This window comes from Danio rerio, chromosome 19, assembly GCF_052040795.2.
Source record: "Danio rerio strain M-AB ecotype USA chromosome 19, GRCz13ab, whole genome shotgun sequence".
Taxonomy (NCBI): Eukaryota; Metazoa; Chordata; class Actinopteri; order Cypriniformes; family Danionidae; genus Danio; species Danio rerio.
This window is the reverse complement of record NC_141039.2, coordinates 16,094,154-16,166,242: the sequence shown is the minus strand read 5'-3', so window position 1 is coordinate 16,166,242 and position 72,089 is coordinate 16,094,154. Positions and strand designations below refer to the sequence as shown.

Below are 72,089 nucleotides of genomic sequence, written 5' to 3'. Positions count from 1 at the left end.
TGGCTTCAAAAGCAGCATTCTCTGTAGAATTTATTTCTGTAACATAAAAGCTGATAGATTGAAAATATTTCAGGTCACAGTTTGGCTGATGACTGGGGCCTGTTTCAGAAAGGAGGTTAAGTGAAAACTCAGAGTATTTTAACCCTGAAATGTGAGAAACTCTGGGTTTTTCGTTTCAAAATGGCAGGTTTGTTAAACTCAAGAAATCAGGGTAAGTCAAGCCTGTTTCTGAAAGAAAGGTAACTTCAACTCAGAGTCAGTTACCATAGTAACTTACTCTGTGAATCTAACCTGGTCGGGAGCAGGTTTTATTCTTTAACGAGTTTATGTCGGTCTCCTCCCCTTTTTTCAAAGTTTTCACATAACTTTTTTCAAAGTTTTCACATAACTTTTCACAAAGTTATGTGAATCATGACGTTTCCATCAATCGTTTTTATGGGCATCTCCAAAATGAGCTCTAAAATAGGTGTGTGGAAACATAAGGCTAAGGCGAGAAATACGCTTCATCTTTAAAAAAGGGGAGGAGACCAACAGAAACTCAGAGTTTAGAGAATAAAACCTGCTCCGGACCAGGTTAGGTTCACAGAGTAAGTTACCACAGTAACTGACTCTGAGTTAAAGTTACCTCTCTTTCAGAAACAGGCTTGACTTACCCTTATTTCTTGAGTTTAACAAACCTGCCATTTTGAAACGGAAAACCCAGAGTTTCTCTCAATTTAGGGTTAAAATACTCTGAGTTTTCACTTAACCTCCTTTCTGAAATAGGCCCCAGGGGCCTTACGAAGACTTGCGTGGAAATCATACTAAAATATTGCGTACGCACAAAGCTGTAAATGTGCAGAATTCCACACATATTCTTTTGTACATCTGAATGAACGTGAAACTGAGCGCAACATGCACGAGCACAAAACCCCTCCCTGCCTCCTCCCCCGTATGAATATGCTAATGACTCTACTTTGGCAAAACCCAATGAAAAAGCAATGGCAAAAGCAAGCAAAAAGATAAACTTTGAACAGAATGTGAATTGGAGGTGCTCCTTTCGGAGGTAGACTAGAGAAAAACTGTGTTATTTGCAAGTTTGTCCTCCGGAATTAACAACAAAAGAAAAAAATAGAGTGGGAGAGTTTAGCTGATGCAGTTAATACAGTTAAGTCTGAACATCGCACTGAGTGAATTAAAAAAGAAATAGTGTGATTTATAGGTGTAAAATGTTGCAGCACCCTTAACAGTCTCAGTGGCGCAACTCATAAAATGCATGTCATCACGTTTTGACACGTTCGAGCATGAACTCGGATTGAATCCAGCATCTGATGAACTCATTCTTCTTTTTTCCCCCACTACATATCAGATTTTGCCAACTATTTATCACGAGAAAGACAAGTAGGAATCATTAAGTTTGTGCATCATATTTTATTTGCACATTTATTAAATGGAAATGTTTCTGATTCAAGCATGCAAACTCATCTTCAGATAGTGTCTTTATAGCAATTTGCTTGCATTAGATAGCTCAGATTACATTGGGAAAACAGGTGACCGCTGCAAACTGCGCTTTAATGTTTGGCTGATCAACTGCATGGTATGGAAACCTTATATACCTGCTAGATGAACCCGTCTCATACAGCTGCCATTGCAAGGCTCAAAGACACTTAGTAGAGGAATTTAACACAACTGCCTCTAGGAGTTGCCAATGGAAATTAAACAGACACGCACAAAAAATATGCGTACGCCAGCCATAAAGCTGGCGTGGAGCTGCACACATTCCCACGTTCAGTTCATCGTTAGTAAATCCAAACGTGAGCGATTCTGAGCGTGAAACCTGGCGTACGCAAAGTTTTTGTGCGTACGCAGCGTTGATACATGAGGCCCCTGGTTATTTTAATTAAAATATCAGTTGTGTTTGGAAAAAAACATGGAATTTGATAATTGTAACTAATATGGTTTTTAGACTATTGCATGTACGTTGACGTAATACAGACACTTATTATTCAGATTAGGGTAAATATATTTCATTTAATTGGGTGAAAATGAAATAAAATAATATGAATATATATTTGTTGAGTATCCAGTAGATGGTGCTAGGGGTCTATGTATGTGCTCAGAGAACGTTCGAGGTTACTAAAGTAACCCTTCGTTCCCCGAGGAGGGGAACGGAAGCACTATAAGTGGATTTGATTTGTAAAATCCACGCATTGGGAGGTTCGGTTCAGAAGCTACTCGTCTGAAAGAGTATTGAACGGGCCAATTAAGAATGAATTGGCAGCGCAAGCCTGCGCAGGTGAGCGGCATAAGCAATCAACTGAGTATATAAGCTCACCTGGCGCCAGCAGACGCTATCCTTTTTAAGCTGAAGAGACTTTCAACAGCTAAGGGACAGTCATTATGGCGACGGAGTATAGTGCTTCCGTTCCCCTCCTCGGGGAACGAAGGGTTACTTTAGTAACCTCGAACGTTCCCCTTCGGGGGGAACTTCAGCACTATAAGTGGATTTGATTTGTAAAATCCACGCATTGGGAGCCCATTGAAAGCGCCATAATGACTGCACCTTACCAACACCCCCGATGAGGAGATAGTCAAGCAAGCGTGACGCACCCGCATCATGGGGGGCGCGGTCCTCCAACGTGTCCCTGGCCCTAATTTATCCTACTTCAACAGAAGTTTCACGGATTTAGATATATTTTTTGGGAAGTCGTGAGCATCTAGATAATTCTAGGAAATACGACAGTACGTTGGGAAGCGTGCAATCCCGATAGGGAGGACGCTGCGGAGGCCATCCGTTACCCGAGGGGGGATAGATGGCAGAATTTACATATGGACTAGCCCTAAAAAGGGGGAGTACGCATAGCAAAAGAGTGGTTAGCGGGGAGAGAAGACACGGGTCCGCCCAGGGGGGGGACTTAACCGTGGCAGAATAAGCATATGGGATCGCCTAGTGGGGATCACGCATAGCAGGCACCTTTACCCAAAACGCGGGCTGACCAGCGGGCAGACCTACAACGTAGTGGGCCAGCAAGTGACTCCTCCGCTGAGTCAGTGCTGGGGGCCACGGAGGAATCTGCAGGGCTCACCTGACGGGGAACTTTACTGACAGATAAAAAGGCGCACGTATCTCCGTGTTAGGGAAAATGGCGCAGCAAGCGTGTTTCAACACCCTACCGAATTGTTTCCTCAATCACCAAGGGTTACCTAATACCCTTGAGGAAACCGGCTCCACTCGCAGATTGTAAAACCTTGCAAATGTGTTGGGTGTCACCCAGCCCGCAGCTCTACAGAAGTCTGTTAGAGGGGCGCCGCGTGCGCGCGCTCGAGAGGATGCGAAACTCCGAGTGGAGTGCGCACGCGCTCTCGGGGGACGCGGCTCATCTCGGCTCTGATAGTGAAAGAAAGGCATCCACAATCTAGTGGAAACTTATTTCGGTACGGCACTTCCCTGCTGCCGACCGTTATAACAGACGAAGAGCTGCTCAGATGATCTAAACTCTGAGTGCGGTCCGGATAATACGCAAAACGCGAACTGGACAATAAAGAAGGGCTGGGTCTGCCTCCTCCGAGGGCAGCGCTTGCAGGCTCACTACCTCGTATTAAAACGGAGTGGTAGGAACCTTGGGCACATATCGCGGGCGGGGTCTCAGGACGTGAGAGAAGCCAGCCCAATTACAGGCACGAGTCACTGACCGAAAAATGCCTCCGGGTCCCCGACCCTCTAATCGATATCAACGCGACCAGCAGAGCTGTCTTCAGGGACAGAAAGATACTGAGTCGAGGATCGAAGGGATCTGACGCGGCTTGTGTAGCGAGGGCGAGATCCTAAGAGGGCATGAGAGGGGGCGGGATGGATTAATTCGCTTAGCGCCCCTGAGGAACCGGATGATGAGGTTATGCGTTCCCACGGTGCTGCCAGCCACCGCGTTATGAGAGCGGAGATGGCAGCCACGTAACCTTGAGTGTGGAGGGCGACAGCCTGCTCTCCAGCTTCTCTCGGCGTAAAGAAAGCACAACGCTGATCTGGCAAATTACGGGGGTCTTCTCAGCGAGAGACACACCATTCAGTGAATAGACTCCACGTCAGGGCATAGGCGCGCTCGGGGAGGGGGCTCTAGCCCGAGTGACGGTATTAGCCACCGCAATCGGAGGTTACCTAAGTCTTCCTCGCGTCTAAAACTCTTCAAAGATCGGCGAGGGTGCCAGGTGGTGCCCTGTCCCTGAGAGAGTAGGTGCTCTCTCGAAGGGACTGCCAGGGGAGGGCTATCGCGAGGGAGAGCTCTGACATCCAGGTCCGGTTGAGCCAGAGGGGCGCAACCAGCAACCTGTTCCTCGTCCTCTTCCTGACCTTGCACAGTAACTGCGCGAGCAGGCTCACTGGGGGAAACGCGTATTTGCGCGTGCACCGAGGCCAGCTGTAAGCCAGTGCATCCGTGCCGAGAGCACTCGGTCAGGGAAAGAACAACTAGCAATGAGCGATCTCGGGGGAAGCAACAGATCGATCTGGGCTTCCCCGAATCGCGCCCATATCAGCTGAACAGACTCGGGGTGGAGTCTCCATTCTCCAGGACGCAAGGCTGCCGTGAGAGCGCATCGGCTGCACGGTTGAGCTTGCCTTAATATGAATGGTGTGCAGCGATTTCAGCCGCGGATGACTCCAGAGGAGCAGACGGCGGGCGAGCTGAGACATGCGGCGAGAGCGCATACCCCCTATACGGCTGATATACGCCACCGCCGCCGTACTGTCGTCCTGACCAGCACGTGTTGCCGCTCCAGCACCGGAAAAAAACGGTGGAGAGCGAGGAACACTGCCAACAGCTCCAGGCGATATGCCAATGCAACTGGGTACCTTTCCACAGGTCCGCAGCCGCATGCCCGCAACGCACAGCCCCCCAGCCCGTGTTGGAAGTGTCTGCTGAAACGACAACAAGACTGGACGCCTGTTCTAGAGACACCCAGGTCTGTAGGAACGAGGGGTCGCTCCAAGGGCTGAGGGCGCGGCGACACAGCGCAGTAACAGAGACTCGGTGTGCGCGCGCGTGCCATGCGCGTCTGGGGACTCGATCGTGAAGCCAGTGCTGAAGTGGTCTCATATAGAATAATCCGAGCGGCATGAAGCGGCTGCGGATGCCATATGCCCCAGGAGCCTCTGAAATAGTTTCAGTGGGACCACTATTTTACTGTCGAGCTCTCTCAGACAGTACAGCATCAGCTGAGCGCGCTCTCCGGAGAGGCGCGCTGCCATGGTGACCGAGTCCAGCTCCAGCCCGAGAGAAGAGATCCTCTGCACGGGGGCGAGTTTGCTCTTTTCTCGGTTGACCTGAAACCCCCACAGGTGGAAGTGCCAGAGCACTTTGTCTCTGTGCATAATCAACTGCTCTGAGAGAGGGCAAAAATCAGCCAGTCGTAAAGAAATTGAGTATGCAGATGCCCGCGAGCCTTAGGGGCGCTGAGGCACCCTCCGCGGGCTTGGTGAGGACCCGCGGAGACAGAGAGAGCCCGAAGGGGAGGGCTTTGTATTGCCAAGCTCGACCTTCAAACGCAAACCGCAGAAACTGTCGGTGGCGAGGAAGAGTGGAGACATGGAAATACGCGTCCATCAGGTCTAATGCTGCAGACCAACCCAGAGGACGAACGCACCGGAGGATGCGCTTCTGCGTGAGCATTCTGAACGGCAGCTTGTGCAGGCAGCGGTTCAAAACGCGCAGATCTAGGATTGGCCGTGACCCACCGCTCTTTTGGGCACGATGAAGCGTGGGCTGTAAAACCCACTCTCCATCTCGGCTGGAGGGAGCGGCTCGATTGCATCCTTCGCCAGGAGGACAGCAATCTCCTCTCGCAAGACAGGGGCGGACAGGGGGCTGACCCTGGTGAATACACACCCGTGACTTGGGGGGCCGTTTCGCGAACTGAATCGCATAGCCGAGTCTGATTGTGCATATGAGCCACCGCGAAGAGCTGGCCCGCGCTAACCAGGCAGGCAGAGCTCTCGCTAATGGACTCATCGCTACAATCGCTGACGTACCAGCAGTGGGGCAGCGCGGAGTGGGTGTGCTGATCCAGGAAGCTCGCGGGTCCCACGGAAAAGCTGGAGGTGAGATATTTGCTCTCACTCCAAACCCGAGCTCCGGAGGGGAGGCTCGAGGGGTGGGAGAAAGGAGACCGTCCTCCCAGCGCTCGTGAGCCACTGGCGAAACGCACCGAATCTGCAAGCTAGAAAGCATAGCGTCCCAGACTGGCAGATTTCGGGCTGTCACATCTGGGGAAGTGAAAAGTGCCCTTTCATAATGTTTTCATGGCAGTAAAAAGTGCCGTTGGAAATGGGGCCCCGCCCTCCAGCGGGGAAAGAGCAAGTTCCCTCTTCTCCAGATGGCCTGTCCCAGGGGCGCTTCACGGTCCGTTGCCGGACTTAGCGGCGTTCTGGGCAGGGGGGCTGCCTGCTTCCAAGGTGCCCGACGCGCTCGCTTCGCCTGAGGCGTGTGCGGGGGCGGAGCAGCTCTCGTAGGCGGGCGCCTTCGGCGAGGAGCAGGTATGAATGGCACGGCGGGCGGAGCGGGCTACGGACCGCCGATAAGACATCACCCACCAACTGCTCTCTCACCGCCTTGAATTCCTGGGTGAATTCACAGACAGTGTCGCCGAACCTGGCTGGGGATATGGGGAAGTCAAGAAAGCGGACTTTGTCGACTTTGCGCATATCAGCCAGGGGTGGCGCTCCTGGACCACTAATGTGGACATCGTCCTCCCCAACGCACACGCAGCGGACTCAGTAGTCCGAAGAGCTAAGTCGGCGGCGGTGCGAAGCTCGTAAGCCTGGGTTGGACCCACCCTCGTGCAGCTCGGCCAGCGCCTGCGCTTGGTAGCGCTAGTAGGTGGCTATCGCATGCAAGGCGGAAGCAGCCTGGCCCGCAGCTATGCAAGCTCTAGCTCTGAGGGAGGTAGATAACTTACAGGCTTTGGATGGGAGACGAGGCGGATCCCGCCAAGAAGAGGCGCCGCGCGGATTTACCGCCATCGCGCACTCAACCTGAGGAATCGCCACATACCCCCTGGCTGTTTCACCGTCAAGAGTGGTTAGGGTGGAGGAACACGCAGCACGAGCAGAAAAAAGTGCTTTACAAGACCGCGTGAGCCTACTGTGCACCTCCGGGAAGAAGGGAACGCCCCTCTAGTCGGTCCGGCCGCGGAGCTGGGGGATAAACCATCTCCAACCCACGGCCGAAGCAGCCCGGGAAAGCACGGCTAACATGTCCGTTTCAGGATCCGTAGTGACAGCGCTCACCAGCCCGAAGGGGGCGAGCGGGTCTGGATCATCATCGGACAATGAAAGCCCACCCTCCGATGCCGCGGTGGACATCTGGTCTCCGGTGTCATCGGGCGTAAGGGCTACCATCTGTTAGACGGATCGCTTCCCCCGCCCGAAGCTTGGATGGAGCGCTTAGAGGAGCGGGAGGTCCGCGGGCCCGTGGGCGACGGATTATCTCTCGCTGAAACCCTCAGATCTGCCCGAGTGCCCGCTGCAGAGCAGGGGACAACTGGGGTGGTTCACCCTTTTGCAAAGGCTAACCGCGATCTTGCGCAACAGTCATGGCATCGCAATGACGACATGAACTGCCCGCGAGCCGCGCATTAACATGCTGGACCCCCAGACATGTAACGCAGTGCCCGCGCCCATCATCCGAGGACAGGAAACCACCGCATCCAGAAACGCACAGTCGGAGCGCCGTCCTGATAAGGACGTGCTGCACGACTGTGTTGCTCTTTCTGTGAAGTTTGCAACTTTATACGCACCGCTCTGGAGGACCGGACCCAAAGAACGCCAGGCAAGGGAGAAACCCAGCTCGACCGTCTGCCACTGCGTGTACACACTCTGGACCGGGAGAATGCTCTCGTTCGCTCAGAATCGCTGGTCACAGCAGGAGGAACCCTCATCGACTCGATCAGAAAGTCTCTGAAGCGAAAAGGATAGCGTCTGCTGGCGCCAGGTGAGCTTATATACTCAGTTGATTGCTTATGCCGCTCACCTGCGCAGGCTTGCGCTGCCAATTCATTCTTAATTGGCCCGTTCAATACTCTTTCAGACGAGTAGCTTCTGAACCGAACCTCCCAATGCGTGGATTTTACAAATCAAATCCACTTATAGTGCTGAAGTTCCCCCCGAAGGGGAACCGTGGTGTTCGTGGTTTATCAGTATCAAAGGACTATAGCAGAACCTCCCGCTGTTCGTCTTCACAGATTTGTCCGGATCACTACTGTGTTTATTACAAGAGACAACAGCTATAACCTTATCGCCGAGACATACAGACCCTTCAAGCTGTGCTGAGGAAATTTGTTTGACAGAGGTGTCGTACGGGTTTGCATAACAGACAGGCAAATTCACAGAAACGTACACACTGTTTAATGTTAATATCAAATAAAATTAAATAGACTAAAACAAGACGGTCAATAAAGATTATCTGTTGTATGCCAGATTATTAATGTAAACATTATATAGCCTAGTTGCAATCATTAAAACGATGTAAGTGGTTATCATTCATCTGGATTAAAATATGTAACAACATAGTATTGAGTAAAACAACATAGTCTACCAAATTGATGATGGTTTATTAAATACTGTTTCTTGAATTCATTTGATCCATTATTTCTATATTGGGCCAAAATAATATACAGTTCCAATCGTGTTGAGTGTTTATAATAATATTTAATAGTCATCGTGTAGGATTTTAAATTATTTGTGATTGAACATTTATTCACAGGTTGCATCATAAATATATAAAAAAATTGTATGAGATAAGCTTTACATCAGAAATGGGTCATACAACACAGATAACTGTTTATTATAACATTTAAATAAAGTTAAACATCCATATTAATCATGACGGTTTAATATTTGTCTATGCTGAACAGTCATTCTCTCTTTCGCATCCATAGAGAGACATACAAACACACCGAGAACCATACCAGAGAGACAGACACAAGCACAAACACACAGACTCACGCTTAAAGAAACGGAAAGAGCCGGACTGAACGATAACGATGTAAATGGACGTTTGCGCTTATTTAACAACCGATAACATTCATAACGTTCTCTTATCAGATATACGCATATAACAATTGCGGTGTTACAGTCATCAGATGTCTTTTATCTTTCTCAAGCACGCTTCAACCGGTTCAAATTTCCCTCACACACACCCACACAGGCACAGCCAGAGCCTCCCGCCACACCCAGACCCGAGCCGGAGAGACGCACACACACATACACAGACACACAGTTCTGACCATAACAGAGCAAAGGCAAGACAGCGGTGCATATACTATAGTTTATTAATTCTAATATAATATATTAATATATCAATACATAATTTAGTTATATTAACGTAATTTACTACAATAATTACAATATAATAGTGTATAATTATAACAACATTTTTATCACAATAATTAAAATATAATACTGTATAATAGTATATAATTAAAATATAATTTTAATAACGGTTGATATATTTTATTTCATTTGATTTAAAATCAAATTAATAACATTATAATATCTAAATTTAATGTAATATTACAGGAATTAATAATTTAATTAAACCGATAAGAATCTAATTACAGGAATTAATCATTTAATTCAACTGATAAGAATCTGATTACCAGAATTATTAATTTAATTTAAATGATAAGAATCGAATTACCGGAATTATTAATTTAAATCAAATGGTAAGAATCTAATTACCAGAATTATTAATTAAATTCAAATTATAAGAATCTGATTACCAGAATTATTAATTTAATTTAAATGATAAGAATCGAATTACCGGAATTATTAATTTAAATCAAATGGTAAGAATCTAATTACCAGAATTATTAATTAAATTCAAATTATAAGAATCTGATTACCGGAATTATTAATTTTATATTTTAAAAGGGGCGGGGCTTAAACTAGAAGTCCCGCCTAAAAGGGGCGTGTCGGTCATCAATCAAATTTCTTGACACATGCCACCCCATATTCCTCTCTCTAAATATATTTCTTAAAATAAAAGTATCAAAAAAAGTACCGTTCGGAACTGGTATCGAATTCAGGGTATCGGTTTTGAAAATATTGGAACAATACCCAGCCCTAGTTTACAGTGTGCCCAGCTTGCTGGTTTGTCTAGTTACACACATTTGCACCATCACATGATCTCTTATCACATAATCACATAAACTTTTTAAATGCGCATACTGAAATTTGTGTGGTAAAAGTGTTTCCATCTTAGTTTATGCGCATCTTTTCTTATTGAATAAAAAGTTTATCCTATTCAGTTATGCGCATAAGTTTTTATGCACATTTTCAAAACTTATGCACATCATGGCGTTTCCATCAACCTTTTTTATGCGCATATGCAAAAGGTACATAAAAATAAGTTGATAGAAACATACTATGTACTAAGACTGACTGAAACTATTTTGTAGGTGATATGGCTCTCAATCCGGCATAATATTCAGCAAACTTTGTTGCCATACCATAGCATGGAAATCTTGTAACCATGGAAACATTTGTGAGAAAAGATTATAACTATTTTCAAGCCTTGTGTAATATCACCTGCTGCAACCATGCACACAATTAACACAACCCACAACTACACACTGCAAGATCATAAACAACCAATTTGACTGCTTTCCTGGTATGGATTCATAAAGCCAAATGTGTTAAAACATATTGACCTTATTCTCCGCAGACGAGCGGGCGCTGCCATTTAAATCTTTTTGGCACGAGACTTCCGGTCTCATTCACTTCCATTCATTTTTAGACATTAAAAACTGCTCGTTTCGCTGTTTGATGTTGCAAACTGATATTTCCTTGTTATATTATTTTACTTGGTCTGTATAGTCATGTAAACATATTTTTACAAAAACATTGTTTGTAGAGCAAGTAGTTTGACCATTTTTTGCTGTTTATTATTCCTAGTAATTTCTCCCATAGGCGACTGAAACGGAAGTTCTAAGACAATCGCGAAAACAGGCGCACTTCCACATTTTAGAATAAGGTCAATAATATCACTTCCTCTCTGCCAATTATTATCATTACAGGACATGTGGAAATGGAAAGGACAGGGACATGCAGAGCATAATTTTATATATAAATATCGGTAGCATATTTTAAAGGGCAGGAGCTCAAGTGGAATAATGGCACTTTTCTTGTTTATTTACATATATATATATACATTCCTTAGTACTTCCACAATCACTGACTTCCAGTGGCTACCATATATATTCTTTGGATATTGTTGTGAGGTTTTTTGTGAGCTCTTGGATGAGCTGCCGTGGCTCGGATGAGGGTTCTTCAGTGTCCCATGTCTTCACCATTTGGAGATAATAGCTCACACTGTGGTTTGCTGTAGCACCAAAGCAAACCCTCCAGAGTAAGTCTTCTACAGTTTAAAACAAAGCAAGCTTGTTCAAATTTATCTACAAGAGGATTGACAACTTAATAAACAGTTTACAGTGACAAATTGGTCATTGGAAATTATACATCATTGCTTCTCACAATGCAAATGATGTGTTAATAAGATTACAGGTTTTTCCTTGTTTCCAGACAGAAAGACACTAAAATCCTTGTTGACTTTTTGACAGAACTGTACTGTACATAGGAAGGTCCAAAAGATGCTCTAAGAGAAGTTAAGAGCTAAGTATAAACACTTCATTACTCCTGGTTCATTGTCACTGCCTGCCTGCATGCTGACCTACCCCTTGCCTTCTGATCATTTAAGCCAAAGGTGTCAATTCCAGTTTCTGGAGGGCCGCAGCTCTGCACAGTTTAGTTCCAACCCTGCTCAAACACACTTATCTGTAGGTTTCAAACAAGCCTGAAGAATCAAATTAGTTTGATCAGTTATGTTTAATTAGGTTTGAAACTAAACTACACTGAAAAAAGTGTTGCATGCAGAACAATTTAGTCGCAAACAATTTATTTGTGTTGATTTTAAACAATCAAATTAAATTAAATAATATTCAACTTAATTTGTTTGTTTAAATTCAACACAATTAAATTGCTTACAACCACTTAACATACAAAAATTGAGTAAATCCAAGGAATCATCTTTGATTAATTTTTTTCAGTGTATGCAGAGCTGCAACCCTCCAGGAACTGGAATTGACACCTATGATTTATGCTATCATAAAGACATACAGTAAGCCAAGTCTTAGCCTCATCACACTTTTCTATACGTTCATAGTGTTGTATTCACAATAAAGCTGTCTCCAACTTTTTTCTATTTGAAATCACAAGACTCTGAATCTTTCAACCAATCAAGACATCACTTTCCATCTGCAAACCTGTAAGAACCTCTTTTATGAAAGGAACCACAGGAAAAAAAAAATCCAATTGCAAGTTAAATGCAATACATTCATTCATTCATTTTATTGTCAGCTTAGTCCCTTTATTAATTCAGGGTCACCACAGCAGAATAAACCGCCAACTTATCCATCAAGTTTTTTACGCAGTGGATGGCCTTCCAGTCACAACCCATCTATGGGATCCACACACACATTCACACACTACAGACAATTTAGTCTACCCAATTCAACTGTACTGCAGGTCTTTGGACTGTGGGGGGAAACCGGAGTACCCAGAAGAAACCCACACGAACGCAGGGAGAACATGCAAACTCCACACAGAAACACCAACTGAGCCGAGGCTCGAACCAGCGAACCAGCAACCTTCTTGCTGTGAGGCAACAGCACTACCTACTGCTTCACTGCTTCACTAAATGCAATACATCCAAATTCAAAGCATAACTCTTCCAAAATCTAATTAAAAACTCAGTGCAAAGGCTGAATTAATTAATAATGGAACATGTAAACGTTTCCTGACTCACTCCTCCAGAACACCCCAAATGGACTCAATAAATCTAGGTGCAGGCCATGGGAGATGTTCAACTTCACTTTCACGTTCATCAAACCACTCTGTCACCAGTCTTGCTGTGTGTATTGGTGCATTGTTATCATAATGCACAGCACTGCATTCAGGACACAATGTTTAAACCATTGGGTGCACATGGTTCTCCAGAATGAAGCACAAATATTGGGACTAGGGAATGCCATGACATTGCAGCCCAAACCATCACTGATCCACCCCCATGCTTTACTTTGAGCATGCAGCAACCTGGGTGTTATGCTTCTTTGGGGCTTCTCCACATTGTAACTCTCCTAGATGTGGTAGAAACAGTAAAGGTGGACTCATCAGAAAACCACACATGCTTCACACATTCAGTCCAAGCTTTTCAGTGCTGGTCCCACTAAAATTGAGTTTAAATTAATCTCACTAAAATTGACCAAAGTTTTGGCTATAGTAGCCTGGTGTTGCACGTTTAATACTGCCGTGAGTTGGGCAGATGTGGTTTTATGTTTTTTTTTTTTTTTTTTTTTTTTGTGCATACAATCGGGTAGAGGTGTGAAGCTATACTGGTCTCACGGTTCGGTTCAGATACGATTATCATGCCTTCGATTTGGTTCAATTCGATATCTCGGTGCATTGACAATGCTTTCCATATACAGTATTATATTTTAGGGGGGAGGCTATAACATGCTGTCTGTATAAACACACAGACACAGCACCACACTGTCTCTCATTCAAACACATACACAAACATAGTAAGCAACAAACACACACACAGACACACACACACACTTAAGCCCTTGCAACAGGGAGAGCTCGAGCTGAGCGGAGCAGAAAAATGGAAAAAGAAAAAGAAAATAAAGAAGCACTTTTCCGACGGTCCCTTACTGAGAGCTCCTCTCAGCGCGAGCTCTCCTGGCTAAACACATATTGCGAGGGCTTAAATTTGAGCAGTGCTCGTAATGTCGAGTGAAAAAAAAGAAACACCGCTGTGAAACATAACCAGCTTTGTCTTTTTGTAGGAAACACACTTTAGATCTTTTTAGGGTAAGAGTTTTTTTAGTTAATGCCATCTATAACTGAATGTGTGTTAGGAACATCGATAACAAAATTAACTGAACCGCGCTCATTTCTGGCGCCCCCCTGGATATACAGCGCCCTTAGCATTTGCCTATGGTGCCTATGCCATGGGCCGGCCCTGAGTTGGGTGAGTTTTCAGTGCGCATAGGAGATAAATGACGTCAGTACATAATAACCGGTTATGATTATTACCGACCGATACTAAATTGTCCTCATCTGCATCGCGGTGCACCGAAGATACAATTAATTTTGACACCCCTACAATCGGGGTTATCGGCTGTACATCCCTCAACAACTTTCTTTTGCGTTCACAGTTCCTCCTGTTGGATGTGGTTTGTCTTTCTTGGTGGAATGTTTGGATTACCCTAAACACTGTGGAGCTTGATTTTTCACAAAGACTTGCTGTCTTGGACCCAGATGCACTAGCGACTCACACACCAACAATTTGTCCTCTTTCGAAAAGGCATCATACAGATCAAAAGTACACTCTGGGTTACCAGAAAGCTCAGTTCTTGGTCCCTTACTTTTCACACAATATATGCTACTGCTAGGTGATATCATTAATAAACATGGAGTTAATTTCTACTGTTATGCTGATGATACACAACTTTATATCTCCTCTCAACCTGAAAATTTGTATGAATTTACTAAATAAATAGATTGTATAACTGGTATTAAAAATAGATTAATAATAACTTAAAGGGACTAAGCGAAAATAAAATGAATTGAATGATTGAAGGAATGAATGAATGGTTAATAATTTCTTAATACTAAATTCAGATAAAAATGCAGGGTTCCGCACAATTCATTAATTTTGTCCCAAAACGTATAGATTAAATCAACTTAACATTTTTAACGTATTTATGTGCATTGAACATACGAAAATTAAGTTGTCCCAATGAAATCTCAAGAATAGTGTTGATAAACACATATATATATATATATATATATATATATATATATATATATATATATATATATATATATATATATATATATATATATATATATATATATATATATATTATTGAGTGAGTCTAAACCTTGATGTATTCTTAGTTCAGTCCTCATTTTCAATCAAAAATTTGGGGGTGATTTTTGATAGTAACCTGTGGTTTGAGGGATGATTTCAGTAATCTGTAAAATTGCATTTTTTTATCGTAATAATGTTGCTAAGTCTTCGACATATGCTGTCAATGTCTGATGAAGAAAAGTTTATACATGCTTTCATGACCTCTTGGTTAGACTATTGTTATACGCTACTAGGCAGTTGTCCTGCTGGCCTAATTAACAAACTTCAGCTAGTTCAAAATGCAGCTGCTAGAAGTGCTTTCTAGAACAAAGAAATATGATCATGTTACTCCAGTTATTTCATCATCACATTGGCTTACTATTAAATATTGTATAAATGATTAAATTTTATTGATTACCTACAAAGCCCTTGATGGCTTAGTTCCCAGTATTTGAGGGAGCTCCTGGTGTATTATAGCCCCTCACGTAAACTAAGCTCAATTTATTCGGGACAATTATTTATTCTCAGGATTAAAATCAACTGTAGTCAGTAGATTTCTCATATCTGGCACCTAAACTTTAGAACAGCCTTCCTAGCATAGTTCCAGACACACTCTGTCAGTTTTTAACTAGATTAAAGACACATCTCTTTGCATTAGCATACACATAAAACACAAATGCTTTTGAAATCCAAATTCTCAAAAGAATTGTTAGTCTGGTTTTTATGGGATTTAGGGCCAGGAACACTTCCCTGAGTACATTATAATTTGAACAGCATCTGCATTTATGTTAGTCTGTTTTTATTATTCCTGAGGTTTTTGGTAATCCTGGACCAGGCCGTATCCTCAGCAGCTGCTGTGGTGGTCATGAAGGAGTGTAGAGCATGAGACTGATTCATGTAAGAATCCACAGCCATGTCACCCTGCAGCCCAAGACCGGTTACTCACTGAAGCTAAGCAGGGCTGAGTCTGGTCATTACCTGGATGGGAGACCACTAGGGAACACTAGGTTGCTATTGGAAGTGGTGTTAGTGAGGCCAGCAGGGGGCGCTCAACCTGTGGTCTGTGTGAGTCCTAATGCCCCAGTTAAAGTGAAGGGGACACTACACTGTCAGTGGGTGCCATCTTTCGGATGAGACGTTAAACCAAGGTCCTGACTCTCTGTGGTCATTAAAAATGACCATGGCACTTCTCGTGAAAGAGCAGGGGTGTAACCCCGATGTCCTAGCCAAAGTCCCTCTATTGGTCTTATGATCATGGCCTCCCAATCATCCCCTTTCACCGAATTGGCTCTATCACTGTCTCTCCACTTCACCAATAGCTGGTGTGTGGTGAGCGCACTGGCACCGTTGTCCTGTGGCTGCCGTCGCATCATCCAAGTGGATGCTGCACACTGGTGGTTGGTGTGGAGAGACCCCCCCTCATGATTGTGAAGCGCTTTGGGTGTATGGCCATACACAATCAATGCACTATATAAATACACATTACATTACATTACATTACATTACATAAGACCCCAGTGACAGGCAAGTCTTTGCATTGATCCTGAAGGGCCTGCATGTACACCAGCCAATGACCTCTCCCACCTGCAGCTTCTTCACGATGAATGTCCAGAATTCTCCAGCCTCCAGCGCCTAGACTGCAGCACTGCCCAAGAGGTTTGGCCAAAAAAGAAATAGTCATGCCCAACTGAGCCTGGTTTCTCTCTAGGTTTTTTCCCTTCACTTTTGTCAGTTGGTAAAACTTGTTCTTTACTGCTATCGCCACTGGCTTGCATGGTTCAGGACTTGTGGAGCAGCGCATCAATGGATTTGCTCTGCAGTGTTTGGACTTCCAGCAGTGAAAATTAAACCACACTGAGCTGAACTGAACTTAAATTCTGAAAACTGGACTGACACAGTTTCAATTTACTATAATCTTCTATGTTAAGCTTCTTTGACAGTCTTCACTGTAAAATTACTATAGAAATTAAGATGAATTGAAAAAAATAAATTGATATTTTCCCCATAATGTTGTATTCATTGCACTATTTTAAGTGAAACAGTCCTATTACTTTGCTAAAAAAAAAAAAAAAAAAAAAAAAAAAAAACCTTTACACTCTGTTCTTACTTATGGAATTTGCAATCAATCAAGATTGGCGACTAGGCTGGTCACATTTAGCCATGAAACCTGCAAATCTAAATTGGCCAGTGTTTTAGTTTCATCATCAACACAATGCCTTGTGTTAACTTTGGAAAATGGTTTGGCAAAGTGAATTATTCTCAACTCTTAACTAATAAACAGTTTAAACTGTGGACTATGACTATGTAAGTTGTGATCACACATTGGATGACATTTATGCTGCTTAAAGAATGGTTGACAAAGGTTCGTTGTGCAAGTGTCACAACTCTGAATGTCTGGAAGGATAAATAAATTAGTCTGCAGAGTATTTTGGGAATTTTGAAACAGCAACTAACATAAGCAGTGCCTCTCTAAAAGTTAACCCGCTTCTGTAATTCTCTCCAGAAGACACTCTGTGATCAGTTTGTGCAGATTGCTCAAAGATTTCAGAACTTTGCTGTGTATTCCAGCAGATATTTCCATGGTGTTAAAGGATATTGTATTCACAGTGCTTCCTGTTCAGGGCTGCTGACAACAAAGCTCGTAAACCTTTACCTAAAAAGACCCAGACCTGTGTGAATCACGCTTCAGGAACTCTACCTTCAATGATAAAAAGTTGTTGTGTTCCCGACATCAGGAACATCCTCTACAACAATCTACAATCTGCACAATCCAGATTATTCAGATCTTTACACAAATCTTAAGAGACTCATGGTTGTTTTTACATGCAAATGGACCTTCAGGATGATCTATCTTCTTCCTACCACTGCATTGTCAACAGCAGAAGCAAAAAAACCCTTATCAGAGGTCTTGGCATGGTGTGCTTCAGTGAATTATATTATATACACTGTACCAGATCTATACACTCACCAGGGTGCTCGAGGGTATATAGGAGTATGCCCAACCAGTCCAGATTTGTTTTGTGGACTTGGAGAAGACATTCAACCTTGTCCCTCATGGCATTCTGTGGATGGTGTTCTGGGAGTATGGGGTTAAATGTGCTTTGTTAGGGCAGCCTCATCCATGTATAAACAGAGTAGAAGTTTGGTTTGCATTGCTGGCAATAATTCAGACTTGTTTCGAGTGCATGTTGGACGCCAGCAGAGCTGCCTTTTGTCACCAATTCTGTTCATAATTTTTATGGACAGAATTTCAAAGTGCAGCCTTGAGCTGGAGCGGGTCTGGTTCGGGGACTTAATTGCAAGGACTGAATTTAATCACAAATGATGTTGTTCTGTTGGCTTTGTCGAACATGGACCAAACCACCGAAAAAAGGTGGTTTGCCATCTCCAGCTTGGAGGAAAGACCTTACCCCAGGTGGAGGAGTATGTTAGGGTCTTGTTCACAAGTGATGGATTGATGGAACATTTGACAGATGGATTAGTGCAGTGACAGCAGTAATGCGGTCGACGTACCAGTCCTTTGTGCTAAAGAAGTAGCTGAGCCGAAAGGCAAAGCTCTCGATTTACCGGTTAATCTACGTTCCTACTCTCACCTATGGTCATAAGATTTAGGTCATGACCAAAAGGATAAGATATCAGATACAAGTGGCCGAAATGAGCTTGCTTTGCAGGGTGGCAGGGCACACCCTTATCAAATAAAATCCAATCAGGCCTTAATTTGTCACATACACTTTTGTATAGTGAAATAGAAACTCCACCTGACCATACACAAACATTGCAATTTTCAGGGGAAGACAGGTCACAGGAGGTAGCATTTAGAAAAAATATAATGAGATACATTTCAAAACTCCCTTTCGCCCTGCTCTTCAATTAGGGCAGAGTGAGAACAGGGAGAAAAAAAGCCCCAGCAGTCATGCACATGAACAGACAAGACATGACATTGCAACAGGGGATGGGAAAAGGGGATGTGGATTTGTCCGATGATGGCGGGCTGCTATCTGGTCTTGTAGCTAGGGGCGCTGGTCAGAGAACTGCCTACTCCTCCAGTGGGTGAAAGCACACAAAGGTGTGGGATGAGGAGCTAGGTGGTAATTGTCTGTAGCTGTGTATGTGTGTGTGTGTGTGTGTGTGTGTGTGAGCCTGTAGAGTCCAATAGGTGTCCTTGACAGGGAGCAAGAACTTAAGAGCATCTCCTTATCTTGCAATCAGGAAGAAGTTGTTTTTCTTCAGCCGAGGCCGTCTGGCAGGAAAAAAAAAAAAAAAAAACGGGAGCCGAAAGAGTAGAACAAGTACTTAAGTTTTAGGTCAATATCTGCCATTTTCACAGATATTTAATTTCTGTTACTCATCTCCAGAAATGGCCAAATGTTGTTGCAAAGCCGCTAGTTCCCCCCAGTGTTTTTCAATTTGCGGTCTAGGACCATATTCTGAGTATTAGCGAGCCTACCCATCAGTGTTTCAATCAAGACAGCCAGCTTGGTGGGGTTTTGAGCTTATAGATAGGTTGAGGAGTTCTGTCACCCTGAATGAGCTCGAAGTAGAGATGCTGCTCTTCCACATTGAGAGAAGACAGCTAAGGTGGCTTGGGCATCTGTTTCCGATGCCTCCTGGATGCCTACCTAGGGAGGTGTTCCAGGCATGTCCCACCTTGAAGAGGCCTCAGGGAAGATTGAAGACAAGCTGGATGGGCAGGCCTGGGAACACCACATAAGGAAGATGTGCCACCACAAGGAATATGTAAGAGTGCAAGTCTGTGGGAAACACAGTTATTCTTAATCAAGACTTCAAAAAGTTGTCACTTATCATTTACTAGACAGAAAATAATCATAACAAAATATGCTTTTATTTAATTTAATGAGGATATGTTCAAGGATTTATACAGTATAAGCAGTTCTTGTGCAAGCTAATGATAAATTGTAAAATTATCTCCGGCAGACTGATGCAATTACAGTATACACTTAGCACTGTATCTTGAGATACAGTTTCCAACCAACAAAATGTATACCTTCTGTTCTGCCACATATAAACAGCCAGCAAAAATAACAGAAATCAGACTTTTTGCTTTCTTATGATAAATACTAAATAGGGGGAAATAATCTCAAAACAACTGTGCAGATCATGCTACAAATGCTTTAAAGCCAGATATAAGATTGAATATTCTGTTATCTGATGTTGTGTTTGAGCAAATGAAGATGGCATGATGTTTAAACTATTAATCACTCTTTAAATAGCCAACAGTTTATGTTGTCTCTATGGATTTAGAGTGAGCAGTGTAGCACAGACTTGAACAGTTTAATTTAAGTTTATTTAATTTTACACCCACTCCAGACAATACAAGGTGATGGTGACTTTTCTCTTTAGTAGAACATTAATAAAGTTTTGTTTAATTATTTGTTTATTATTATTATTATTATTATTATTATCATTATTATTATTATTATTATTATTATTATTATTATTATTATTATTATTATTATCAATGAAACTGCGGTCCTTGGTAATTCATAAAAGTTATCTGCTACCATGGATTGAAAGTCAAACCAACCTAGATCTGTGGCTCCTGCTGATACATTAAAGACGAGGTATTATAAAGCCAAAAGAGTTATCTGTTTAAGAAATTAAACATTATTACTGTTTACCCACAGCAATCTGTTCTAAGTATGATTGTGGTAGTATGGAGATTGAGTTTGCTGTTGAATAAGTATACCAAATGTATACCAAATATTGTAAATCTATAAAGTCTTGTTTAAGATCACACATGTATTTAAGTATACTACTCTACAATTTTGAGAAATGGTATAACAATACATTTTCTCTCTTCTCTCTCATACAGTCAATGAATATATCAAGGCTGTTTGCTACAGCTGTGGATAAAAAGAAAATAAGGTTTATATTGTTGTACATTTAAATACTTTTTTAAGACCTTAGTTTGCCAAATTCCTTCAAAGAAAAAGAGAGCAGAAGCAGTGCGCAGGCGTTTGCCTTTCATATTGACTGCGTATACAGCATGCAGCTCTTCGGTAGATGCTGCACAAATCAATGTTCTATCTAGTTACCCATCTTTCTCTTTTCATCTGCACCAAGGCCAAAGGCAACTTCATTCCATGCTGTTTCCTTACCCTGCAACTCTTTATTGAACAAATTAAATAGACCATACAGTACTATATGCTTCTCATGCTCTATGAGGAGTGTCATTCATGTCTGGGGCACTCAGAAGACAATCGCCTGTGACATGATATCATGTTATTTTGTTTTTGATTGTCAGGATGTTGTAGGCCTATAGTTATAATAATATTTATACAATATAGTTATAATGATATTTAAACATAATTAAACTAGTGTTACTTATTTTGATTTAGAGATGTCCAGTGGCAGAGTAACAACTTGTTAATCCATGCTCGTGCAAAGGATGAGACGGATAAAAGTAAACAATGCATGCCCTTATTTTACTTATTTTTTGTGTTGTCAGGTTCAGCGAACAGCTCCCGGGTGCAATAACTTGAGTGAACATAAAATAAAACAGAAAAAAAAAAAACTTTCTTCCTCTGCTTTAACTGCACAGCACACAGCAAGCTCACATCATCCAGCATACGTGTCGAACAACACTACCCACAATACACTTTGCTATGGACTTCAACTCCCATAAATAGCAGTCTTGCGCCCCAATCACACGGGGCGTCAGCTTCAATGCTTCCCATTCACTCTGAATGGAAGACGTCAGGCATTGTCAAACTGCATTGTGAATTCGTCAGCGCTGCTTCAGTGGTGTTGCTCACTGCAGAAGTTGGGACTTTCTCAACGGAAGCGTCAACTAATCTGATCGCTTTTTGCAAATATATCAGCTAAGACAGTAGCCGATTGCAGATTAATTTCATTGGCTGATGCTGCTTTGACGATCGCGTCCGCCCCAACTTCAGACACACTCTCTGTCAAGTGTTGACACTGAAGCCTCGTGTGAATGCACTGTTAAAGCATCCACTTGTATTTTTTGCACTGCTACTGTGTGCGATATAAAAGCTCTAATCTGTTTACATGGACGTTGGAAAAACAAGCGCTGCTCACGCTCTGCTCACACGCTTGCGGTGTGAAACAGGCTTTATTTCGAACAGTTTATGTCGAACAGTTCACAAATCCAGTTAAATTTTTCCTGATGGTACTGATAACCAAACTTTCTGGATTCTAATACAAATGTGTCAGTTGTTGTCTTTGCACCATCAGTGTAATGTAAACCATGATATTGATGATAATCAGATATTTATGTTTTAGGGCTTTTTTGTATTTACTTCATTAGCAGAAAAAAAAAACATGTGTACTTGTCTAGCTAAGGAGAAACTGGCAAAACCACCTGCTTCGAATGCTATCACTCGATCGAATGGACGTTATCAGTGGTTATCAGCTGATAAGATATGGGCCAGTAGGGGCCTTCTGAGCCTACTGGTAGGCTCAGAAGGCTGTTATCATCCATCCACATGGTAAATCAGCTACACTATTAAAGAAGACTTCAGATCTGTTTTTTTTTTACTGTGACAGTTGGGTTTAGGGTTGAGGTGGGGGTCGACGTTAATAAAAAACATTTCATGGGAAATATAATAAATAATTTAAATAATTCTTGTTAATTTCCAGCTGATTAACCATGTAGATAGATGATAACAGCCTTCTATGCCCCTACTGGCCTATTTCTATCAGCTGATAACCACTGATAATGCCCATTTAATCGAGTGATAATGTTCGAATCGGCTGGGCAAAACACACAAAAAGTGGCGATACCATGCAAACACTCAACAGGTTGCACACCATTAAAAGTGTTACAACTTATTGGTCACACTTTACAATAAAGTTTCATTGGTCAATGTATTGACTAACATGAAGTAATAATGATCAATACTGTACATCATTTATTAACCATAGTTCAACCTTTAGTAATGGATTATTAACATCTAAATGTATGCTTGCTAACATTAGTTAATGCTCTGTGAGCTAACAAACTAACAATATATGTATTTTCATTAACTAATGTTAAACATGAATAACTACTGTAATAAATGTTTGTTCCTGTTAATAAATGTGTTAACTAACACAACCTTATTGTAACTTATTTTCACTAATTGTATGAATTATAGCAACTGTGCCATTTAGCAACTGACCACAGTGTCCAGCTATGACTCAGCTCTGTTCAAACTCCTGCTGCTCCACCATCTGTAGTTTATTAAATAACATAACAATAACATATATTGAATGTGTGTTGTATCTGGTGTGAAATACCTTGAGATGTCATAGATGTGGCACTGCACGGTGTTGCACTTCCTGTCTGTTGCGCGACCCACCTAACTATGCCCACAGTGCATCCAGAAAGTATTCATAAAGCTTCACTTTTCCCACATTTTTTATGTTACAGCCCTATTCTAAAATTGATTAAATTCATTTATTTCTTCACTCAAGATTTTTTGAAATTGTTACAAATTTAGTAAAATAAAAAAGCTGAAAAAGTCTTTGCTGTGAAGCTCTAAATTGAGCTCAGGGATATTCTGTTTCTACGGTTCATTCTTGAGATGTTTCAGCAGCTTAATTGGAGTTCACCTGTGGTAAATTCAGTTGATTGGACATCATTTGAAAAGGTTTAAATTTTCTACATAAGTCCCAGGGTTGACAGTGCATGTCAAAGCACAAATCAAGCATGAAGACAAAGGGATTGTCTGTAGACCTCTGAGACAGGATTGTCTCGAGACACAAGGCTGGGGAAGGTTATTACTGCTGCTCTGAATGTTCCAAGTAGCCCCCATCATCCGCAAGTGGAAGATAATTGGATTCACCAGGACTCTTTCAAGGGCTGCCCGGGCATCTAAGCTTTAGCGGGGGAGAAGGGCCTTAGTCAGAATGGTGTGATCTACCTTACAGAGGAGAACCCTACAGAAGGACAACCATCTGTGCAGCATTCCACCAATCACAACTGTATGGTAGAGTGGCCAGAAGGAAGATTTTCATTTTAGATTTTCAGCAGCAGGTACTGGAAGACTAGTCAGGATAGAGGGAAAGATGAATGCAGCAATGTACAAAGACATCCTGAATTAAAAACCTGCTTCACAGTGCTCTTTGTTTCACAACAACTCTGTGAATGTCCTTGAGTGGCCCAGCCAGAGCCCAGACCTAAATCCTATTGAACATCTCTGAAGAGAGTTGAAAATGGCTGTACACTAATACCATCGGTGTGCCAAGCTAGTGGCATCTTATTCAAAAAGACTTGAGGCTGTAATTGCTGCCACATGTGCATCAACAAAGTATTGAGCAAAGGCTGTGAATGTCCATGTGATTTTTCAGGTTTTATATTTTTTTATAATCTTTTATTTATTTTTCTAGAATCTAAAAAATCTTTTTTTTCACATTGTCATTTTGGGGAATTGTGTGTAGAATTTTAGGTAAATGAATTAATAGAATCTATGTTGGATCTACTTTCCGGATGCACTGTACATTGTCTGGAATTCTGGGCTGAGAATGGATTGTAATCATGCCAAGCCATTTCAGGCTCACGTAGAAATACAACTGTAACTGCATTAGGCTGTGCCTTGAACCATTCGGCATGATTTAAAATAGTTAATTATTTAATTAATTAATTAATACTAATGACAATAACTATAATAAGCTGCTTTTATTCATTCATTCTTTCTTTCTTTCTTTCTTTTATTAACTTAATAAAATAAAAAAAAAATCTCAATGATTATTAAAATAATAACAAGAACTGTGCCGTGGCCCTTTCAGAAGACTACTGAGACTACTAAGCGACTAAATGATAATCAGAGACCTAAATATTTTTATTATTATTATTATTATTTTTTTGTTAAGCAAGTTAAAGGTTACACAGCTTTACCTTCAGATGGGAGTGTAGATCATTAAGATCTTGTCTGATTGGTCACATTCAAATACTGCAGTTCAGTCCACTGAGGATTATATTAATGAGCCACATGCTTCAGGTTTTAATATGTCATTTATTTGTAAACTTGCATCAGAACGTTTTTAAACCATATACGTCTCTGTCATTTTTGTAACATTACTAGTTGTTTTGATAAAAACTTATACAATAGGACAATACCTACTATAAATACTATACTATAGAACAATTGATTCTGACTGGTGATGAACATTCCAAAGCCCATGAAAACACCAAGCTGATATCAAAGAATTAGCTGTGATGAAAATCGACTGTCTTGTCACCTCATTTTGGCTGTGTCTGGATCTGTCTGAACTAGAAATTTATTTCATTTATAAAACATCAATAAAAACTGAAATGAGAACTTTCTTTCTGCACAAGTAGGCTTACAGTTTATAAATCACCAAGAGCCAAATCGTCTTTGGCATAATAACAACTCAGGCTCATTCTGAAAACGTACTTCTACTTACATTTCTTGTGAGTGCTAAATAGGACACAGGAGCTATGTTTTTTTTTTTCATGAATCCACCAGAGGCTGCTGTGTACGCTTTTTAAGATCTCAAATTTCTTTCGGGAGTGCCATTTGCGCCTGCTCTTTTCTCATAAATCCACCAGCGGCCGCTGTCAACTGACTTACTGACTAAATGGCTGACTGACCGACCGATCAACTGACCTACCCTCCTCCTTCCCTTCACCCAACCAATAGTCTTTTCAAAAGCAACGATTGATCCACCCACCCATTTCTCTAAACCCAACCGACAGTTTAAAAAAGCAATCCAGAAATAAAAGCCCTTGCCAGATTTTTACCATGTTTTCAGATTTTACCACATTTACCCGCTTTATGGAACTGTTCTTCACCAGACTTGAACCCCGTCATCATGGTCAACTACTCTCTGCATTTAAACTCCATCAACAAACATTTCAGGCTAATTGGACAAACTGGTAACAGCGGAAACCGCTCCGTAGCATTCGTTTTAAAGATGAAATACAGCAATATGTACTTCTGGCTACATAATTCGAGATCTCCAGAAACGTATATAGGGCTACATTTTCTGAATGAGCATGTGTTGCATTATAATGAAGAAATAAAATAACAACACAATAAATGGAAAGAGTAAAATAGCAAATTTCCTGTGTGTGTGTGTGTGTGTGTGTGTGTGTGTGTGTGTGTGTGTGTGTGTGTGTGTGTGTGTGTGTGTGAAATATCCGTTATAGTACTTTTTTTAAACAATAGTTTAAGAAGTACTTAAACTATGTGATCAATGTTGTGCAGTTTAAAATGTGAATATCTGTTTCACTAGTGTTAACCACAAACCTACAAACTGACTCAACAGCCCTATAGAGTTTAATACCAAATATGAAACTTGAAATCATTCTATGCTGCAAATGTCTAAAAAACACTTTTTTGTTTCTTATTCAAACAATGCAACACAAACACAACTCCACTAGATTCACTTTTCAACAAAATTACAGCTCAGTACAATTATCAGCATCATAACAGCAAAACTAGTGACTCAATGAGATAGCACAACTAGAAAATATCCAGAGGCAAGGCATCAACAATACTTACTCTTGAGTTGTGAGTCATGTAGTAGGCCTACGCTGTTGTTGGTTAACATCAAAACGAATCCAGTTAGCTGGCGCATAATTAAATTAAAACTGATCAAGCATTTATAAGGTATGTTAAGTTCACCTCTTAAACAGCAAAACACTCATTTATATTTTGGTCTGACTTTATATTAAGTGGCCTTTACTGATATGTTTTTAAATTTAACAAATAAGTCAACAAATGTGGTGTACTTGGTTCAGACTCTATTGCAAAACGCTTTTGGGGCTTTTGAGATAGGAAAAGGTTAAGGTTGTCAAGTTTGGTGGTGTGGGTAGTTTTAAGGCTACGCTAAGGTGTGGGGGGTAAGAGATGGGTCAAACATGTAATTAAAAATGTAATTACAGAAATTAACTACGGATGTAGTTTTTTTTTTTTTTTTTTAATATTCATTCATTCAGTTTCCTTCGGGTTACCGTGCATTCATACCAAAAGTGGTAAAAGCATCAAAGTAGCCAAAAGTCATTCATTTTCAATGGGAGCCAGCACTAATAAGCATTGAGCATCAGTGCTGTGCATGTTCGCCTGTGTGGGTGTCTAGGAGAGTTGAAATCAATTCTACTTTATGGTAATGAGCTATGATGCCGTTCGACAGTAACCAGCCAAAATGTAGACATCCACCGCTTGAGAGGATTCCAGAGAACACAGACACTGTGAACTTTGGTTTACTGGTAAGTTGATGTGCATTAATGTTATTTATTCTATCTTAAAAAAAAAAAACGGGAATCTCATGCGAACAATAACAACAGTGCAAAACAGTATTGCTGCTTCAGAATGTTTGTGACATGAACCTATATTAAATAAGTGGAGCAAGGCCACAAAAACTTGATCTTCCATAGTTAAATAAATTTGATCAACAACATTTTCACACTAGAGAGCATGTTTTTATGTGGGAATGTAACTAATTTGCTGCAACGACCCCTTTTAACACGAGATCGATGTAGCAAATTTTGATGCTCCCGCCAGCAGAGCAGAAAGGCAGACAGCGTTGTCGCCATAGTGGCCAGAGCGAACTTTGACACTCTCATCATCTTTGTTGTGAATGCACAGTTAGTGCCTTATTATCAGGGTTCACCACAGCGGAATGAACCACCAACTATTCAAGTATATGTTTTACGCAGTGGATGCCCTTCCAGCCACAACCCAGCACTGGGAAACACCCATAGCCTCACACATTCATACACTACGGCCAATTTATTTAATTTACCTATAGCACATGTCTTTGGACTGTGGGGGAAACTGGAGCACACAGAGGAAACTCACGCAAACAGTCGGCCCAGTCGGAACTCCAACAAGTGACCTTGTTGTGAGGCCAAAGTGCTAACCACTGTGCAACCCCCCTTCCTTTTTTAATATAGCAGTGTAAAAAAAAATAAGCATAAATGCAGACAATAATCACATCATACCAAACTATTAGTTTAAAAGCACAAAGTAATGTTAAGGCCACATTTAATATAAAGTGGGACCAATCATTTAAAATTAACAAAAAATAAAATGCCTCCACAACAAAAGATCCCAAATAATAAAAGACATCTTTCTACACACATTCTTTTGCTACACTTCTGACTTGTCTGTAAAAGCATGGTGGTATAACAAGCAATATAAGCTACAGTATAACACATCATCAAATTGCTCACTGCATTCATTAAAGCTCAACATCAAGACATTCAAAAATGATTGTAGGATTTTAGGGCTTTAACATGTTTCACTAATTTAAAAAGAAGCTAGTAATATAATTAATATATATCGAAAAATCTATTGAAAACAACTTTTGACATAATCAAAAGTTAAAGCAATGACATTAAATGGTTCTTCTATTTCAACACTTTAAATATTAATTTATAGTGATTCTTTAATTGGGATTCATTTTCCTAAATAAAACTTATAGAGTATATCCTTGAAACTGAGGTTTTCATAAGTAAAGCGAGGAGTTAAAAGTTTAAAAAAGTTTGTCTGAAGAGGCGCTCTTGGTCAGTAAAGTTGGATAGTGGGTGTAAATTTTGGTGCAATGAGCTGATCTTCAACAATGATGCCTATAGCAGTCCATCACTATTATTTTCATTATTTTTCTGTCCATATCACCAGAACTAGTTTAAGACAATACTGTACCCTCTGGTCTGTTATAATACATCATGTTTCTTCACTCGAAGTGCTCCCATGTATTCTGGGGTAAGATAATGTCCAATCATTCCCCGCAATTTCACTGGGAGTAAAAATATGTCAGAGGAAAGTTTTTACATCAATTCCCAGTGTTTGTATTTTTTTTCTGCGTCCCCAAGGCTCTAGCATCCAATATCTCTGAGAGATAGTAGAAAGTAAATATAAAATAAACTACTGAAAATGTTTTTTCCTTTTCAGTCAGAGTCCTTCAATTGGACCCCATTTCCACTATTTTCTCGTAGCCTGTGGATGTCAGGGTTTTGTTTCTTGATGTAACCATTATTCTCACTCACAGGGAATTGATTGTTCCATTGTTTACAAATTCCGTTTCAGTGCATGGTCTTTCCTTCACATTAGTACTATGTTCTCAGAACCAGTAAGATTTCACACCAGGAAAGTCCACCAGACACTGTGCGCCTGATAATGCTGACATAATTTGCCCTGTTTTTCCCCTGGTTAGTTTAATATCATTGGATTCCAAAGAAGATCATCAATGTGTTTGAATTCTTCTGAAGGGAAGAAAATGGTACAGTAGAGCAGATGCTAAGCTTAGTCTCTTCTTGGAATGCTAAACTTGAGTACTCAAGCTGCAATCAATTGATTTCCCTTTTGCTCCTAGAATTCAGTAGTGGAGATTTGGGTGACCTCTGATTGTAGGTCCTGCTGTACTCTTCTAGATTGGGACCCCCGTGGGATCCTGTCCAGGCCTAGTCATACCGGCTTCTTTCCTGTATCCGAAGGGGCACAAACTGAAACTGGCTCCCTTGTGGCATTCCTTGCTCGGTTCAGATTACTCTGGTCAGCCCTTGTTCTGAATGGTAGGCAAAAGTCTCGGAAGCATCTCTTGAAATTCTCATCCAAGAAAGCATAAAGCACAGGATTGAGGCTGCTGTTGGTATAACCAAGTGCGATGCACAAGTGCCAGCTAGCAATCACGAAGGGGTTCTTTTGGTTGATGTCAACCAGTGTTTTCACAATGATGAAGATGTGAATTGGTGTCCAGCAGATAATGAAGGCAGCCACAACAACCAAAACCATTCGAGTGATTCGACGCATGTTTCTGTCCTTCTCCTTTGAGCCTGAGAGAAGACGGACACTTTTCAAGCGTAGGATCATCAGACCATAGCAGATTGTTATGACTAGGACTGGTACCACAAATGCAAAGATAAACACACAGATCTTTGTGACTGTGTCCCAGTACCAGTCTGGATCAGGGAACTTCAGCATGCAGACTGTTGTATCTGTTACAGAATAAATTAAAACAGTTATGATAAGTTGTAGAAGACGTTACTCAACAAACACAACATGTGTTGAAATGAATTTAGCCTATAAATATGTACTCACTCTGATTTGTCACTCTAGTGACTGCCATAATCATGATTGGCACTCCAACAGCGGAGGAGAGGATCCAGATGCACACATTGATTATTTTGGCCTTGATCGGGGTACGAAACTCCAGTGCTCTCACAGGGTGGCACACAGCAATGTAACGGTCCACGCTCATCATAGTGAGAGTGAAGATACTGGTAAACATATTGTAGTAGTCTATGGCTATGACCACTTTGCAAAGGAGCTCACCGAAGGGCCAGGTGTTCATTAAATACTTGGTGCTCTGGAATGGAAGTGTACTAGTAGCCAGTGCATCTGCCAGGGCCAAATTGAAGATGTAGATGTTGGTGGCAGTTTTCAGCTTGGTGTATCTGCAGAGACATAATCAACAGAGCAGTTTTTAGGACACATGTGTGGGTTGGCTCGTGTGGCTTTTTGCTTTTTTGTAGGTGCTTTTTTTAAAGCAGCTGAAAGTAACATGGTATAGAACTCACAGATAAAAGCTTTTAATAATCAAAAGTAAATATGTGGTAAACTCAGTGGCCTCCAAGTATCCTGACTCCAAAAAAATATATAATAATAATAATAATTAGGGATGTAACGGTATTGTAAATACCAAAATACCGCAATAGTAATTTTTTTCAATATTATCGTAGTCGCATGACTCGATAAAACTATAAGTCTTCTGAGAAAATTTGCTCAGGCGAATGAAGCAAACAGGAGGTAGCGGAAACTACAATTCCCATCAGCCCAGGCATGGCCATCATCCTTTGCGGTCTGTTGTCGCTACAGATCCAGTAATGCGGAAATGGAGTGTGCTGCTAGTAGCAGGGATGAAAAAGAGTTGGAAAAGATCAAACCTAAAGCAGGTTTTAAATCGAATGTGTGGAAGCATTTAGGTTTCTCTCTAAAAAGATCCGAAAAAAGGAGAAAAGGTGACAAAAAAAAAAAAAAACGGTATGCAGGCACTGCCAGACTGTGGTGAGATACAAGTTGGGGAATACGACTAATAACAGTCATGGGCACTGCAGAAACACAGCACACTGTTCAGATTGATGCAGACATTGACTTGTACCGCAAAGAGACCTCTATCTCACTCATGGCTTGTCCTCTCAAGTGGGGGAAAGACAATGCACAACGTTACCTACTGCTGTCAACCTGGGCCAAGTCATATATCTCTGTCCCAGAAACCTCAGTCCCAAATGAGAGGGTTTTTTTCTGTTGCAGGGGACATTGTAAATGCCCAGAGATACCAGCTTTTACCAGATTATATTTATACGATAATTTTCCTTAAAACCCATCTCTATCTAAGTGAGTGAGTGAGTTATTAAATGTTGAATGTGATGAGTTTTCAACAATACTAAATTGAAACTTTATTTTTTTTACATGGTTTAATAATTTTTTGTTATTAAAATTGAAAAATTGAAGTTCCTGTTTTAAAGCTTATAGATAGATAGCTAATTTGTATGTCATTGACACTTTTGGCACTTTTTTTGAGTATTTTCATTTGTTTTGTTTTTCCTGTAAATGAATAAATAAATACCGTACCGTGCCATTCATGCCGAGGTATTACCATACCGTAAAATTCTGATACCGTTACATCCCTTATAATAATTCTTATTCTGCTGCCTTTTGAAATTCCAGACTCTAATGTACATTGCACTGTGAAGATTATTCTAAACACTCGTAGGTGTCAGATCAGCTAACCATGGAGTAATACAAGGAGAATGCCATCACAATGTAAACCACATAAATCAGGAACCTAAGCATAGTGCTTGATGACTAAGATAAACCAAATTAAAAGGATCTTTCAGTTGTGCCTACAAGATGGGGTGAAAATCTTTGGATGTCTCCCTTATCTTTTTTTTATTATTACCAGGCATCATGTCCTTGAAAAGAAGCAAATTTGTTTAACCAAAAGTAACATCATGGAAATAAAATTTGATGTTATTCACTGTGAGAACTGTGTTTTTGCTCCAAATATTTATTCAAGGTACAAGAGTAATTTGAACTTGATTAATTAGATCAATTAAAATGGATTGCTAAGAGCTTATTAGCTTTTTAAACTACGGTCAAAGCTCTCACAGCATGCTAATGTTGCATAAATCATTTGATACATCAAAAATAAACAAAATCATACGATAAAAAAACACTGAGTATTTTGCTTTTTGAATTTAATTTATAGTTTTTATTGCATAAATGCATAAATACATAAAACACATACATGTGCAATATACAGTATATGTCACTCAAAACGTAGACATGTTTAATCTTGAACTGAAACATCATCTAGCCTATTGCAGGTACATGAGGCATAACATAACACATTTTTAACACAAATGCAGCTGGTATTATATAAGAGTTGCAAGTGCAGATCTTATATCTTGCTGATCATTTACAGAATTGTGTTTGTGGGTGTTGGTGTTTTTGTGCAGTGCTGAAGCGATATTGATTTCCCAAAAGGGATGGCCATTTTCAAAGACTACATTTATTACTGTTCCATTTATTTCTCCTCTGGTTGACATGAAATCCCTCCGTAAATATCAATAAATAAAAATAGCCTTGGTAGAAATCATGGTTCAGAAGAACATTTGCCTAAATTGTAACTTTGAATTTTGTTTGAGAAAAAAAAAAAATTGAATAATAATTATGGTAATAAAAATAATTGAAAAAAAAAATGACAATGAATTTATGTGAATTATTTGAAGCATTGTACATTCATACAGGGGGGTCTCTTGTCAAATGAATTTGTCATCCACAAGACAGACAATTTGATCTTCGCTTTTTTTCCACTAAGAATTCGGCAGTTATGTAAATTTCTCTGAATCACATTAAGTCTTCAGAAAGCTCTAGAGAAAAACCATCTCATCTCACCTCTATTCCCAGAGCAATTGTCCAGAACGATTGACAGTGCAATATACGGTCTTGCACTCTCCACTTTTTCATCTTCATATGGGGAAATCAATACAAACCAGTTCATTGCAAAGTGAGAAAAGCAGGGGGAAGGAGAAAAGGACAGAAGGAGTAAAGTAGCTAAAAAGCTATTTACAAGTATATTAAAAGCAGTTTAACATCTCACAGCTATTTAGTTAACTATAACATTTTTTGATGCTAATTGTTTGATAAAAAAAAGATGCTTTAACATCTCACAGGCAATGAAATGTCCTGTTTTTTTTTACATACCATGTCCGCCATGCGCCAGCGAATTCACCATGGTGCGACAACACCTCCTCTTAAAGGGAATGGGAGAAAACATGCCCACACCGCATTAGGAGAATAAAAACAACTCTTTTTAGCCCCCTAACCATCCATTAAACGGCAAAAATTGGGTTGGAAAATGCCCCAATTCCATCATTTCAATCTCTGATGACTCGTTTGAAACATATCTTGCTTTACGTCGCAAAACTTAACTGTTAAAGGGTTAAAACTTAACCCTTGTTCCCCAAGAGGGGGGGGGGGGGTGGGGTGTGGAAATGCTATGTGGAAACTTCAACTATGGGGATTTTGTTATAAGCCAATCATCGAAAGAAGTAATAAAATGGGCCAAAGAAATGCCAATGAATTTGTGGTGTCAGTGTACACAGCTGGCAGCAATTACAATCATTTGTGTATAAAAATGCCAGCCGTGTATCGCAGAGACACCTTTTCTAGCTGAAGAGACAAACTAAGCTGTCAGCTAAGGCGCAACTATTTGTGGGGAAGAAACATAGCATTTCCGCTATAGGAACAAGGGTTACATAGTAACCATTTCATTCCCCAGTGGGAGGGAAACTTGAATGCTATGTGGAAACTTTCACTATGGGGAAATATATGGAAAATGCCACAGCGATTGAACCTTACCACATCACCGGTGAGAGGTTTACCAGAGACGTAATTACTTAATTTACGTGTGAAGCATTTAAAGGCTAATAAAATTTTTTGGGAGTCATAAAAAATACATCTAGTTAAGTTTCAAGGAATTTTTAAATACGCCAGTACGTTCGGAAAACATGCAGTCCCAATAGAGAGGAAACTGCGGAGACCACCTGCTGCCCAAATTGACCTGGTGTACACCAGCACACGTGAGGGAATCATTTCCAATCAACAATTTTAAAATCTTGCAAATGTATTAGGTGTCACCCAGCCCGCAGCTCTACAGATATCTGTTAGAGAGGTGCCACATGATAATGCCCAGGAATAAACAAAATTTTTAGTGGACTGCGCTCTCACTCCTGTGAAACATGGCTCGCCATGTTTGCTATATGATAAGCAAGGCAGATGACATACACTATCCAGTGGGCCAATCTCTGTTTGGATACGGCACGCCTCTTCTGCCCACCGACAAAAAGCTGCTCGGAGGATCTAAAGCTCAGAGTGCGGTCCACATAAATACACAGAGCGTGAGCAGGACACAGCAATAAAACGACTGGGTCTGCCTCCTCCGAAGGGAGTGCTTGCAAGCTCACAACCTGGTCTTTAAATGGAGTGGTAGAAACCTAGAGCACATATCCAAGCCGGCCTGAAATTCAAACACGAATCACTGACAGAAAATGCCTCCAGGTCCCCAACCCTCTTGATCGATGCCAACGCAACAAGCAGAGCTTCCTTCAAGTACAGAAATCTCAAGCATACTGTGTTGAGTGGTTCGAACGGATCTCAACGTAGGCTTGTAAAAGACTACAGAAAAATCCTAAGAGGGCATGAGAGGGAGCAGGGTGGATTTAATCGGCTGATCAAGTCCAGCTCCAACCAGAGGAAAGAGATTTTCTGCACAGGGGCAGGCTTACTCTGTTCTCAGTTGACCTGAAACCCCAATAGGTCAAGGTGTTGGAGCACCCTGTCTCTAATCAATTGATTCTGCAAGTGAGCTAAAAGCAGCCAGTCATCGAGATAATTGAGTATGCGGATACCTGCGAGCCAAAGGGGCGCTAGGGCTACCCTCCACGAGCATGGTGAAAACATGTGGAGACAGTGAGAACCCAAAGGGGTCCTGAGAGGTACACAGGGTATAGTAGGTTGTAGTGCAAAGCTCATGCATTAAGCCTGGGTCGGAACCACCCTCATGCAGCTGGCCAAACTCCTGCACTTGGTAGCACTGATACGTGGCCATAGCATAAAGGGCAGAACCCTGGACCTCGGCTTTGTAGGCTCTGGCCCTGAGGGACAAAGTTAACTTGCATGCGTTGGACGGGAGACAAGGCTGACCATGCCAGAAAGAGGCACAAAGCTGGCATGAATTGACCACAATGGCATGTTCAACATGGGCAATTATCTCATGGAGATGGAACCATCTCCAGACTGACAGCGGAAGTAGCCCAGGAAAGCAAGCCCATCATATCTGCTTTTAGATCTGATGCCTTGCTTAGCACCCCGGAGGGAGGGAGCGGGTCCAGATCCTCATCAGATAATGACAGACCAACCTCTGATGCAGCAATGAATATCTGGTCTTCAGTGTCATCGGCGACCATGCGAAAGGATGGAACCCTTCTCTCACTCGAAGCTTGGATGGAGTTGACTGAGGAGTGGGAGGTCCACAAGCCTGAGAGCGCCGGATTGGCCCCCACTGTAACCCTCAGATCTGCAGGGGGCAACAGGGGTGGTTCGCCCTTTTGCAAGAGCAAGCCGCAATCTTAGCTACGCAACAGACATGCCATTGTAGTGACGGCATGCACTGCCTGCAAGCACTGCATTAACATGCTGAACCCTAAAACATGCAACGCAGTGCTCCTGCCCATCATCTGGGAACAGGGAACCACAGCATTCGTAACGCACGGTCAAAATGACATCGTGAAAAAGACGAGCTGCACGACTGTGGTGAGGGGGCAGGGCCGAGAGCCGTGGGAACGGAATGAGGCCACCGCGTAAGTGGATACAACTGTGGCGCGCACCGGCCTCGAATCCCACAGAAGAAGCTCTGGACTATAAGAGGAGGAACGATGGCAGAGGAGGCCGAGAGAGGACCAGGCCCGGACATATTGTTTTACTTTTGTTTTCAGTTTGATGGCAGTCTCTGTGAGGAGCTGCTGTCCCTGTTTTTAATAAATATTTTAAAACTTAGTCCGTTCTCCGCCTCCTTCTTCCTGGCGGCCAAATGGCCGTAAACTTCATTACAACGACCATGTTTCTTTTTTAGGAAACTTGCTCCTTATACTAACTGCTCGACAAGAACTGGACCCAGAGAATGCCCGGGCAAGGGAGAATAGAGTCAGCTTGATCATCTTTCACTGGGTGTCACACACTGTGGAACCAGGAGAAACCGCCTGATCAAACACCAGCAGCTTTCTTGCTCACCCTCTCTCTCTCTCTTTCTCCGAAGAAGGTTTGGAGGAACCACTCTCTCAGACTCTCTCAGTAGTGTGAGGCTCTAAAAACGAAAAGGTGTCTCTGTGATGCACGGCTGGCATCTATATACACTAATGATTATAATTGCTGCCAGCTGTGTAGAATGACACCGCCAATTTATTGGCATTTTATTTTCCTTTTTATTACTCTTTCAGATGATTGGCTTCTAATAAAATCCACATAGTGGAAGCTTCTGTATAGCATTAAAGTTCCCCTCCCGCTGGAGAACTAATATTGATTTGTTTTGTTTTTTCTGCATAAAACTATGTGTTAATATTTTTAAAAATGTACAACTTCAATAATTTTTTTTTTTCACAAAAGTTGAACTGCATGTGCTGTATTCTGTTTTCTCTTAATAACTGTCACATTGAATCACCAACAACAGCTCTAACTGTCCTCTGTGCCAACACAGCAGTCAGGCATGTTAAGCCACTGTCAAAAAAGCATTCATCTTTTGACATCTCAAACAGTCAGCTGCGATTCAGTTGAGCAGTTCTTCTAAAGACCCATGGGATGAAGACATTTCAATGACCTGTGGTCTGAGGACACAGTGCAGGGTGGATTCACTGAAGTGCTCTTGAACTTTAAAGTGTGTTGTGTCAGGCTAAAACATGTGTATTAAGGTATGGTCCCATTCATCACTGTTAAACAGAATATAGGCAGAATATAGCCATTACAATATGGAGCACTGCAGCGATAAAATTTATGGATTTTTGACATTTTGTGACAAACAACAATAAAAAGACAATTTCTTGTTTTGTTTGTCATAATAATCAACACAAATGAACATAACTTTAATTAATTTGGAATCCTAAATTCAACCTTGGCAGATGCAAAAATCTAAGTGCTGGCATTATTCCATCATGGTTGCATGTGTTTAAATAATGTTTAAGCAAAGAGTGCAATTATAAATTATTGTGGGTGCTTTATTATAAATTTGTATAATTATAAACACATCAAGGCTGTGAAAGTGGTGTGATTAGAAGAGTGTTCTTTTTTTGATGGACAATAATTGTCCCTAACAACCTATTTAATTCCAATTAGACGTTTGCAAGCAACGCAGTGGCGCAGTAGGTAGTGCTGTCGCCTCACAGTAAGAAGGTTGCTGGTTCAAGCCTTGGCTGGGTCAGTTAGCAGCATATCTGTGTGGAGTTTGCATGTTCTCCCTGCGTCCGCGTGGGTTTCCTCCGGATGCTCCAGTTTCTCCCACAATCCAAAGACATGCGGTACAGGTGAATTGGGTAGACTAAATTGTACGTAGTGTATGAGTGTGTGTGGATGTTTCCCAATGATGGGTTGTGGCTGGAAGGCCATCCGCTGTGTAAAAAAAATGTGCTGGATAAGTTGGCGGTTCATTCTTCTGTGGCGACCCTGGATTAATAAAGGGACTAAGCCGAAAAGAAAATGAATGAATAAATGAATGAATAGACACTTGCACGCCCATAGCCAGTGGGGCGTTCGGATGGTTCAAGAGACCCACCCCTCAATGACAAAGGTCCAGAATTTGTCTCATACTGAGCTCATTTGTCCTATTTAGACTGCTACGCCATCATAAATAATGAAAATAACCCATCAAAAAAGGCTTAAAGACGGAATTCTCTGTTGGCTGTCACAATTATTTTTCATGAGTCTCAACATCCAGCTGTGCAAGAAAAAACTAAATCTGACATAACAGAAGTCATCTTTTGCTACTCTATTGTTTGTTTTATTTTTTAGTATTCTTCAAAATAGCCAAACTCTGACTGAGAAAAGTTGAATGTGCTGGCCACTTTGTTATTTTCCTCATAAAGACAATAAGCTACAGTTTTTTTTTTATTTATTTAAAAGTTTAACAGATTCCCATCTGATATATGATATAATGTTTGTTTCTTAAATGTAAATATTTATACACATTTATTTATTCTAAATATTTAGGAAATATTTTGGTACAGTAAAAAGTGTGGTTATGATGACCACCCGACAAGCTAATTCAGCTAAAAATAATGCTTAAAATGTCACTTAAATGCAGCAATTAAATTTTATAATTTAATAAAAATGTGGTGAATAACATCCACAAGATCCAGATTTTCAAGAAAAAAAAAGAACTACCCCTTTCACCAGGCTAACTACGGGCTTGACTTTTTCACAACCTTATGTTTCAAGCTTTAAAAACCAAAAACCTCTTTGACTACAGAACTACGTAATCAGAATTGCCTTAATATGAACCTGTTTCTGTGTTTTGGTCTGCAAAATATGTAATTCAGTAATACAGTGCTATATGAAACCATGAATCCAGAAGTTAGCAAGAGATTTATGCCCTTCAGTTAAAGTCAGAATTATTATCCCCCCTAAATTATTATGTGATGAATGATTAGCCCCCCTGCTTATTTTTTCCTCAATTTCTGTTTAATGGAGAGAAGCTTTTTTCAACACATTTCTAAACATAAAAGTTTTAATAACTCATTTCTAAAAACTGATTTATTTTATCTTTACCATGATGACAGTAAATAATATTTGACTAGATATTTTTTCAAGACACTTCTATACAGCCTAAAGTGACATTTAAAGATGTTACTAGGTTAATTAGGTTAACTAGGCAGGATGGGGTAATTAGTAAGTTATTGTATAATGATGGTTTTTCATGTAGACTGTCGGGAAAAATAGCTTAAAGGGGCTAATAATTTTGTTTAAAATGTTTTTTTTTTTTTTTTTTTTTTAAGTAATAACTTTTCCTTTGTTCTTTCTTTTAACTTTTCCTCTAGCCGGAATAAAACAACTAAGACTTTCTCAAGAAGAAAAAATATTATCAGACATAATATGAAAATTTCCTTGGTCTGCTAATCAAATTTAGTAAATATCTAAAAAATAAAAAAAAAATCCAAGAGGGCTAATAATACTGACTTTAACTGTATATTTAGCAATGGAATTTCTCACATTTTTTTATGTTGATGAATGAAAATCTAATTGGTTTAAAAGTGACATGTGTGAGCTGTGCAGCACTACCGACAATAAACAATGGACATTTTTACCAGTTTTGTAGCAATCATGTCAGCAATAATTGATGGGAGAATGTTATTATGTGGCATTAGAAAGATGTGATATAAAGTCAAAGTGAAAAATAAAGTATGTCAGATTGTTAGTATACATTTTCTAAAAACTAGTGTTTTGCAGCTTACAAAATGGAGAACTGCACATGCAAATTGTGTTCATCATTTATTTATTGAGCACAGCTGTACCCTTGTGTCATTTGCATAATTCATATTTGTGAATCAGCTGGTAAATAAATGGTAACTGCACATGCAAATAAATCAGATAATAAGAGCGTAATAACCAATCCATTCTCAGTGAATTTTCTTGATTTCCATGATTTCTTCTATGAGATGCACATTATAATTAAACTTGATAGCTCCACTAAGTTGGATCAGAGTTTTCACGTGCGCAAGTGTTTTGTTAATAATGTGGATTAATAATAATGTAGTTGCATGCCTTTAAGCTGTAAACAATTCAGCTTTTCAAATTCAGATTAACATTTCTGTGTCCAAGCTAAGTGATTTTCAGGGTTTTGCTACTTAAAATCATGCAGCCAGATCCTACATTTTTGATAATTGTCAAAAAAAGGTTCCTAGAATATTTTGGTCTCTGTATTTCAGATATAGAATATTTTCAAAATAAAGAACTATCGTAAACTAGTAAACTAGTAAAATAAGTAAACTTGTGTTCCAGTAAGCAAGATTGATTCAGACATGCTAATAATGTTCTCTGGGTCTTTGGCCAGAGAAACAAACAAAGTGATGAAGTAAAACACTCAACACATGTTACTTAAAATAAATTAATAATAAAATAAAATAAATAAATAAATGTTACTCGTTTAAAAGGTTTTCATTGTTTTGACTATGGCTAAACTCTAAATTGTTAACATAATGGAAACTGCCATCATTACATTATTTTGTTTTAATTGTTTACTGTCCAATAGGCAGGTTCAAATTGATAAATGTTCCAACAATATAACAGTATTGTTCTCAATTTGCACACTATATTCTAAGACTTCGAAAGCCACATGACAGCTCAGTGTGGCAATTATATTTTTATGCATTAATATTTATCATCATCCACCTTCACAGTGAAATTGATTACACTGTTGATTATTTTAAATAAAATATTCCTTAATTTTTATGAACAGGATAAAAGGGAGATTTAGAGAGGATTAAAATTTGATTAAATATAAATGTTAGCCTTACACAGATATTGCATGCATTTATACAGTTTCAACTATGGCGCATTTGTAATTTGACTGCTGAATGAATAAATTAAAGAATGTAATATTTGTGTTATATATATTTAGACATTCAAGACTACAAAACAGTATGATGCAAGTATACAAACAAAACAAATGTATTGCTAATGCATCATGCTAAGCCTGTCACAAAATCTCTTAACTAATGGAAAACCCCAGAATTAACCTTAAGGGCTGCAGAAAATCTAACAAAGCTGAATAGACTAGTAGTATTACGATATTTTTATATATGATATTTTCACAGATGGATATGATAAATGGAAACAAGTGAATTGTGGAAATAAGTGTAAATGGTATAGATATATTTTGAATAGTGTATTTACTTAACACAGAAATGAATAAAACAAATTAAAGCATAACAGTCCATGTGGATATTATTGTTCATTTAATAACCAAAATTATATATATATATATATATATATATATATATATATATATATATATATATATATATATATATATATATATATATATATATATATATATATATATATATATATATATTTATTTATTTATTTATTTATTTTTAATTTTTTTGCGTATAAAATTAATCCAATTAATTCTGGTATGCATAATATAAACCATGTTTATAATAGCCCAAAGAGCTCAAGTTCATGGTCAACTACTGTTTTTGAGCATTCTGTAACAGAAATCCTAATAAATCAGTTACTGCAATTAGTGCTATATAATACAAATCTCTAGGAGAATAATCAGCCTGTTCATGAAAGCATTTCAAGTCTTGCTGTTTCAAGTCAGGCTGTTTGAAATGATCAGTGCTGCTTTTCTAGATAACACTGTCTTATTAGGCTACAACAACAATAAAGCTTACTCTTTACTCAAGTTATAGCATTTATTGGCACGTTCCTTAAACAATAACTTGCTTAAAGGTTATGATATTAACCTGCTATTAATGTTATTAAAGGTTTGCTTAAGGTTTACCTTCTTTTGTACGGATTTGTAAGGTGCTGTCCCTGCAGGTGGTGCTGATTTGTTTGATATAGACAATGTGGAAATATAGATTTACATAATCTAATTTCAACTAAGCAAAAATCAACATATAACTGAAAAGATATCTTCTTTGGTTTTTAATTATATCATTTCATTAACAGCCCAGCCATGAGGGACATTTAACCTTTGTCTTTCTGACTACTGGCTGAGCCAAAGTACTGCAAGTACTATGGGAAGACTTTTATGCCTCGTTTCCACTGACTGGTACGGTACGGTTCGGGTCGGTACGGGTCACCTTTATCAGGCTTGCGTTTCCACTAGCAAGGGTACCCTTTTGGTGGGCGTGGTGTATGACAAAGTTTCAGTTGATGTCATGCTCGCTCAAGAAATTGTCTACAATAAAGCTGCACAAGTCGCTCACATATCATATGAAAAGCACTTCTCACAAAACAGATGCTTTATACACATAAATACTTCTGTATAAATGTTTATTACTGACATTTCTATGAACATGAGTTAATTATAACTGCAGATCAATGACAGTGCGAAATAGCCTGCTGTAACATCTGTAATTATATTAAATAAATGAATAAATAAATGAATAAATAAATAAATAAACATATATGAACACATACAGACCCTTACAGTCCCAGATATGTTAACAACTACAGAAAAAGTACACACAGCATACATTTCGTCCTTAATTAGGTTCAAAACATCGGGTCGGGTTTCCAAAGCTTGACAATAATCAAGCGCACGTTATAATTATCAGGTCAAGAAGTTTGTTATTTCAGATTTAGACACGCGGCGAGCGCAAGTAATCTCTCACTGTGTATTTCAAACATGGCGGCTCCTTTGTTTACATTCTGGCTTGTTGCCTAAGCGAATGACGTATCTCTGTAAACCAATAGCGTTCAGCTGCGCGTCTAGCTCCGCCTTTTGGTACCCTTTCTTGTGTTTGGGACCCTTTCGAAAAGGTGCCGAAAAGTTGTACGGTACGGTTCACCGTACCGTATCACTCAGTGGAAACGGGCCATTAACAACTCTTCCATTGTCTTCGGTTGATACTATTAGGCCAAAGAAGCCCCTTTTGTTGAGTAACGTATATGTGGTCAGTAGCTGGCCAAGTTTCTAACACCTATATGTGAGTTACCATGCTGACTCTAATACTTAATTTGCACGTTTTGTTTAGCCATCTTCCCTCCTGATAAAACACATTATAGACAAGGACTTCTTTGTCTCAAATTAAACTTGTGATAAAACTAGACTGCAGACCTCCAACAGGCTCCTGCAGACACATGGACTTCCTAAAAATGCTGTATGACTGCAGATTAACCAACATGTCACAATAAAGAAGATTCTGATTGTTTCAAGTGGGACTGGGTTCTCTCTCTTCAATATTTTTTTTTTACAACAACAGTAAAACATCTCGGTTATGTTGTAACCCTCGTTCTTTGGAGGAGGGAATGGAGACATTGGGCCTTATCATACACCCATCGAAATGCGGCACAAGGCACGACGCAACTGTTGTTTGCTAGTTTTAGCTCGTAGAGTCATTTTGATGTTTTGCAGCACGCTGTTTAAATAGCAAATGCATTTGCCCTCATTTTGTGCCCATGGGCGTTCTGGTCTCAAAAAAGGAGTTGTGTTAAGGTGCATTGCTATTTTGAGGAACTAAAATACACTGTTCAATAGCCCAGCTTAGAGGAGGTCTAAAGTTCAACCCCACCTCGCTCAAGCATTGCCTAATACACACAGAATGTAGAGCAATACGCAAATATCTTTTCAAATCAAAAAGAATTAAAGGATTAAAATATTTAAAAAAATATATATTTTCTAGCCTACATAAATATAAAAACCACCGCCTCCATGCCTTCTTCATCTCGAGGGGCTTTTTTAGTTTATTCATGACAATTTGCTTTTGTATAATGTTATTATTAGTAGTAGTAGCATTTATTATATGCATATTAATATTTGTTTTATTAAAAACAAGCTTAGATTTGCCCACCTGTCAGGTTTTAGACCATATAGGGCATAGCATATGTATATGGAAATAACTCAGTTTTTTGATCATATTTTGTTACTATTGTTTATTTATTCGCATGCCTATGAATGGAAGTCTGTGGGAGGAAAAGCCCAGTGTGACCACAGCTTTACCTGTAGTTTTCAAACAAGCCTCAATTAGGAATCGTTAGTCAGGTGTGTTCAATTAGGGTTAAATGCCTAACTGTGCAGAGCCCATTATATGTCTAAAGCTGCAGTCACACTGGGGCTGCGTCCGAAACCGCATACTTCCATAATATATAGTACGCCAAAATCAGTATGCAAGCCGAGTAGTATGTCCGAATTCATAGAATTCGAAAATCAGTATGCGAAAAGTACCCAGTTGACTTACTACTTCCGGCGAGATTCCGGAGTGCGCATCCCATGCATGCTGCGCTATCCCATGATGCCCCGCGAGCGAATTCATGAATGGAAGTAAAGCGACGCAACTGACGCACGTAGGTCACGTGACCATGACAAAATGGCGGATGTAGTACGTCCGAATTCCATTCATACTTTTCATATTCATACTGTATAGAACGTACTTTTCTAACGGCCGAGTAGTACGTTTAAATTCAAATGCAGTACCTACTGAGTAGTAGGCGGTTTCGGACGCAGCCTGGGATTTTCTCCCCGTAGACTTCCATTCATACGCACGCAAATGGTAATGCATCAAGTTTCGCAGGTTGCTGCGGTGCAAAGTTCACCTGCGAAATAGCATCACTTGACTGCATGAGACCAACTGAGGATCAAAACATGACCTTTATGGACAGAAATTTAAAACATGGAGCAATCGCTCACTTTTTTAATGCCTAGTAAACATGCTTATTCCCGTAGCTTTTTCGCAGCACAATAAGACTTCATAAGATTTCACATTATCAAACTCTAGTCACACTGCACTTTTCTCCTTAGTCTTCCATTCAAATGCACGCAAATGCATCAGAGTGGAAATGCAAACTCGATAGATAGGCTAAGTTTTGCAGTTCGTTGCGTTGGAAAGTTCAAGCTTGGCAAACTCTGACCTGCAAAATCGCATCACATGATTGCGTGCGAGCAATCAAACATCAAACATGACCTCTCTGGACAGAAATTTAATTACATTTTTTTGCTGTCTAATTATCTTGTTTAATCCCACCTCTTTTTGGCAGTGCCATACAGCAAAATTTTGCAAGCAAAAACTCTATTGTGACTGCAAAATTATTAAGATGATATTTAAATATTTGACACCTGCTTTATACATTGTAAGTGTTGTTTATTAGTTTAAACTCTTTGTTTCATTGTAAATAGAATTTTTGTGCATTCAAAATGCCATCAATAAAGTGCAGCTATGCTAATTGTTTATAACATATTTCTGCCCATACCAAGACCCCATCACCACCATGAGCCACTTGATTAACAACTTCATCAGCAAACCACACACCCACACAATGCCAAAAACGCTATCTGCCCTCTGCCTTGTATAGTGAAAACTGGGATTCATCCTTGAAGAGGAAACCTCTTCATAGATCCAGACTTAATTGAATGTAAGCATTTGCTCACTCAAGTCAGTTGCGACGGTGAACTCATATTGAGACCCAGCTTCTGAAAGTTGCGGCAGCTGTCTGGGTGGATAGCCTCAGACAATCTTGGAGATGAAGTTGCTGGATGTGAAGGTCCTTGGCTTTTGTAGTTACACGTGGTCTGTGGCTGTGAGGCCAGTTGGATGTATTGCCAAATTCTATAAAAACACCTTTGAAAATTACTTATGGTAAAGAAATTAACAATAAATTCATGAGAAGCAGCACATGCAGATATTCCTGGAGTCAACATCCCAGCAGTCATGCTCCCTTAAAACTTCCAACATCTGTGCCATTGTACTGTGTGATTTTAGAGTGGCCTTATATTGTGCAATAATCATGCTGCCTAATCAGATATTGTTCAGCTAATGACAAATAGGAGCACAAACCTTTTTTTTTTTTTTTTTGCTGTGGTTTATTGCACATTTGAGCTATTTATCTACAGCCTTCAAATTAGGATTGTAAGGATTTTATTGATATACAGCATTTCACAGTATGTCTGATAATACTTTATGTTCTGGAAAATGTCTTATTTGTTTTATTCTGACTAGAATAAAAGCAATTTGTAATTTTTAAACACCATTTTAAGGACAAAATTATTAGCCCCTTTAATCAATTTCTTTTTCGACTACAGAAAAAACCATATTGTTATACAATATTTTGTCTAATTACTCTAACCTGCCCAGTTAACCAAATAAACCTAGTTAAGCCTTTAAATGTCACTTTAAGCTGTATAGAAGTGTCTTGGAAAAAAATATCCAGTAAAATATTATGTACTGTCATCATGGCAAAGAGAAAATAAATCAGTTATTAGAAATGAGTATCAAAACTATTATGTTTAAGTGATGTTTTATAAAACAAATTTAGGGAGGAGCACAATCAGACTTTACCGAGGCTAATTCATCACACACACAATCATTCTATTATCCAATCAGCTCAAGAGCAAACTCCTATAAATAGTCAAACACATCATAGCTTTGTTTTCTCTCGACTTCAGCGTCTCTCCACCACCCCAACTCCTCATTATTAAACCAGATACCTATTTAAATCTGAGGGGGGAGCGTTCTTGAGTCGGGCTAGACACTGCGCTCGGACTCTATCTCGCTTTATCCTGATAAGGGGAATAACACGAGTTAGGGTGTCTTCCCGAGTTTATAGCCCTCTCCCCGGACAGCACGCCAAATACGCATATTCTATTAAGTCAAATATCTTTGAGTGTGAACTCGTGAAAAATGTGTTGAATAAATAGTCTCCCTGTTAAACAGAAAACAGAGAGAAAATAAACAGGGAGGCTAATAATTCTGTCTTCAACTATATATGTATATGTATATATCCTAAGCATATTTAAAATGTGTTAAATGTATAAATGACAGCTTAATATATGCAGATAGGAGACTTTTTTTGGAAGAGTTACATGGTTAATGACCATGATCACCATATGCTGTTCTCTGAATTTGTTCAGAAACTCAAGCAAAGCATGACTGGGATTGAGGGAAATAACTCCATTCATATAAAGTACTGTGCATGACTCATTTGCATTTAAACTATTAAACAATATAAACCATGTGATGTTATTGATTTCTTCTAAAGGAATAATTTATTTAATTTTTTAAAGTGTATTCTTACATAAGTTGTTGTGGACCATGGCCGTGGGTAGAACTTTAGTCATTTTTTAATATAGTGTTGACATGGAAAAGCACATTTATAAAATATGTTATGCAAATGTAAACTGCTGACAGAGGCACACATTTCTTGGGTTCAATGTGATGGTAAAAAAAAAAAACAAAAGTTATATGGAAAAATAAAACGATAAACGGAGAACAGTATTTCTGGCAACTATGCTCTTAGTGAGGCTGACTTTGACGTCATGAGCAGGATGTTAAATTGGGGCCGTATGCCTGGTTGGCTGGTCTGAACTCACACACACAGAAACAAACTGCAGTAAGAGGGAACATGCTGCGAGAGTGCTATGATGAGTCAGACCACAACATGCACAAACACACTGATACTTCTCCCAATTAAATGTAAACATAGACATGTGTCCACATTCTCCTTTAGTGCCATTTATGAGGTTAATTATGCAACATATTTAACCAACAAAACTAAATAAAAACCAAAAATACTGTGTTGTTACGAATGTGCAATATGTCATTTGGAAAAATAAATATATATATATATATATATATATATATATATATATATATATATATATATATATATATATATGAGCAATTTCAACATTATGGATGTGACATTTGCAGTAAAAAGTCAAAACATTGTTTATATTTTGCAGAACAACTAACCACAGAGTTAAGGAATCAGAAAAATATCAGTCTGTAGACATGTTGTATACTTTAAATTAGGAAAATAAACATGCGTAATGGATGAGATGAAAAAAGTCTGCAGGTTTACAGAATACAAAATTCTTTGTAAAAAATTCTGTGAATTAAACTGTACAACCCAAACTAAACAATAATAATCAAAATAATATGAGTTGGCTGTCTATAGAACAAAAATGATTGGTTTATTTAATTTAATATTTTCACATTTATTTGGAAAAAGTGTCGTTAAGGATGTGACATCTCTGCGTTATGGATGTGACATTAAATCAAATAGAATAGTTTGAAAACATTGACAGAGACATTTCATTTTTTGGTGAAACCTTTTCTCATGGCAAGGTTGATATTTGCACAGAATTGCTCATTCATATATATATACACACAACAATGTTCACTAATAAATGTCTTCAGAGACATTCACAAATCAGTAATGATTAATTTAAGCCATTGGATTTCCCCTAAAAAGAATATCACCACAATAACCAACATAAAACTGGAAAATTGCGAGCCAAAAAACAAAAGAACACCACTCAAATTTTCCAGAAAAATATAACACTTGTGGCCGCAGACCATTAATGACAATCTATAGCCTCTTTTACAAAAATTATGATTAAGCGTAGATTATTAATAAATGAATACTTAATTATATATAAATCCTTGCAGCTATATCCTCGGTACACTCGGTTGCATGATTTGTAAATTAACATATTTTCATCTCTGCATCAAGTAATCAGCCCCATATGCATTATAAAGTTTTTTCGCATGTGCTCACAGGCAAAGCGATGCATAGCTAGAATGCTAAAATGACTGCTTCAGCAAATGCATTTTTGCTGACCACTGGTTATATTTAGTGTAGTAAACATGTACATTTTTAATCAATTTTAAAGGAACTTTTTGCAAACTAACTGGATGTTAAAGATGCAATGGCTAATGTCAAAATACTTGGCATGTTACTTTGTTTAATTTAACTACATAACATTTACTGTGATATGACACGACATGCTGATTACCATTGCTTTCCAATCAATCACTGACCCATGCACTTGTTGCACACAGACCCTGAAAACCCTGAACCCCCTCCCTTAAACAATGTAGTGGATTGCAGGGGATGGGATTTAATTATGATGTATGACTATGGTTATAAAGAGGTTCTGGGCTATGAAGAAAATTGGTTTTCTATGAGCTCGAGATTAGCTGTAAGGAATTAATGGTTAATATATATATATATATATATATATATATATATATATATATATATATATATATATATATATATATATATATATTTTTTTTTTTTTTTTTTTTTTTTTTTTTTTTTGCAACAAACCACAGTACACCCAACCTTGTGCTGTGTTCCCGTTGTTTTTTAGGAGACTGCTACTGCAACCACCCTGTAATGCGAGATTCGCTAGCCATTTGTTAGTACAGGAAAGATCAGCAACAAAGACTATTAATGTACATAGAACTTTGTCAGGCCTTTGTCAGAAGGATTTTGTTTGTACACTGTTTATTTAGATCACCTTCATCTGAATCACAACATTCACAATATGTATTTAGCTGTGTGTTGTACTTTTTCATGCTTGTACTGTATCTCTCTGGTACACTGTCTATGTAGATGTATACATACACTATGTATAATGTGGATGTACTATTTAAGTTACCAAGTTCAACACACTTCTGAGCTTATGCTCACATGGCATATGTCAATGAACATAGAAAGCATAGTTTGAGTTGTGCTGAACAGAACACACCTCCAAAGAGCTTGTGGTCTAAATATAATGTTTAAAGTAGTAAAACTTTTGTCGATGTGCCGATTATTACCGTCTACATGTCGTTGATATCACTTGGAGTTATGGTTAATAATTGAGCAATATTGCTTTCTCAAAGTGGCATTGAGCTCATACATATACTCTGTACCATGGCTGCATTTTGCTTTAACATTCTCTTGATAAGCCATGATGAGCATTTTGTGTCTCACAGCATGCAGTAGACTATTCACTACAGACTGGGTCATTGGACCAATCACTGCAGATTTATGTCAAGCAGTAAACCCCACAGCAAATGGTTGGTAAAGAACTACAATGAAAGATATAACACAATGCTTCTTTTATACATGTGTTTTTGCTTTCCAAATGCTGTTGGTTAAAATTGTATAAAGCAAATATATTGGCTCAACATTTCATTGAAGACTGCTGCCACAATCTGAGAGAAGCAGCACAGTGTCTCAGTGGCCAGCACTGTTGTCTCACAGCAGGACCTGAGTTTGATCGACCATCAGTGTACAGTTTAATTGTACAAACATCCAAACTCTCCTAAAAGCTCCAGGAGCCTCCTTATATTCATGGAGACTCCAGGATGCCTGCAAATTTCATGCAGTCTCCAGGCAAGGGAGAGAACGAGCCTGAGGAAATAACTCCACTGAAGCGAGAAAATATAACATATAGCTTTAGTGATCAGCTTCGAATTCCTTGAATAAAGCAGTAAAGATACATCTAGCTCAACTCAAAATACAGATTGCAGCAGGCATCCATGCCTTTCTCCCTCACTACTTCACTTTGCTAGTATCGTTCACTACTGCAGTGACTGGCAATGTAGAAACCTCCCATGAAATAAGATTTTGTATATGTAGATTTTGTCATTTAAAAGTTTTGTAGTGTGCATTATGGAACAATGAGCACTAGCCAATCAGTGAATCATCACACATTTGGCCTGATAAATAATAAAGGCTGTGTTCCTGAAACCTTCGTAACGCAATGTAATTTTAGTTACACTTTACAATAAGGTTCATTAGTTAATGCATTTACTAACATGAACTAGTCATGAACAACACATGTACAGCATTTATAAATTATAATTGAACATTTACTAATGCATTATTAACATCTAAGTCCATGCTTGTTAACATTAGTTAATGCAACATGAGTTAACATGAACTAACCATGAACTACTGTATTTTCATTAACTAATGCTAACTAACATGAACAAATACAGTAATAAATGTTTTATTCATTGTTTGTTCATGTTAGTAAATGCAATAATTAACATTTACTAATGAACCTTATTGTAAAGTGTGACCATAATTTTTATGTTGTACCATTCATATATTTCCCCAACTGTTCTTAGTTAAGTATACCTCATGTCCTCAAGTCATCGTAATGCAAGGCTGGTCTGGACCACACTTAGCTATCTATAATCACACCTTCTTTACATCTAAGTCTATGAATATAACTCTTTACACACAGTGTTTAATTAGGCTAATTATGTAGTCCTGCAAAAATTAGACTTGGCATTACACTAATAATTATGAAGTTAGGCTTCGGAGTCTTAGGATTTACAGTTTGGTGGCAGCTCCACTATGTATATGTTCATATTTAATAAGAGAAAAGTCCTCTGGCTAGCATAATAATAATAAACTAATAATGAATATTTCTTACTATGTTGAATCAAGCATCCCACATCTTCTCTTTTTTCTGCTCAATAAAGTATATGTTTCGCATGTTGCTTTTAGTCAGCTGTCCATAGGACCAATACATATATTGTTGCCTTAAATGCATGTTTTACAATTTAATGCACATTTTCCATTGACATGTTTTTTAAGATTTGAAAAATTAAACGCAGTTTTAGAACAAACAGAATGTAAAATAATTCGATAATAATTTCAATTAAATTAAATTCAAGTTCATTTTATTTTATGGCACTATTAAACTATTGTATTTTTTGTCTTTTGTTTCACTTTTTATTTTCTTGTATCCATAATATTTTTTATTATTTTTATTCATTCATTCATTCATTCATTTTCTTTTCGGCTTAGTCCCTTTATTAATCTAACATTATGTACATGTGGAATCATCACAGAGGAATGAACAACTTATTTAGCATATGTTTTATGCAGTGGATGCGCTTCCAGCTGCAACCTATCACTGGGAAACATCCATAGACACTCATTCACACACATACACTATGGCCAATTAAGCCTACCCAATTCACCAGTACCGCATGTCTTTGGACTGTGGGGGAAAACAGAGCACCCTGAGGAAACCCATACGAACACAGGGAGAACATGCAAACTCCACACAGAAGCGTCCAATTGACCCAGCCGAGGCATGAACCAGTGACCTTCTTGCTGTGAGGCGAACATGCTACCAACTGCTCCATCATGCAGCCCTTTTATTATTTTTACTGTCAATATTTATAATAGAAAGTATGTTGTGGAGGGCTTATAAATATTTTAAAAATCAATCTCTCTATAAATAATGACATTTGTCTTTGGCATAAAAATAAAGAGGATACTGAAATTGAGTTGACACAATATTAAAATCCTTTAACCAACTATTGATCCTTTAAAATCCAGCCGAACATAAGTGAGTGTTGACTGATGGTAAATCGAGACTCAAGAGTAGGGAGAGAGACCACATAACCTCACAACAAGGCACATAAAAAGACATACCTTAAGCAACCTCTTTAAAGGTGCAGTAGGTGATTGGCTTAAATGCTAATCAGTTAACATAATATCTTTCAAATACAATCCAAAGCCACACTTCCTGAACACACACACTGAAGATGACAGAGACCCACTAGATCATGTCATTCCCTAGTAAGAAAACTTTATAGAACTTTATAATACTACAATTCTGAACAAACTACTTCATACATGTTTTCAGTTGTGTAGAAAGCATAACTTATCATAATGTGCAATATTTCATGCATGAAAGGATCGCTGGTCTCACTGTCTCAAGCGCTTTGTCCTAAAGCGACTACTGTATGCTTAGTGGTTGGCCGGTGGGGTGCAAGAATTACACTTATTACTAAGCCATACTTCAGCTATTTCAGATCAAATATTCAAAGCATGGTAGACAATATAGATAATATATATTCATCAAAAATTAACCAATGTGAATATAAAACCCCAGAAAACTTCACCCCATTAAAGCAGGCTAGGCGGAATAGCTCTGTTGATTTATGCTTTGTTGTTAAACAAAATAAAAATCTACATTATCGATGTTGTAAAAGGTCCCTTATAAAATGGAAAATAGTCACATCAATTGTTTTCCGGAAGATTTCAGTAGCTGAACAACACTTCTGTACATATAGCTAATTTGTAACAACAAAATTTACATAAGCATTGCGTAAATGAAATAGTTTTAAAACATAACATTACCTGTCTAAAAGGAATACTTCAGCCATGGTGTTATCCTTCCACCAGCTTGCAAATGTAACTCCAATATTGATTCCGGATTTTAAAGTTTTGATTGAGCATTTGTTTTTACCACTGCAAAAGGTGCGCTCAAACAGTGAACAGAGGTGCGCAGTTTTAAAAATCTACACTTGTTGACACACAGTTTGGGGTATTTTTAATTGAATGAACATTTTTTTAGTCATATGCCTTACCCCGAATATAAAAGTACATATAAATACATTTAGATCATATACTTTATTCATTACTATTGGAATGTAAAGAGACTTTCAACCAGCACAACAGAAAATGCTACCTACTGCACCTTTAACGTATGTTTGGGGAACACACCTAGAAATGATATACCATTAGTCAATATGTACATTTAGAGTCTTCATAGCCTACAAAGAGATAACATTATCAGTAATTGCAGCTCAGATTTTCCAATGAGTAAGGAGCCTTCAGAAATCAGGAAAAAAAGCCTGTCATTTTGATGCTAGTTGAAAAACAGTGTACAATTTGGGCAAATTATGTGGAAAAAATAAATGTTTTTAACTCCGTGAACCCAAATTTGAGCAAATTTCAAAACACAAATTTCCACAAAATTACTTATAAATATAAAGTCTAAAATGTACACTTTTGAACAATTCAACAATATTGAAAACAAATGTGGTCTAGTTTTGTAATCTGCATGTAAATAACGCAATTCAGAATGAGCTCATTATCCGCTAATTAGTTCCTGCCTTCCACATTCAAGCACGAATCATGACGACAGCCATATTGAATTGTGAAGACCTACAAACAAGAAAGTTCATCAATTTTATTCTCATGAATGCATTGGAATCACAGCCTACATGTCCTTATCATACCACTGTGATCGGATGTGGATTTATTCAGAAGGTGATGCATGATATTTATTTATAATAATTTATTTATCTTACTGTAGTTGAACAATCAAAACGTTTGAAAAAGCTCACTAAGGCTGCAATTATTTGATCAAATATAAGCTATATTTAATAGGTTGTGAAGTATTATTTTGATTAAAAGTATAGTTTTTTTGTGTGAATGTAGTTTAAAATATTATTATTGTGGTCAAAGCTTTTATCATTACTTCAGTGTCATTCAGAAATTATTCTTATATAACCCAAACAATCAACAAACAATGTACCCCCCTCCCCACCGAAACACAATCAAGCCTTTAAAAATATATTAGACCACCCCTTTAAGAACATGAACGATTTCATTAGGAAGCAGACGAAAGCCAATGGATGTAAAGAATCACTAAGCAAATAGAAAGCAGAGGGGAATGAATAACATGTTTAGAAAACATCATTTTAAAAAGCAAGAGAAAGGTTGCCTCTTGTGTGTACATGATACTTTACCTCATATAATCATTCATTGTACCTAAATTATACCTAAAGCACAGAGTCATTGTACCTAAATTAGCTACTAGCATATGTTCATGTAGTAGATGGTTACAAAGATATACATTTTTATCCTATAAAAATGCAAGTGAAACAATGAAAATCAATAATATATATATATATATATATATATATATATATATATATATATATATATATATATATATATATATATATATATATATATATATATATATATATATATGATTACTTATGTTTAGTGGAGTATTTTATTACGGTATCTGGTTTAATTTAATATTGATTCATGTATTTCCCCCATCTCTGCTTTATGTTCAGACCCAGGCATGTCATCAGTTGTCGCCCACTATATCAACCACTGACAAAATCAAACTCTTGAACCCTGACATCCAGTGATGAATCATGGCATCATACATCAGATAGAAAGTGCCAAAATCAGGTTGATATTGTGTCTGAACCCACCATAATATAATAAAGCATTGCCTGATTCTTGTTCATATATTTTGGATAAAACCTAACATGATTTTAGTGCCACTCTCTCGACATACAATTTTGAAAGTGTCACAAATATGAAATATACTCCAGGCTAGGGCTGCACAAAACGAAATGTTGAGTCTGGATTAAAATTCATCATTTGCATGTGGTTTTGATGCCTGTGATTGTATAATGACCTTAAAAGCATTCAGGCATAATAAGTATTTGAATACTCTTAGGCTCAGAAAAAGGAAACACTTTTTTCAATTGTATTTATAGATTGTTATAAATGAAAATACAACACATACAAATACAGAAATACAAAAACAGAAATGCACTGCAGATAGCAGACCACATAGAAATGTGTTGGGGAGCCCAAAAAGAATAGGTGCATCCCAAATCGCTTACTTATGCACTATTCTACACCATTTTGCAATAGTATCTGGATGCAGCCTTTATGATGCAAGCTGAAATTGCATCACTCAGCGATGCAATGTCAGACACAATGCACTCAATGGAGTGAGTGACGTCACTGTGACGGGTAGGGTTAGGGGTGGGGTTAGGTGAGCCCATTAAAAAGTACTGGATGCAGCTTAGATTGCACTGCACTGAGTCTGCAGCCAGACCCCTCTCCCATTTTTTTGTGTAAATAGTGTAAGTAGTGGGTTTACACTGAAAACAATAAAAATAATAAGTGCACTTTAATTACCTGAATGATGCACTCATTTGACATGAAAATGAAGTGTGGAATGTTGGACACTTCACGCACTCAAGTTTTGCTCACACAGTGAAAGGGACGGGGCTATCGGGCGCACATGTTGGATAACTTTATTTATTTTGAATTGTGAAATTCTCCTATGAGAGTGATTATAGCACCTCCCGATTGTGAATGAGTTCATACTCATGGCAGGTATTATTTGGTACTTTGTTCATTTATTTCTGTAGCTATGTTTCCATCCAAAAATGTGAATAAATTTTATGTTTTTAAATTTCATAAAAGATGTGCAAATAAAGCAGCGTTTTCATCCAACGAGTCAAAGCAAACAAAATCATCACTTTCTAATTAACTGGCGCCAAATATCAACAGTAAAAACTGAATTTGCTGCAGTAAGAGAAGCTGCGTCAATCTTTTCTTCATCTAATAAATGACTTGCGCCACAGAAGGCAATCCTGACACACAGTGAACGCGCGGTGGCAGAGCACAGACGCACTTGATTCTGGAGGTCATTAATAATATAATAACGCAAATATTTTAACAGTAAGGCGTTTTAGAATGATCAAAACAACAGTTCCGAAGTTTTACAATGTGCTCAGCCTGCTGGTGTGTCCATTTACACACATTTTCATCATCACATGATCTCTTATAACAGAATCACATTACTTTTTTTTTAATCCGCATACTGAAATTTGTGCGGTAAAAGTGTTTCCATCGTAGCTTATGCTAATTTTTTCTTATCAAATAAAAAGTTTATCCTGCTCATGCGCATACGTTTTTTATGCACATTTTCAAAATGTATGCTCATCATGGCGTTTCCATTAAACGTTTTTTTTTTATGCGCACATACAAATTGTGCATAAAAATAGGTGGATGGAAACACAGCTACTGGAAACCGTCCAACGTCTTCTGTGAAAGGGTTGAATTTCGCCTAGTAAAAAAAAAAAACATTATTGCTCCATTTGGGACAACACTACATACATATACTATGTTGTTGAGTGTGTAAGTGCATAAGTACATAGTGCATGAGTGCATAGTGTATAGTGTGCCATTTGGGACGCAGCTATGGTTTATTAGATTTTATAGAGATGCACTCCCACTGCTGGTGAAATTGTATTCATATGGCAATATATATTGCAAAATGAATTAAAAGATAAAAAGTGCAATGCTAGATTTTTCTGATTCATGCAGCTCTAGTTCAGGCACATTGTTTTTAAATGGGATTTGAAAAACTTGAGAAAACAAATAATTCCTACATTACAATCTTTATTTAACAATTTTGAACAACCGTCCATTAGGTTTTTCTCTTCTTCCAAGAAAATGGCATTTGGCTTTGTAGATCAAAGTATAAATGTTGTGGGCATACATCTTGTAAAACTGCCTCTAAGTTCTATCTGCTACTAATTGCCACCACTATATGGTGGTAAAACAACAACACGCGTGACATTTACAGACTGAACACTAGTTCAAACTCTATTACAGAGTGTTCCTCTCCACCTATTCCTCCTAATAGAGTAGTGATGCTATACTTTTAAAAGACAGGCTAATTTCCTGCACAGAATAATGCTGTTGTTTAAAGATTGCACAAGCACAGGCTTTCATGTCCAGTCTCATCTTAATAATCAGAAGCAGACTTTCTCATTTGCAGAGCTCTTAGTGACGGCTGATGAAAAGACCCTCAGATAGACCACTGACAAGTGCCTTGAGCTACTGCTCAACTGTGTGATCCAAAATCATCATCAGCCTTATAGCACTGACGTTCACCTTGTTCTGATGTCTGACTGCAAGGCGGTGTGGTCTGGTTGTAATTCTGGATATTTTTCTTTTCCCTCCATTACAAAATGAGCTCATTTTATGTTACTCTCTGTTCTCCCTCAATCTATCATTTCCTGTGTTCAGGCTTGCTCATAAAATAATGCTTGGAAGATTGAATTTTTTTACTGCTGCAATTTCAGCACATTTTGTTGCTTGTGACCACTGCTGCTAAATGACTGTTTATTTCATGGTTTTCACAGTGAGGTACTGCTTGTATGAGAAGAAAGCCTTTAAATCTTAATAGCACTTTGAAGCATGAGTTGAGAATAATTTAAGGGTATTGAAAATTGCCTACATTGAAAAGGAATGTTGAATTTGGAATTTTAATCAGAATGAGAGAAAAATAAACAAACAAACAAACAAATGCATAAAATAAATAAATAAATAAATAAATAAATAAATAGACTGAAATAAATTAACTTGTTTTTCTTTTGCAGGTTTGTTGCTTCATTTTGAACACCTAAAATTTTATATAAGATTATTTTTTTTTTTTCCAAAAATAATCAGTTTTCAAATCTGAAATATTAATATATGAGTGATTTAATAAATGCATTTAAATTATTGTGCTGCCTATCATTTTCTAATTATTCAAAATGAATGCATCTTCTGCTGAAGCTTTGCTCGATTTTGCTCTGAGGTAAAGAAGAATTAGCGTTCAATTAGTGTGTTGATTAAAGCTATCTGTGTAGACGCACCTCAGTATCAGGAGAACAGAGCAATTACCGTCATCACGAAAACCCACAGCTGGTGCTGTTTCTTTTCACATCATGTCATTTTCAAGACAACCCAGCGACTTGAAAACTCACTGTGGCTGTCAACTAGAAGCTGACAAATTAAAATGATACTCTGCCATGCACAAAGATTGGTGCATTTAGCAATAGAATGCAAAAGCCATAAACATGGTGAGCCAAGGCCTTTAGTGATGTTAGATGGATCTTATTTTAAAAGGGTGCACTTTGAAATGTCAATTGAGCACCTACTCTTCGCCTCCACTCACAGAGTGCAAACATTACCTCAAAGAGAGATATTTATCACATCTGAATGCCACACTCTGAAATGAAATGAATCAGGCTGCACAAAAATATGAGATGAGCTGTCTCTTGAGATATGCTATTTTGATCATATGGTCCTAAAATGAGGTCATTCCTGTCCTAGCTCTCCTGTACTGATGTCTCACCACGATCATCACTGAGCTTCTCCTCTGTCCATACCTAAAGACCTGATAAATAAGAGAATCTATAGTGCAGACAGCTGCAGACAGCTCAATTAACACCAGGAGGAGATGCACATCTATTACAATCATGGATGAGATGAACAATCGATACGTGATAACGAATCTATGTGTTCATCCTCCCCCCTCATTACAATCTGCTCCAGAAAAAAAAAAAAAAAAAGCCTGTGGCAATTATCTAAGAGTGTGTAATCCTTGTGGTCTAAGGCATGTAACTAATTGCTGTAAAGTAAAATAATGTATGACCTCTGTGCTGTGTTTTCACACAAGGGCTTTAATAATGGTGAGGAATTTATGATTCATTTTTCACAATGTGTATTTGCTCCTTCTAGCCAGATTTATGACTCACGCATTAATTTTATAAAATCAAACCAACATAGAGTAAAATGCAGAGATCAGGGCAAAGGAGTCACCACTGCTTTATTGCATTAACTTTAAAATTAATTTAATATGTGGTTTAAATGTTTTTGTTTTAAAATTCATAATTTTATAATAGTACAGCAACTACTGGGTGAAAAGGGTCAATTAAAAAGCCAGACAACAGACAATTACATAATGAGTGATTCGACAGAAAGGTTGAACAGTTCTTAAGGCAAGCAATTATCTCAAATGTCATGTCTAGGAGGTCTAGAACATGGTTTTAAGTTTTCTTTATGCTCTTTATTTGTTGTAGGATTTAACAATAATGGGATATTTATTTATTTATTTATTTATTTATTTATTTATTTATCTATTTATGTGTGCATGCTGGCTTATTGCATATATGTTGTAGCTTACTGGTTTTATTTAATGTTTACATTTTGATTCAAAATTAAATAATTTTATTGTTTAAAAAAAAAAAAGTGACAGCTTACTGTCCACTGACAACATGCATCACTACTAGCTGGGTCAATGTCACAAAAGGTGAGAGTTCAGTAAAATAACTGTAATATATATATATATATATATATATATATATATATATATATATATATATATATATATATATATATATATATATATTTTTTTTTTTTTTTTTTTTTTTTTTTTTTTTTTTGGGGGGGGGGTTTTAGACAGTAACTAAAAAGTGCTTCAAGTTGTTTTAATTCTAGCAATATGGCAAAATTTATAAACTAAAAAAACTGCAGATTACGTTCAGATAGATGGATGGATGGATGGATGGATGGATGGATGGATGGATGGATGGATGGATGGATGGATGGATGGATGGATAGATAGATAGATAGATAGATAGATAGATAGATAGATAGATAGATAGATAGATAGATAGATAGATAGATAGATAGATAGATAGATAGATAGATAGATAGATAGATAGGAGGACGGACGGACGGAGGAATTAACGTTTTGTCTTGCTTACCTGACCACCCCGTACATCACTAGGATGTTTCCTAAGAGTCCCACAACGCAGATAACGGAGTAAAGAGCGGTGATGGAAATGGCGATGATGATTCCCGCGGGGCTCTTTACCGGGTTAGGTTCGGTGTAGTTCCTCCCATCAGGAACGAAACTCAAAACGTCGTCGGGAAAAGTGACATTAAACGGGTTAATGGAGTAAAGGTCGGGTATGTCAGCACCGGGAATGACGGACGGCTCCATCGCTTCACGGACTCTGCCCGCTCAGTGAGGGGCTGGAAAGTTGCGTCTTGCGAATTCAACTTCTCGTTTTCAAAAGCGGAGACAAAGATGTAAAACGAGCACGGTTTGTGTGGGAGTCGACGCGTGTTTAATATAAACTAAAGTTCATCTAGGTAGAGTGAGAACGAAAGTTTCCCGCGGTTCAGCTGCCGTCCATCCACAGGTGTGAGATGAGCTGTGCTGTGCTCCTCTGATCTGCTCGAAGGTGCGAACTTGTGTTGCTGTCTTATGAGAGAGAGAGGGGTGAGGGCTCTACTACGTCAACCTGCTGTAGCTATTCGGGTTCCCGACATACACTTGACTACTTATATAATGAAACTCCCCACGGGAATCATCAGGACCAAGAAAGCAGACGTTTGACAGCAGCACAGAATAAGCTGAGAAGTAATGGGAAAAATTACTGGAAGCAAAATGGATATAAAACACTGTATCTGTAACGTTTACCACTGTCTTTGTTTTACAGTTTTTCTTTACAGGTTTTACAGTAGCTTTGGTGCATTTCTCACAACACTATTTAGATTTGCACAACAGTTAATGCATTTCTCAAACAATTAAAAACTGCAAAACTTAGTTGATAACCTGCAAAAGTGTCACTTGCTCAAAATGGATAGCTCATTCCTCAAAAGCAAGTATTGATGTTAATAAAAATGTCAGTGTCATCAAGATGAGAAGTCCTGCCACCATTGTTTATTAACAAAATAGTCAAATGGCTTTGTCATGTTTTTTTTATTATTATTATTATTATTATTATTATTATTATTTTGACGTTTACTTTGATTTTTTTTTTCCAATGCAAAAAGTCAAATTTTGGTGACATCCTGAAAATGCTTAATACAGCATATGCTATTTGCACAGCCATTTGAAAACTGGCAAAGTTAGACATCACTGCATTTAGTGAGGTATCTGAGTACAAGACACTGAATATGTATGTTTCACATTTTTACTGCATATGCTCTTTGCAATTCTAGTTTATTTACAGCATTGTGCAAAATAATAAATACACCCTTAATTACAACAAACATAAACTTCCTTTGGGTAGAGCTATGCACAACTGTAAACAGTATTGCAGTACATTTTGGAACTGAACCTACAACATACATAGGCCTGTAAATGATTCATGAAATTGTTCAATTTAGAAGACATTTTCAGGGTAAAAAAATTTAACATTTTTATAATAAAATTAGCTTGACAGATTTTGACAACTAGTTCAACATTTTTGTTTGTAATGACATAAGTAATGAAATGAGGACTATTAGTTTTATATGGAATGACTATTCAGCATTTACATGTTAAGTTAATTTTGACTGACATGACATAAGCAAATGATAATGTTATAAAACAGCAGAGAGATGTATGAAAGCAATTGATGCATGTGAAAAAGCATTCACAATTTGTTAGAAGGAATGAGAAACTGCTACTATGATGTGCACAAATGAGTAATTGTTTTGGGAAATACATGATCTGTTGTCCAAATGTAAATAGTGTTGTGAGAAATGCACCAAAGCCACTGACAAAAAAAAAAACAAAAAAACAGATGGCACAAAAAACCTTTTAAAAAATGTAGTTTTTATTTTTTATTTTTTTTTTTTTTACTTTGTTTGATTTTTTACTTTCATTTCAATAATTACCTTTTTAATGGGGTAACATGGGGTAGCTCATTCATTCATTCATTTTCTTGTCGGCTTAGTCCCTTTATTAATCCATGGTCACCACAGCTGAATGAACCACCAACTTATCCAGCACATTTTTACACAGCGGATGCCTTTCCAACAGCAACCAATCTCTGGGAAACATCCACACACACACTCATTCACGCACACACTACAGACAATTTAGCCTACCAAATTCACCTGTACCACATGTCTTTGGACTGTGGGGGAAACCGGAGCATCGGGAAGAAACCCACGCAAATGCAGGGAGAACATGCAAACTCCACACAGAAATGCCAGCTCAGCTGAGGCTCAAACCAGCGACCTTCTTGCTATGAGGCAACAGCAATACCTACTGTGCCACTGCGCCGCACACAATGGGGAGCTTTTTACACATTTTACACAACTTTACTAATTTCTTTTAAATATGTTTTATAATTTTGTGGTTTAGCTTATATTTTGAAAATTAGTTTTTTATTTTGTTATAAAAAGCCATTGAAATGTATATAATCTTTCTGTGACTATGCTGAAAATGTTCAGAGACTACTTTCCAAACTTCTCTGAGCTTATATTCAAGTGATTTTTATATATTCGGACTGATGTCTTTGCAAGTTGAACATCAAATAATAATTTTATTTGATTATTCATCAAATGGTAGATAGATAGAGTTTGCATGTTCTCCTCATGTTTGCGTGGGTTTCCTCCGGGTGTTTCGATTTTCCCCACAGTAAAGACAGGTGAATGAATATGGGTACTGAGCCAAAGGAAAATGATTGAATGAATGTAACAGAGGTTAATGCAGTCATCTATCAGTCTATTTATATTCTGACTGATATGATTGATTGTTTGAGAGAAAAGAGACATTTCCTTAATTTGTGTGCATGTTTACGTACCATTATTACTGTTTCTATGGTGGGTTATTACTTTTCACCCACCATATAAAATCAAACAAATCTTAAACATTCTGGCAACACTGACATTTAAAAAAAGAAAATACTTCTAGAACAACATTTAATGTACATAAATAAATAGGTTTATTTTAAATTGTGTTGTATGTATACTATGTGTAAGTTGGAGGCAGTATTTACATTTTAATCCAATGCTTTTTTTGACAATATATCATTATCTTGAATATCTGACCTTCATTCAACCACACTCCATGTTAAATCACTGAGCCTGCCATCTAGCACAGATGAGAGATAATCCTACTGATGGTGTCCTGCACTTCTGCCAAACTCTATTGCCAGTTTCACGCAGACATACACCTCTTGAGTGGCCACCATCTGGAGACCACAGAGAGACAATCCAGAATGAAACACTCAAAATGGAGAGACAGAATGTAGCTGGAAGCTGCAGAGAACATAATAAACATGCACTGCATAAAACGTAATGCATCAAGATCTCTCACCTGATTATGTCAGTCATTGCCAAAACACCCAGGAAAGCTTCTTCAATCCTTTGCATGTTCATTTTGAATTATTTTTGTTCTTGTCATGTCAAATTATGTGGAGTCATACTCAAGTCATCGTGGATATGAATGATGTTATTGCAAAACATTGTCAGTGTGTGAGAGAGAAAAAAGAAAGCGTGAGATTTCCAGTTCCATTCCTTACGCCAGCAGACACTCATACTACACAGCAAAACAGATGGATTTGAGATGAGCAAGACGTCGAAGCAGATTTGCCACACTCTTGACTTCTCACACATTCTGGCCACTCATTTCACAGAAGTGCCAGTGTGTGTGTTTATATTGCAAAGGTTTATATGAAACACACTGATGAAGTCTTCATGTATATGCTTTACTTCACAGGCATTTACTGTGAGTTCTCTTTTTTCTTTCGTTTTTTTTTTTTTTTTTTTTTTTCAATAAGCCACTTGGTGAGACGGAACTTGTCCCTTTGTTTAGATAGATAGAGACAAAGAAAAATGTGTTGAATGTAACAAAGAAAGAACAAATGAATTAACAATGACAGACGATAGATAGATAGATAGATAGATAGATAGATAGATAGATAGATAGATAGATAGATAGATAGATAGATAGATAGATAGATAGATAGATAGATAGATAGATAGATAGATAGATAGATAGATAGATAGATAGATAGATAGATAGATAGATAGATAGATAGACAGACAGACAGACAGGAAGATAGATAGATAGATAGATAGATAGATAGATAGATAGATAGATAGATAGATAGATAGATAGATAGATAGATAGATAGATAGATAGATAGATAGATAGATAGATAGATAGATAGATAGATAGATAGATTTTGTTGAAAAAGAAAGATTGATTTTTTTTTTCTGTGGGGCTCATGAGGAGACTGAGAATTAAACGGCTGTTTGTATGCTTGCATTTTAACCATTAAATTATCCGTAAATGACTAGCATTGACTAAGTGCCATTAAAAAGCAAATCTTATTGTGGGTTTATTTATCTGTTCTTAGTTTGAAGTCATTAGCACTCACATATAATGCACTCAAGAATACATTTATTGATTTATTCTGAGAAATCTCAAGACCAAAGCTTGCTACAGAGACTATTGCTTCCTGGGTAAAAGAAGAGAGGCCATTCTCTTTGAGGGTATATATAAATATATATATATATATATATATATATATATATATATATATATATATATATATATATATATATATATATATATATAGAGAGAGAGAGAGAGAGAGAGAGAGAGAGAGAGAGAGAGAGAGAGAGAGAGAGAGAGAGAGTGAGAGAGAGAGAGAAATTGCTTTATTGGCTATTAATAAATTAGAAAAATGACAATAAAAGTACAAGCCTAACAATAATATATTTTTTTAAAGGTCTTACATGACATTGATGCGTTGCTAAGGTAAAAGTGGTTGCTATGAGGTTTGCTGTGAGGCTGATTATTGGTTTAAGTCAAAGAAATCTACCCTCAATAAGTATTTCTCGTTCCTTTATGGTTCAACTCCTTTTCTTTGCATTTTTTCTCATCACTTCATAATGAAAGTCTCTTGGCTCACACTGTCTCATTTCTTCTGTAGTGGGAAGTATCATTCATGAACAGGATTTAGATGCACTTGAAAAATGTACATGAACCCGAAAATGTATATTTTAAGCATTATCAAACAACCTGTTTCTAAAAGACCATTACATAATTGTGGCAACATTTGTTCACTCACTGAGTCTATTGTCCATTTTATTTTTATTTGATTTCCATTAATTTGTCCACTCAAATGTTTAATATATATATATATATATTTTTTTTTTGCATGAGGCACATTCTGAAACAAGTTAGTAATTGTTGCCCTTAACAGATGAATTTCTGATAACCAGTGTAGTAAAGCAGTGCAAATCATTTTCATCTGACAGTTTCAGGAGCTGGGAGAAACACTATTCCACTTTAATTCAGGCATTACAGCTCTGCACTGTAACCGTAGCAACCCAAGGAAGAAGCACCCCCACTGGATGGCATTTGAATGGTTTCAGAAGCGTATTTGAGGCTAGGTCACTTTTGATGAGCTGCTGCTTAATGGTTAAGCTTAATAATACAGTAACTATACATTTTGAATATTCATCTTAATGCGATAAGAATAATCCAAAACTAATGTTCTTGTCAATTAGATTTAATCTAGAATTATAAAGTTTTAATCTTTTTTGTTTTTTTAAAGGTTTTGTTTTATTTTGTTTACAGTGTGTAAGTGTATTAAATAAATCTACTGTCCTTCAGGGCCATTTAAAAGGGAGCCCTTACAGATGCATTGTCCTCGATACCTTTAAGTGAACTTGTTTTAAATCTACTGAATACATTTTGTACTTTTATATGAAATTTGTGTCTCCTGCCTGCTCCTGACATATGAGAAATAAATCTGTGTGATCTTGAGGGCTTTCTATACTTCAGTTGTTGGGTTAGTATCCCAAGCGTCATAGATGGTTGCAGTGTCATTAAATTGACTTGTTAGACTTGAATGTAAATGTCTGTATGCTCACCCACTTCCATTTTAAAAGAAAAATAAATAAAATAACTTTCCCTCAGCCTAATTGCACATTTATTTCTGCTCCACCAATTGAAACTGTTTTTTTTTTAATATAGTTTGCATAAAAAGAGCAGGACATTTTTATGTGCTGGAAAAAGGTGCAATGAATCATGTCTAGATTAAGCATTTTAAAGTCTAAATATTCATTCATTCATTCATTCATTCTTCTTAGTCTCTTATTTATCCGGGCTATTCACAGCAGAATGAACCAAGAACTCTTCCAGCATATGATTTATATGGTAGATGCCCTTCCAGCCACAATCTACACACTCTCTTGATCAAACTTACACACACACAAAGGCCAATTTTGTTTACCCAATTCATCTATAAATGCCACCACAGCACTCGAAAGAAACCCATGTGAACACAGGGAGAAGATGCAAACTCCACACAGAAAGCCAGCTGGCCCAGCCGTGGCTCAAACCAGCGACCTTCTTGCTATTATTGTTATTTCTTTCTTATTTCTTTTTGGATTAGTCTCTTTATTAATCAGGGGTCTCAACAACATAATGAACCACCAACTTATGCAGTACATGTTTTACGCAGTGGATGCCCCTCCAGCCACAACCCAACACTGGAAAACACCCATACAGTCTTGCCTTCACTATACAGCCAATTTAGCTTATTCAATTCAACTATACCACATGTCTTTGGATTGTGGGGGAAACCAGAGAACCCGGAGGAAACCCACGTGAACACGGGAAAGTATGCAAACTCCACACAGAAATGGCAACTGATCCAGCTGATCCGGCTTGAACCAGCGACCTTCTTGCTTTGAGGCAATCATATTACCCACTGCACCACCATGACACCTATTATTATTATTATTATTATTTATTGAATTGGTAGTTGTGTTGATTAATTTTAACATAACTCATTTATATCGTCTTAATTGGAATTTGTAACAGTTGGAAGGTACCATTTTCAATTCCTTCAGGTATGGTATTCAAGCATTATTGTCATGGATCTGCAGCTTGAATCACCATGAGACAACAGAGTAGACAAGCAAATCCAATTTTAACAGGAACACATAAGAAAGATGGGAATGGACTCAGAACATGGGCAAAACAGGCACAGGTAATTAGCCAAATGAACACAGGTAGTCAACTGAAACTGGTGCAACTGGTAAATCTAATGGACCATTAACAAGATGCCTTGTACAGATATCATCAGCTTAATTCCTTTAAAAACATGTACATCGTATTATATCATCTTTGCATCCAATTACAAAAAACTAAGAAAATTTGACATTGCTCTCTCTTCTGGCTGCCGTTATCAGCCTCACACTATTTTTTTCTTCCTTTTTCTGAAAATCTGGATAACACTATTGGGTAACACTTTAGAATTACTATCTGTTATAACTAGTTAATAGTCCATCAATAAACAATTAGTTGATGAGTTATTAATTACTTTTTAAATTAGTTAATAGTTTGTTAATTATTTATAACTATCCATTATAACTAGTTAATAGTTTATTAATAAACTGTTAGTTAATGAGTTATGAATCACTTGTTAAACAATAGTTATTAGTTTGCTAATTATGTATAACTATCTGTTATAACTAGTTAATAGTCCATAAATAAACTGTTACTTAATGAGTTACAAATGACTTGTTTAATAAAAGTTAATAGTTAGTTTGTTAATAGTTTATTTTTAACTGTACCTTATAGCCAATTGATAACTTGAAGTTAACTATTTGTTAACAAGCTACAAATTACTTGTCAACTGTATTTTAATGATTTATAATTACTACTACTGCTACTACTAATACTATAACCACTTTTTGTGCTAAACAAATAAAACAAAACAAAATAAATAAAATAAAATAAACAAAATAAAAAAAAAATATTAGAAAAGTTCTACAACGTTTCTCTGGTATTATTAGATGGTAGACAAACTATGAACAGCTGATCTTTTAATTGTGGGTTAATATATTAGTAAAGTGTTAGTTATTAGCTTATGTGTGTTATTGGGACGTTATTCTAAAATTGCAACTATTCCTCATTTACTAACAGTTAATAAATAATGAATAGTTTCAACTAGAATAATGTCTCAGCAACATCTATAAAGTATTATACTTAACAAGTTTTTAGTAAGTAATTTACTAGCTGCTTGTTAATAATCTAATACCAATTTATTAGGTATAGTTATAAATTATTGAAACACGGTTAACAAGTCATTTATAACTTGTTAGCTAACAGCGTTTAAGTTATCTTTTGACTATCTATAAGACACATTTATAAATGATTAACAAACTATTCACTTTTATTTAACAAGTCATTTATAACTCATTAACTAACAGTTTATTAATGGACTATTAACTAGTTATAATGGATAGTTATTCTAAAGTGTTACCCACTATGGTTGTGTTTTATTCTATTATTTGAGCAAATAGGAATGCAAAAATGTACTCTACCGTTTACTGTGTTATATGTTTACTCAGCTATGTAGACTTCCACTGTTGAGAAACCCAAAATTGTAAAAAGCGTCCATGACAATTGAACAACAAAAAACTAGATCAAAGTAAAGGCACAAAACGATTCTTAAAGTCAGCGAAAGATCAAATGTACTCTTCTTCATATGTAAATAGCAGTACGTTTTTTTTTTTACCAACAATGCATCTTTGCACTTCATTAATTTGAAAAAATAATTTGCCCTCATCATTCATTCATTAATTTTTATGTCGTTTTAGTCCCTTTATAAGTCCGGGGTCGCCACAGCGAAATGAACTGCCAACTTATCCAGCAAGTTTTTATGCAGCGGATGCCCTTCTAGCTGCAACCCATCTCTAGGAAACATCCACAAACACATTCACACACACACTCATGCATAACGGACAATTTAGCCTACCCAATTTACCTGTACCGCATGTCTTTGGACTGTGGGGGAAGCCGGAGTACCCGGAGGAAACCCACGCGAATGCAGGGAGAACATGCAAACTCCACACAGAAGCGCCAACTGAGCCGAGGCTAGAACCAGCGACCTTCTTGCTGTGAGGCAATAGCACTACCTACTGCGCCACTGCTTCACCTGCCCTCTTTGAGAAGTTACCATAACATTCCCTTCTCACAAAAAAAAAAACTTTTCTTTATTTCTGGTCACATGGAATGCCTCTAGGGCAGGGCTATCAATGTGTCTTCACACAGGCAGTGGCTCGAGTGAATATGATCTTTCAGATTTTCAATCTAAAAAAAATAGCTCTTCATTCTCAGGCATCTGAAAACATTCTGCAGGACAGGATGTCAATGGTGATTCTAGTGGACAATAATCTTCTACAACAAACTAGCATCCAAATCTTCCATTCTGTTTGCAACAGCCATCTTCCAATGACACAATCAATTCACCAAAGGAAGAGGCACCGCTACATTTCTGTTTCAGAAACCATTTAAGCGAACGTACAGAGAAATCACATTACACAGTCCAGACATATTCCTTCCTAGCGGAACAGGACAAGTGATAGATAGGACTACAGAGGTGATGATGGTGGGAAGAACCAGAAGGAATAATGGGAATGGGCAGGCAGAGAAGATTGCCAGGGAAAGTAGATGGAGGGAATATGGAGTATGGAACCTGGAGCAAGAAACTGGTGGAGACCCAGAATGCAGCCAGGAGGACAGCATAGTATGGAGCTGAGAGAGGGAGGGGGAAGTTTGGGCAAACGGAATCATAAAATTCCCTTCACAGAGGAATGATTTAGAACCACTGCAATAGAGCATTAAAAAAAAAAAATAACTTCATTCAAAGAGCCACTTTAAAGAAATAATTTTGTGATATTTGGTTATGAATTTGTATTGTGGATAGTTGCATATTTGAAGGAAACATCATAAGGGATTTCAATCCCCCCCACACACACACGATTGTCAATTGTATAATATATGGATACTCACTCTTGACTAGATTTTGTAAGGGCCCATCTATTAGTCTTATGACGAAGCTAATATCATGGGTGAAGGTTAAATGCGTATAAACCTTTTAGCACGTGAAAAGAAATATTTTTTTTTCCGTTAAAATTTATTTTGTTTCCAGCACCGAAGTTTAAACTGACTCCATTTTATAATAATTTTTAATTTAGATTCATCTAATTCAAATTGATCACCTTATAGGTCGTGATTAGGTCTAATTTAGATTGATTAACCTAATAAATTCTTATTTTTAGTTAATGGTTCATCGTTTACCCGAAGTCGCTTAGAGTCAGTATGCTGGCCAGTTACATCTGCTCAAGGACACATCCAGCCAGTTCTGGTCCTTAGATAGATAAGCTAATTTTTTTAAGTAATAATAGGCCTTCCCATGCTTGCTCATACTTAAAGAAAGTTTGATTTAGCTTAGCTAGAAGATATAACTGTAAGCTAATTTCCTTTAAGTAATAATAGGCCGCCCCATGCTTGCTCATACATAAAGAAAGTTTGATTTAGCCCCTAGATTATATCATACAGTCAGTGATTGTCAGAAATCAACAGGTCTCTAATGCTGTGCCTATGCTCCATCCATTGAGCCTGAATGTATGACTTATCCTGGTTGTAGGCTGCGGAAACATCAGTCTAAACAATCTACTAAATTTAAGTGATTTCAGGATATATTAGAGTTAAACAATAATTTTACATTTATTTGCCAGGCAAAGATTTTCCATTCCAAGTCACATAATAAAACAAAATAAGCCAATCAAGATTCTACAACATAAATTCCTGAAAGATACAATTAAGAGTTAGAGTTTAATACCTGACCATGTGGAAATACATTGTAGCATATACATCCTGATGCAGAGCTCAGAGACTTATACACTGCAATGGGATATCCTGGTTACCGAATCCCGCAGACACTTCTCCATATTTCCCTTAAATACTCAAAATCTCCATAAATTCAAGACAACAAAAGCTTCACCAAAACTCTTGTCTGGTCATGAGTTGATGTGAAGACCATTTTCCCTGGTGAGGAGCATCTGGCAAAGATCTTATCAAAGTCAAAACCCATTTTACTTTTATAAGGGAGATTGTAAAATATTACAGTGAAATTAGGACCACTTTACCAATCACACAGAGACACCAAACACCAAACATGAATATAGAGCCACAAGATACACTATATTAAAATCTTAGACATTCTGTGTGGAGCTGCTCAAGTGAAGAAGGAAGGGGGGGGGTCAAGATGCAAGACAACCTGAACAACTGGTTTTCTAGCTAATCTAATCCCAGATTAGAAATTGTATTGTTTTAGTGCCTGACCTCGTAGTCTTGTCTCATGTGGAGTTCCATAACAGTTTTCAGGATTTAATATTATGAAGAGATATAGCCATCCTTACAATATCAATGGATGAACATTATGTGGAAATGTTAGACTAATCTCCCAGTATTACCAAACTAATCACTGTCATAGCTGAAATGACAATGATGCTGTTAGTGCTCAATCAAGCCAATAATGATAAAATATGTGACATTTATCATCTGACTGCAGTGCTTAAGATAGTGAAAACATTGCTAACAAATCATTTAAATGCAAAACCTTGAGCGCAGTCTTGGATTTAAGGCAGAAATCAAGCATGACAGCAATATTTGACAGTGAATAAAGAGGGTGCAGAAAAAACTGCACTTGTCTTTTTATAGTGTTCAAAATTAATTCTCAATGCCAGACCAGCAGCTAAAAATTTTATTTATTTTATTTCACATGCATCCTTCTCTGAGGTCACAATATTTAAGCAAAACACACTTCAGACAAAATGGGGAACAAAAGTGCTTGGCAGTTATTTTATTTTTGAGTGGTGCTTGCTTTGTAACAAAGGTACAAAGGTATAACCAGATTTTAGTGAGGACACTTTTGATTTGGCTGACTGGTAAACATCTAATAACTTTCCAAAAACACAGTAGTAACCACGTAGCACTGCCATGTTGGGTTGGGCACCGAAACCCGGTGCCATTATAGCACCGTTACCTTTGTAATCGGTATGTAACGGATCAAATCAGCATATGAATTTCGGTGCCTAATTTCGGTGCCACTGGTGCTGCGACAAGGATGTAAGAAGCATCAAGGGGTGCATCAAAGGCACACATAGGTACTCGTTGTCACACCATCTCTAAACATTTAATTCTTAATAACTTTGAGGAATACGAACAGGCGATGTCAGGCGTTTGTTCTTGTTGCTTATGGAACGGACGCACGCAGTACAGCACATTCGGTGAGCGAGAGCGACTCTCTTCAGATCAACATGCATTCATCAAATTTGCTTAAACTAAACGTTCTAAAGCGTATTTTACAAGCAATGACTCTGACACTGCAACGAGAAGCAGATGCTTTACAAAAGTTGCGTGTAGGGGGAAACACGTCAAACTTAATGACACAATTGAGGGCTCAAATGCAGAGGAATCTGACATAATCTGGCACTTTTAATGAGTACGTACATGGAAACCGATGCTCTGATTTTAATATGATTTAGACAATACTCTGATTTAGAGTCTAGACTACCATGTGAACAGTGATTTTTGTTAATCTTTAAAGGACCACAGACACTTGCGTCACGAAATGTGAAG

General features: G+C 38.1%; 1 protein-coding gene and 1 long non-coding RNA gene across 2 annotated transcripts; both read right to left on the bottom strand.

Moving 5' to 3' along the window:
• Positions 1-29,254: 29,254 nt before the first annotated feature.
• On the bottom strand, positions 29,255-60,099 carry oprd1a (opioid receptor, delta 1a). Its single transcript, NM_131258.4, has 3 exons — positions 59,617-60,099; positions 29,981-30,336; positions 29,255-29,877 (listed from the first exon to the last, which is right to left on the bottom strand). The coding sequence occupies exons 1-3, from the start codon at positions 59,853-59,855 to the stop codon at positions 29,348-29,350; spliced, it is 1,125 nt and encodes a 374-aa protein (NP_571333.2). The 5' UTR covers positions 59,856-60,099; the 3' UTR covers positions 29,255-29,347.
• On the bottom strand, positions 48,721-52,560 carry LOC148679768 (uncharacterized). The gene is made up of 2 exons (XR_015945322.1): positions 50,495-52,560; positions 48,721-50,248 (listed from the first exon to the last, which is right to left on the bottom strand). It is a non-coding gene; the product is annotated as an uncharacterized LOC148679768 (long non-coding RNA).
• Positions 60,100-72,089: the final 11,990 nt, after the last annotated feature.

Coding starts and splice junctions, on each gene's coding strand:
- oprd1a (NM_131258.4), bottom strand. CDS start 59,855: ATGGAGCCGTCCGTCATTCCCGGTGCTGACATACCCGACCTTTACTCC. Junction 30,337..59,616: donor GTGATGTACGGGGTGGTCAG/GTAAGCAAGACA, acceptor ATGTCTCTGCAG/ATACACCAAGCTGAAAACTG. Junction 29,878..29,980: donor CACTAGAGTGACAAATCAGA/GTGAGTACATAT, acceptor ATTCTGTAACAG/ATACAACAGTCTGCATGCTG.